Source organism: Tauraco erythrolophus, chromosome 12, assembly GCF_009769465.1.
Source record: "Tauraco erythrolophus isolate bTauEry1 chromosome 12, bTauEry1.pri, whole genome shotgun sequence".
In the NCBI taxonomy this organism is placed as follows: domain Eukaryota; kingdom Metazoa; phylum Chordata; class Aves; order Musophagiformes; family Musophagidae; genus Tauraco; species Tauraco erythrolophus.
The window spans coordinates 5,552,619-5,624,707 of NC_141476.1; the positions used below are offsets into that span (position 1 = coordinate 5,552,619).

Sequence of the window (72,089 nt, forward strand, 5' to 3'; positions counted from 1 at the left end):
AAATAGTATGTAGGTTTGTCCTTCTGTTGGAACAGACAAAAACAGAGAAAGATCAGCAATGAAAATGTTCGAAGGAATTGGAGGGAATGGCAGACTTTAGATTTGCATGCAAAGCTTTCAATGTGATGAAATGTGCCCAAATAAAGTGTCTCAATTTTCGATTATTCAAATCAAGATGCTGCAATATTTTTGGACACTCAAGACTTTGAGCTGTTTATTTATTCATTTTCTTTCTTTACTGCCTTTGTCCCCTGAGAAACCTAACAGCTGAAATATAGCAACAGTGCAGAATATTTATGGGAGAAAACAAGCACTTAACAGGATTGCAAAAATTCCAGGTTCTCGAGAAGAACAAGCGATAGGCATTAAAACTAAAGCTGCTGATACTGTACTGCTTTTTAGTGTTACAGATAAATGAGGCATCTTTTGCTTTCAAGAAAACTAGGCATAGTCAAAGAAGAGCGTTAGGCTGCTTTTCATCCAAACTGCACAGGACATCTTTGCAAAAATAAACAAATCCTGTGTTTTACCATCTAGGTAATATTTGAAAATACAATCACTACTGAATTAGCTAAGAACCACTGACTATTTAGGTAGAAAACCAGTTGAGAAAATAGAACAGCCATGGCAAGTGGTTTGAAACATTTTAAGCAATGACATCAATAGTATTTCAATTGCAATTTGAACATGGATAGATGGTGCTTTACAACTAAATGAAGAAGCTGACTGCTCCCCAGAAGTCAGTGGACACCTGTCTGGTCATAGAGATGCTGCCCAAGGTGAGAACCACAGCTAAAGGAATGGGTACCTGGAGCCATGGGCTGCCTGGGGAACCCTTGCAAGGGTGAGAGCAGAGAGTGTTGCCCTAAGAGGGCAGAGGGTCTCCGTGCTGAGACCTCACAGACAAGCAGTTCTCTTCAAAGGAGATTTCACTCACATTTGACAGATTTTTCAGAATGGCCACATACCTCCCGCTCCTTGCATTTTCAGCAAGGCACGTACAGCCTTAGAAACGCGCTCCAAAACCCTGTCCCCAGGCTTTCCATGGTAGGACAAGCTATGCTGCACAAACCCTTGTCTAAACCCAAGATACGATCTGAACTAAAAATTAGTAGCTTCTATTATATGATCATCTAGTATGTTAATGAATGAGAGAGTAGAAATAAGGTTGCCTGAGCAACCTCAGTTCTGGCATTGCGTAATATCGGAGTACTTGGCTAAGCAACAGGAATAATTTTGTTTTAATACCAAGTGGGTTTCTTGGACAGATCTAAAGAGCACACCACCTTCATATGCTACTAGGAGCAAGGATACAAACATACATATCTCACTACCACGTCTACCTCGGCAGATCTGGAAAGGATCCTCTCAGATTAAGGTCTGAGGTCACCCACAGTGCAGAGCAGCACATCCAAAATGCTGCTTGAGCTTGCACCAGGGCAACCCATTCCCCAGAACAGCTCCAAAGCACATTTCCACTCTACTCTCGCCCTTCCCTAGTTTGTCTCACCGTGAGCTGACCAAATCTGGCAAAGCATCAGAGCAGGCTTAGCCTATGAGAGATGAGCTGAAACTCCAGGGCAAATTTTAGTCTCCTTTGTATTACTTGCATACTGTTAGGACTGATGACAATTTGTTATCTATGTTCAGGTCTAGGGTTGATTGCAGATATAATTTAGCTCTATTCTCATCTGCATGCTTTCTATATATAGCACTACTATTTTTTTTTTCCTTCCCTTCCAGCAACTTAGGCAATTCTTTTCAAGCTCAGGATGGAAAGAAATGCTGTCTTCAAAACAAAACAGGAAGAAAAGAGCATGTTTCAAATAAAAATACTAATTTGATACTATTTCACCCATGACACACCTTCTACACCCTCCTCCAGCCTGTTACATACTTGAAAGAATTTGATACTTTAAAATACAATGAATACATACAAATAACTTTAAACCTTATGATTGTTTTTGAAGTATCATGCTACACTGAATCAGACAATTCTCCTCTTTCATCTACACTCCAGAGAACTGCACTTTTTTCGTGAAATCCTATAGCATTTGAAAAGAAACAGTCCCAGTTTAGAGTGATGGCGCTCCAAACAGTTCCTGTGTTTTCCATTAATTTTCAGTTGTATTGGTATTCTGTTCAAATTAGTCTCTGTTAGTGCTTCAAAGCTCTGTCTTATCTGCAGATAACATCAAAGATGAGAGCTTCCAGTTTTAATTTGGGTTTGTAGTTATTTTAAAGATACAAAGGCATCATTTGTGAATAGCTGATCAAATAGAATAAATACTTTTTTGTTTTGGCTCTGAAAGGACCAGAAAACTACTTCTATTTTTTTCAAGTTCAATTTCATTTAGGCATCAGGCCTTAGTTTCAGGGTGCTGAACTCCCAGAGCTCACGTTAACTTCAGAAGCAGTTGTATGTGCTCAGGTGGGAAACGTATTTTCCTCTTCCACAAAACTTTGAGACTTCACAATTTTTCTCATTTCATTAGTCCAAATTACAGACCTTTACAAAGCATTTCACAGAAGCATTAGCAAGAAAGATTCCAGGTAACTCCTGTAACCACCAACCTATCAGTTCCTTTTGGATGAGTTCTTAATCTCTCCTGTTAGACCTGTTTCACTCCAGCCAGAAACTAACACAATCATTCAGAAGGAGCTTGACCTGAGGTTTCTGGTACCCCAGGGAAGCCCTACCGAGGAGTTCACAAGGTTGCTGTTTTCTCTCTATTGCTGTTTTCTCTCTGGCCTGATAAGGATTTAAACAAAGGCAAATAAACTTAGCAAAAGGACAAGAAAATAATTTCAGTAGTGGTTAGCTGAGAAATAGTAGTGCTGTGTTCAAGGCAGCTACAAGTTCCCTTGACAACTTCCTGAAATAAGGTAGAGGTCTAATTTTGTCTTTTTCTTATAAGAGTAATTTAAACAAAACCCCTCTTTCTCAGCTGCAGTCAGCACCTCCGAGAATGTGACCACATTTCAAGCACTGTTGGGAAGCAGCTTACTTAAAAGCATGAAGGGAAAACACTTAAGTCAGTTTTCTCCCTGTTTAAAAAGCACAGTGCTTTCATTGACATCATGTCTGGGATAGTGCTGTTTAGGGAGGTGCTGTCAAGCTTTGCCAGTCAGCAAAGGAGTCCATAAGTGCTCGGATTCCTCTTCATTAAAAAATACTTGCCACTGGCTTTTTACATATGACGGAATACGTAGCAAATCACTGTTGCACCTACCTGGCTTGAAAATAACGTTAAAGACAGTGTGATCTGGCTGTCAGCAGTCCCAGCATGCACTCTGTGCTTGCTGAAAACATGAGGGATTTTTCTCCATGGGCTTCCATATTTACTTATGGACACAGATGTGTTGTACCAATACTCAAGAAGATGTCTCTGTAGTTTATCAAACCATGAAGAGCCAGAGATTAAAGGTATTCATGAGGAACAGGATGGATTATACACCAAACAAGTCAACAATTTCATGCTGTCATGAAAAAGACAAACATACTGGGGTGTATGAACAGGAAGAAAGCTTGTAAAAGATGCCAGTAACCTCACTGCTCTAACCCATGTGGGCAAAGTCTTAGGAGGAATGTGACCACTCTTGGACACCACATATCAAGAAAGGTGAAGCTCCAACAAAGATCATAATATTGATCATAGACTAAGGAATGTGATCTACATGTAAGTCTTGAAAAAAGCTGAGGGAAGACATGATAAGGTTCCTTTACTTGCTGAAAGGATTGTCACAAAAGGATGGGAAACTCAGCTTTGCACAGGCAGAACAGAAAGGACAAGAGGTAAGGGGTTGAATCTGCAGCAGAGAAGGAGTTACGTTAGATATCAATAAGAGTTTTTGTATTTTTTATCAGGTTAGAAAAGCACTGGAGTAGACTACCTGGAAAGGGCATGTAGCTGGATGTCTTTGTGGGACCATAAGAACAGGTTGCCTGCGTACTGGTAAGGAGATGCACAGAAAATTGATCCTGCATTGAGCTAAACAAGGAGTAAATAGTCTCCTGAGATTCTTCAAAATTCCTGTAAAAATATTCAGCCAGAGACCTTGCAATAATCCAGGATAGTCAGTTTCTAGACAGTAGTAATGAATGGTTGCAATGAAGACATGACCTTCATTTTTTGCACCTGTTACACAAACTCCTGTACATTCCCATAAAAGTCTTGTGACTACTGTTGGTTACACCTGTTTGTCAAAGCAAGCCTCCCCTCCATCATATGTCACTTTTATGTCTCCCTTATCATAGTATACACTGTGATACAGCAATTACACCATTCAGCTAATTTGTCACTACACCTGACCAAGTCTTTCCTAATTTTTCCTGTAATGACCCAGGGGCTTTCAAATGTGTGTCTGGAAAGGTTTCCTGCAGCAGGTGTCCCTTGGCCTGGTCCACCCAAGGGCCCTGTTTCACCTGCCTTTCCAAATGCACCAAACTGAGCCTTTAAAAGGGAAAGTTGTCCCATAACACAATACGTATCAATTTTTTAAAAAGCTTTTGGGTTTGAGGTACTTTCCACCCAAATGCACCCACTTAAATGCCGGGGCAACATGGAAGCATCTATAAAGACAGCACACAAACAGGTAATGGAGAACTTGACCCATGAGAGACAAAACATGAAACAGCACAGGAGGGTTTTCTGTTTGAAACCAGGCTAGACACAGGCACACATAGCTCACTTTAGTAGAAAATCATTCTAAAACCTGGACCTTGAATTTGACTGGGACCTTTAAGAGTTTGCTGCTGGCAGGATGAAAACAGCCAAAGCATGCTGCTGCATTCAGAGGCCCTTCCCCACCTTGGACATGGTTCTCATGGCTCCAGGGTTAGAGGCTGGTTCTGTCTGCCTTCCCCATCCCAGCACCACGCTATCGTCCTCTCAACTTTATTTCGCACTTGTTCTTCATCCTGTTCTCCTAACATTGTTCCCATCAACACTTTTTAGCGCAGACACCAGGTAGCCTGCCTCCTGCCCTCTTGGAAGATGAAAGACATGCAGTGTCTCTCTTTTCTTTACCGTTCAGTAGAAATATGAAGCATTCTTAATCTTACCAGTTTGTACTTCCTCTGTGTTATTAGTGACCTCTATGCTAACCCACCTTTGCAACCCTTTTCAAGCTTTTATTCCATCCTCCAGTCTAAGCATATTCCCAGACATTCACTGACCTACAGTGGCATTGAGTGGAAAAGTGAAACAAAGCCCCATGTCTCCCCTTGCAGGACACAGAGTTATTGAAAAATTATCTAGAGTGCCTATGAGGCAGAGTAATGGAGAGTAAAATCCTACTGTCTTTGTACTGCTCAGAGCCTCTGCAACATACAGATCATTTGTCAGTGTCAGTTTGAGGTAGTCTCTGTAAACAGGCTGTTTTGCATTTGAAGCACTCACAGGACATGATGGTTCGGCTAAAAAACCATGCATTTTACATGTAACCACCAGGATAATTTGGCTGTATATCGTGTTCCCACAACTTAATATTCTACCTACGGATGCATGATCAAGAAGAGATTCCTTAACTTTGACAGGGCACATCACATTATACTCACTTTATTATTGGAAATGATCACCCCAAGGTGCAAAAGGGAGCAAAGGCATAGTTTCATCATACTTTTTTAAAAAAAAAAGCCACCACACATTTACTGCAGCGTGGGGTATTCCAAAGCTACAGAGCGCCACTTGCCAGTGCAAAAGTAACTAAATTTTACCTGGATTGAGCAAGAAAGAAATAACTGCTTAATCTAATGTTGTGCTCTGGAAAATTAATGCTGGAAAGTGCAACTTCTAGGCACACAGTTCATACCGTCAAGTAAAAAGTCAGTTTAAGTGGTGAAATATAATGTTGTAAATGCTGTACTCCTGGATGCAACCAAAAACTCTCCTGGCTACAGCTACGTATCCTCCTTTAGACTCAGGACAGGATCTGATTCTGGACTTCTGACCTACCATTAAGCAGAAAACAAAACCCTGACAGTTTCGATGCTTGCTAGGACCAACATTGAGGGGATTTTTTCCTCTGCTTTAATGGTTATTACAACCTATTAAAGTTTCCTATTCTCCAACTCTGCAAAGACTTGAATGCACTCCCAGTTGAGTAGACCAGAAAAATATACTCTCAAATCTCAACAAGCACTTGATACAGTACATTTATCTGGCAACGGATTGATATCACATCTATTTTGGCATTATGATTTTTTTTTTTTATCCTTCATATAAAAGCCCTATTTCACAATCTGGAAAGAAAAGGAACAAGTGATGGCCCATAGCTATTTAATAGCTATAAAATAAAACCTATAAAATAAAAGTGAAATGAATTATCAAACCATAAACTAAAGTTCGGTGTTTAAAATGGGCCATGGCTTTAAAAATTCAATTACAGCTTTAATAGAAACAAGTTTACTCAATATTTTAATGACCTTCTCTCATAATGTTTTCTTCCTCCTTTGCAAAGCCTGGCATTACTGAGGATGCATGGCAAGCCTGCCTTTCCTCTAACTACTTTAAGATTGATTAGGAAACAGAAATATTGATGCATTTATCCAAAATAACTTAATTAAATGAGGCAAAAAATAGCATACAGAGACACATCTCAGTAGAAAACTGGAGTTGATCGAGATTAAGAAAGGTTGCACTTAATGTTCCTGGATTGAAAACATTAGGACCGTTAATTGAACGTCAGCAATAGAGAATACTCCGAATAGGAAACTCGTCTAATGTTTTCTTAGCTCGCTGCTGGGCTATTTCCTGAGGTTCAGGTTAGGTAACTTCACGCAGATTCGCATGCTACTGACATGCAGAGGGGTTCTACAGGGCATCTCAGCTGAGAACAGCAGATGAAGAGACAGTCTCAGACCAGAAATCTGCGTTATCTTTGTTGGAGCACAGATATAAAGCCAGGTTTGCGTTTGCTTGGTTTTATGAAATTGGTATTGTCATGGTTTAGAGGACTCTTTTAGCAATGGGCTGTCATTCAACCAAAGATGCTGATTTCTTGCACTCCTGGAGGCTGAATCCAGACTCATTCCAAGCTCCTGCTAGGAAAAAATAACCTTAAGGACAAGACTTCGGGGGCCATTATTTCAAACAACAGCAGTTTTCACAGCTGTGGTTTTAGGAGGGGCTTTTCTGGTCTGTTTTACTTTCTTCAGGAAACATCAGGATCTTGACAAAATCTCTAGAAAAACAAGGAGGGGGTGCGGAATGAACTAGAGAGAATATTCTCTCTAGTTTGTTTCGGAAACAACCCATATCTTCATTTTAAATAGTGCTTCTGAAACGCGCAGTAGCATCAGGTCCAAGATGCAATCAGATAGTTCTAGGCTGATCTGTGGGGGGCCCAGCTGATTTTATTAGGACCCACCAGGAGCTCTAAAGCCTGCCCTGACAAATTCAGCTGAAGAATCAGCACTACTGATAAATTTAAAGCATTGTAGGTGCAACAACATGGAAAAAAAATAGGTAAGCATTTCTGGGAGAAAGAGAGGAACTGCAACTGAAAATACATGATTCTCAAAGCTTCATCCAAGGGGAATGGAACACAGATCTTAAAATATTACCCCTAGATGTTTCCCCGCTGTGGTTGCAATTATTCCCAAAGTACCCTGCTTAAAATAGGTTTTCAAACCATGCAAGACTAATCATTGCAATTTGGAGATGTAAGTAGGCACTTACCATGCAATTCACAATTAGCTAAAGATGGTAGAAGAATCTCAGTCATGTTGGCACAGGAGATTTAAAAAAAAAAGAAAGAAAACATTTTTTTTCTTGTAAGAATGACATGTGAAGGGAGAGTAGAGGAAGATAATTGTCATAACAAAGGGAATATGTTATTATTTATTGGCCACACTTAAGCACTGGGATCTTGGATTACGGTATCTGGTGACAAATGCTGCTTGAAATTTTGTAAATATTGCTTAAAAGGTAAGATAACTGAGTAATTCTGAATGTGCTCTGCAGCCAACACTTTCAAAATTCCATTCTGGGAAGCAGAGAAACATTTTCTTTTTGTCCTATAGAAAAAGTAAGATGCAACATCTAAACAGCCTAAAATCTTGTTCTCTTTGGGCTTGACTCTACTCCTACTAATATTAGAGTGCTGTTGCTGGTAACTATGGCAAGAGAATTTTTAAATCTAACTAATAACCTTAAGTTTTTAGTGCCTTCAAGGTATAGGGTAGTCCAAACTGTTGCCCTGCCCTGGGCCACTGTCAAGCCCACCCAGCACAAGGACTATTCCCACCTGAGGCCACTGGGCCTTATTGCACCAGAGGTAACAACTGTCCATCTCTGCAGACCTGCCCTCCTTGGTGATGATGGATTTCACCCTCCTGAGCTCAGGAGTCACAGCACTCAGCTCCCCACAGGATTAGACCTTGACTTTGCCAAAGTGGCAGCTGTAAATAGACATTTAGGGTCTAATTTCTACATCCTTCGTTATTTTGACTTAGATTCAGCCAAAACATTGGCACATTTATCTGATTTGTCACTATTAATTTCCTAGTTCCCTTTTTCTTTTCTTCCTCCTCTTCCAGATTCACTGGGTTATGAAAAGCAGTAATAACCTTTCAAAACCGATTTTTCTTTTTTTTTTGCAAAGCTTTTGATTTTTTTATCACTCTACTAGTGCTGGGATGCTGATTATCCCCCTCCTTCCCTACCTTACCCAGCTCTAGAAGTGCATGCAAACAGAAAAGAAAAAAAAACAAATAACAAAAACAAACCACACAAACCCTCAGCAATAAGTTGGCTGATTCTGGCAGTAAGACAAATCTAGCACCACACAGCAGGCAGGCAGAGAGTGCACTGCTCATCCTTTCGATTTTGTCAGTGTATGGGAATGCTGGACATCAACACACAGCGAGGGATCCGGCCGAAAGCACTCCTCCTCGGCATCTGAACCCCACTGCTTTCACCCCCGGTTGGAAGATACAGGTAAAAAACAGAGAAATGCTTTAGCTAACTGGATTCAGTGGAAATATAAAGCAGTTAGAAGGAGCCCGGACAGCCTAATCTTATTCCTAGCAGGCAGTGGAAGTAAACCACAGTGTACGGGCTGATAGCTACTGTATACATAATACCCTCAGGTACTGTAACTTGCATGTGATTCTTTGCTTTACAGCAAATAAATTGTTGCAAGTAGCAGTAAAGATGATTTTTTTTTTTTTTTGGATACACTTCGTTCAAGTTGCCTTTATAAATATTTATCATTATTTACTTAATTATACCTCTCTCTGACAGCAGGCTTTATGGCAACTTTGAACCACAATGAACAGGCAGACTGGATGCCTCCTTTTTAGCTAGACTGTACCTATTCTGTGTGTTTTATGTACATCTATTACCAGCATGTTATGAGCATATCACTCATTCATTTCATAATGCAATTTATAGTTACATTACAAAAGAATCCTTCTACAAATAGCAAATACGTAATATCGATAAAACATTTAGGAACAGAACATAAATTTAATGACTGAGGTATAACATAGTATCAATAATCTGCAGGGAAAAAAAAAAAGTATGTAAATAATCACAATTTATTATAGCAGGAACCAAAACAGAGAACATATTTCTTTGTCCAAAACTTTTTTTAAAGGGACTTGACATTCACAAAATTCTTTTTTCCCCCACAGATGTCAGAAGCCGAGACAGACAAGGTAAAAATCAAACCAGCAGAAAGTTTTGAACATGACAAGCAAAATGTTTCTTGGCTGAAGAAAGGTAAGTTACATTGCTGAGTTATTAGTTACCAGTTTGCATTCAGATATACTTCTTATTAACTAAAAATTCTTTTTTGAAGAAAAAGACGTAAGAATACTTTAAAGGCTTAAATATGGCCAGAAATTTCTACCACACAAATTCTACAGCTTGACTTCTATGAAACTTGCATGTACGTTTGCTTATGATATGGAAAGACCTAGATTACTCAATTTTAAAGAAAACTGAAAAATCATTTTTTCTAATACCCTTGCATTCCTGAAGAAGCTTTATTTGACCTGAACTGTAAGTCATTAAGAAGTTCAGACGGTCACCTTAATTCTGATGAAAAGTTTTTATTAACTCAAGCTATTACTGAATTAGATTCATATTTGTTTGTTTTTCTCAAACACAAGTAAAGATCAACCCTGAATCTTTGGATTTGTCAGTGTGTTATCTTAGAATAAAGTAGCATCAGTTGACAGCGGTTTATAAAACAGACTCTCAGAAGCAGAGAAGTTATAAAAAACAAGTATAGGAGAACTTTCCAGTTTTAAAGACCAAAAAATGCTGAGTATTAAGTAAATAATTTGTGTCAAATACTGGTATTTCTATTACGACATTCTATTAAACTATTGAGAAGACAGACGTACAACTGTAAAGGTTTTCTTATCGCATACGCCTGTACGCACGAAGAAGGAAGATTCTTAGGATATATTTCTTGCTGGAAAAATTGATTTGTTGAGTTAGTATGTAGCTTATTACGTCTTTACTGATGTTTGTTGGTCATAGAAGAGTTTCTTTACTGTAAATTGTGCACAGACAAGAACAATACAAATTGAATAGAGTCTCAAAGCAGAGATTTTCGAGATGCACATGACGCAAATGAAGTACCTGTGGTTAGGTGCAAATTATGTTTTTTAATGAGAACAGATATATTCTAACACTAACAAAAGTATTTTGGGAAGACTCAACAAGCAATCTTGTATTTTGAAAACATTAATTAGGGGGATGTTGAGGAAAAGGTTCGTTTATAGCTGCTATTATGTCATCTGTAAAACGTGCATCACTATTTTAAGCTCATGTAGTTAATTGTACGTTAGATCGTTCAGCTGCAAGAAGGGCTGCAATAAAGTGGGCCGAAATTAATGTCTCTGCCTTGCACTCCTCATTGTTTATGCAGCACTTCCACAGAATGAAAGTGGCACGCTCGAGCAGAGCTGACTGGCCAGAACCCAGGCTGTTTGGCTGGACACCCAAAATCCTCTGCTTGCAAGGTGTCAGCTAACTTCAGCAAAACCAGCAAACAAATGGATTGAGTGTGTGTTCCATCAGAATAGGGTAGAGCACAAGAGATTTTAAACTTTACAATATGGGTATAAGGGACTTTAACTGGTCCATCTCTCTGAGCAGGGTAAGACCAATGGCTTATTGGTTATCTGTCCTCTGGTCCAGACCTTCTCCAGTAGCCAGTTGGCATCTCTCACACCTCTATGTTCCTGAGTCCATTTCACATAAGTGATGCTAATCCACAATGTTTTATTTCGCCATTTCCTAAGAAGACACACCATCCAGAGTTGCTAGATCATTAGTAATGTTTTGATTGTTTTGTGGTTGGAGAAGCCAACCTCTTTCAGAAAGAGCCAAACACTGTCTATTGACATCTCTTCTCTCTGAAGTGCCATAAAGCTGTATTGGACCTTGAAGGTCTTGTACAGCAGCAGAGTCAATAAATAGCTGAAATGTCTCATAAGGAAGGGAAATTTTCCCTGATATAAGAATATAGACTTTATTTTATCGTATATTGAAATTTGATTTTTAAAAATTTTTTTCGTGTTTCTTTGCTTTAAGTACTTCTGCGGTATATGGTGGGTTTTAGAATATGGTGAACCAAATTGTCTGGAGCAGAAGCTTAACTTCTATGTTTAAATGTTTTAAAAATACCTCATGTATAGATTTCAGGCATTCCAATAAACAATGAATTGTGGAGAACAGACTTGCACTGTTTCCGTCAGGCGCAGTAAGAAGACTATATGTTCTTTTAGCATCCAGTTTTAAAGAAAAGTTATTTTTATTCATGGTTTTGTATTGATTATTTGTTCCTTCTAAAAGAAACAATCATGAACCACATAGTATCAGAAATAAACAAAAAAATATAGACTGGGCTGTGGCTTTAGTATCTTTCCTAGACTTCAGGTTTTTCCTAATGCTTTGCAAAGTAATAGCTCATGGACTGGTAGTGCAATGGGTCAACATCAAAATAAGGTACCTATTACTTTTTTTCTTGGCTTTCAACATTAGAAGCTGTTTAATCAGGGAAGGGGGTAGGGGCATATTAAATTGATTGCTAGTTATTGATCTTCTAGGTTTTTTGAAGAAGAAGAAATTTTTTCTTCTGTCTTTAAGCCTCTAAAAGCAGAAATCAAAGCCTCATTCTGAGAAAACTTCTTCCACAAAGGAAAACAGAAACCAAACCAGCCTTGTGAAAAGTATTATAGAAGAACATTAGGCTGTGCATATAGGATTGTATCTTATTGTATCAGCAGGAAGAGCATAAATGATCCTACTCATGCCTCTACCTCTAAGTCATCTGCACTGACCGCTGTGCTCCCGCACCTCTGCCATGAGTGTACCAGAAGACTGAGAGGAGCTAAAGATGATATGGAAAATAAATAACTCTGCACAAGGTAGCATAGTCTTGGAGAGAAAAATCTACATAATCATGGCCCTAGACTGTCTTTTTTAAATGGATATTGGTATATTTTCCCTCTCCTTTTATTTCTTGCTTATCCCAAAGTCTTTTTTTTGGTGGAGGACCTGAGGTCCTCCGCAGCACCCAGAAGTTTAGAGCACTATAATGAAATAATAGTAAAAACAAACAGGGAAGCAAACTGGTAAATGTGTGCTTTAGTTTTGCTAGACTAAGTCCTAAAACATCTCTGTACCTCCTAAGACACATAGCACTTAAATCTGGATGTGGACAACAGGAGAGGGTCCCTGGGTTGAGAGTGATAATGAGGATGGCGAAATGACCACAGTCCTATGCCAAGATGTCTTGGGGTGAAGAATTTATACTAGCAATCATTTCTGATAGTATGGCATGTTTCTATTGTTTCTAAAGATCACACAACAGATGAGAAAACCTGTGTTAGGAGGGTGTGCAGCAGATCATCATGTCCACATCAACCAGAATTAGTATGAATGAGCATTGAGAAAAGGCAGCTCTTGGTCTCTTTTTCTGCTTCTCTGCCCTTAGAACTGGTGAGAACCAACTCCAGGAGAGCCTGGGACATAGGAGTAAAGCCTAATGACTTCTATTTTCTGTAGGAGCGGAAGCAGTTTTCTCTGCTTGCTTCTTCCCAGGGGGAAGAGTTCATCATCAGAGATGGAATGCAGTTTTGGATGGAGATAGAAAGCTCCCCATCCAACACTTACAGAACATCAGGGCAGAGTGAAACATGGACTCAGTTGCAAAGAAACATTTGCAGAGTTGTCTGCATTTCTGCCCTGAAAAACTAAAGCAGGAATCCTCAGCACACATTATCGCCACTTACACACGTTTTGCCCTGACATTTGCACAAAACGACATAAATGACAGTGTATAAAATACAAATACACATGTATAAGTAAAGAACGACCAATGTAACTCACAGGTAATATTAAAGAAATGTCCTCTGCATGGGCCTGTGTCTCCACCTGTTTCATGCACCTGGCAAGCTGTGTAAGCAGCAGACCATTACACCCCAAGCAAGAAACATCTCTGTGGGCTCCTAATGAATTATAGAATCATAGAATGGTTTGGGTTGGGAGGGACCTTAAAGATAGTTGTAAAAAATTTCTTCCTTAGATCTAATCTAACTCTCCCCTCTTTCAGTTGAAAGCCATTGCCCCTTGTCCTGTCACTACACGCCCTTGTAAAAAGTCCCTCTCCAGCTTAATCAAACACAGTTATTGGAGAGTCCTGTGAAATCTGGGAAGCAGCACAAAACATGCTAACACTGTCCCAGCTAAAACCAGGACACATGCCTTCAAAAATGCAATACTCAAGGATGAGTAACACTGTCAGGGGCTGACTCAGGGATGCTCCCACCTTGCACAAGCACAGCCAAGACCACAGAGCTGCCTCTTCCACATGGACCAGGGCTATTTCCACCATGGTGGTGATTTAGTGCCAGCTTAGCAGCCTGGGAAGGGAGGTCAAAGCAGAGTTAAATTCACACCAGCATCAGCATGTGGCTTTTGGAGTTCCTTACAAACATTTAATCTCTTGGTATCACTCAATGATTACAGCCATATGGATACACGGGAGCAGGCAGGAGCTTATCTGACCAACATAAAGCTGTAAGAGGTGACACTGATTTTGCACAGGGGCCAGCAGTGGTCTGATCACTATTTCTGCATCCATTACCAATGCAAGGGAAAAATATGTGAGGGCCTAATACTGCCCTCCCATGATTTCATCCAAAACTGGCCACAGCAGCCTAGGAACACAGCTCCAAGTTGCTCAGAAATGAAATTTCATTTCAGGATATTTTCACACAAAGCCCTCCTGTTTTATGCTGCCCAGCTGTGTACACAAATGCCCTCCATATATAACTTCCAGTGAAAAGTTAATGAAATGGCTTCCTTGCTCTCCTGCCAAAAATATAGCTGAAATTCTAATCTCAAGACTTTCTCCAGAATAGCCCCTTTCTGCACTAAAATTCTCATAAATCAGAAACATTTTTGTCTAAAATAAGCCTGTTTTCATTGTCTTGCAAATAGTAAAAAGTCTAGCCCCAATTTCTTTAATCAGCTGCTCTAGCCAGCAGATTTTCGCTGTAGGGTGAAATTCAGTCCTGTACTGAGGGTCAGTACAAGGTCAGCACTTAAACCATAAAATAGGGCTTAAGTGGTAAATAGAGCCTCTGTTCAGGATTATATTTCACCCCTCCAAGGACTATACTTCATATGAAAAGGGAGATTTACTCCTATCAGAAACCTGGCTGTAGTGGCTTTATTCACATTATTCAAATAATATCTTATTCCAGAAGCAAGCCCATTGGGTGAGATTGTTCCACATTTCTTAGTGGTACATCCCAGAAATCCAATGCAGGACAAGACTATTCCTAACTGCAGCACACCAAAACATCCCACAGCCTGGTCCTGGGGTTATATTCCTGGGGGTAATAACAAAACTTTCCTATATTACAGCACTCAGAAATGCCTTTTCCCCGACATGCCTCTCTCACTGGTTACCCAGGGGATTTAAGAGACTTTTACAAGGAGTGATAAAGTGGGATGGACATAACGCCATGAGACTGGTTTTGCAGAAGAAGAGTTGTCCTGGAGACACCCAGGGAGTTTCCCAGCTCTTTCACAACCTTCCAGATTTTCACTTGTCTTGCAGGGGCTGGAGCAACTGCTACGAGGCTTGTACTTTGGTTTCAGGGAGATTATTCTCAGCAGAGTGTTCTGATCTGACAGGCATCCTTCCACTTAAGGACTTAAATGATATTTTTAGAATATCTTTCTAAAAACTTAGAAGTCAGTGAATGTGATTTCACATACATGCTTGGACACTTGTTTCCTGAATTTTCTGACTTGGGTCCAGAAGCTTTTTTCACTCTCTTTTTCCAGCCTGAATTAAGTCATTGGGTTGAAAAGCTTTATAGAAGATTGATAGCAAAGAAATACCTCTCAGTTTTATGTAACAGAAAATGCCAAATGCTTATAAGATGAATACTGTAATCCAAGCAGACTGCTTCCAGATAAGAACACCACATTAAAAAAAAAAAAAAAAGCACATTTAAAAACTGATGACAAGGATCCCAGGGGGCTCAAATTCCTGGAAGATGCCTTGTCAGCTTCAAGACTATGACCAAATGAATTAATCAAGACAACTCTTCCTTTAAGTTGTAAACCAGCAGATTTAAAGACTCTCTTCCAATGGAGAGGGAGTATATGAAATCCGCAATGGTCCCAGCTCACCGCTCCTAATTATAGTTTTATAAACTGAGTGGTCCTTGATCTTTGAACTGGAGGGTCCTTGGAGATGTAAGACTTTGAATACTGCCACAAAAGTGGAATGAATGTACAGTAAAGATAGTGGTACTTCTCTCAGTGATAGGGCTAAGTTTAAAGTCGCACTCATATGCTGGATATTGACCATAAAAATATAAGCAAAGGTTTATTTAGGTTTGATTGCCTTCAGTAAATTTGCTCTACAAAGGAAGAGAAAAGTCTATTTCATTCAACTGCCAATGTTGAGGAAGACCTGAAGATATTGCTTCATTCATGCCTGGAAGTTTTCCAGATCAATTCTGTTCTCTGCTGTACTTGGGCAAAATATTCAGGATTTCACCCTCCGTTGTACTGATAGAACAAAACATGCAATAACAATACAGACACTCATTAATTTTTGATTTTCTCAGCAACATACATGTTAGAGAGCAATACACATATCCAAGGGCCTCCATAGCGCTTCCTACTTAAGATGGCAAACTGTGGTGCACGGAAAATCTTAGCCTAAGGATCAGTGTCAAAGCAATGAGTAATTCCATTAAAAATTCCATTAAAGTAACAGAGCTGCATTGGCTTGCAAAAGATTTCATTTGTCCCAGTATGTTTAAGACAGATACTTGTAATCATCTTGGGGCATCAATGAGGCAAGAGGAATGAAGCAACAGGTCTCATTTTTACCATTTCAATTCATAGAGGGAAGGGTCAAATGCCAAATTGGTCTCCAAGATCTAAGGCAATACAAGCCAGAAAGATGCCTGTACTAAACGGAATTACTTCACCTGGATCATAAAGCAAATTCTGTACTAATAAAAACAACCAGTATTTCAGAAGCTCCATGATTTCGGTGTTTGATTGTATATCTGGTCCTTATTAGAGATGTTGTTGGCCTTAGATTCCAACACATGTATGACTGTCTCAGAGCAGTTTGCTTCTCGTCAAAGTGGAGCCCAACATCAGTTTCTGTGGTCAACTTAACTCTGGGACCCTGGTGTCTTCTGGGCAGAAGGGCATATGCAAAAATTAGATGCTGAAGCCCTCAGTGTCAGCTGAGTTTCTTTATAGCTCTTACTAAACTGAGATTCATCTCTTTGAAGGCCTCTTTACCACCTGAACAATATTTAAGTGGTAGAGAGATCTTTGCTATCTTCCTAAACCAAATTAATTTTCATTTTATAGGAGTCAAACAGTCTTTTAGGGTTTCCTAATTATATAGTCTCATTCTAATTCAAGTCTTTAATCTGAATAAACACATTAGAAAAACACAGACAACTAATCATAAAGTCAGATGGATTGTTTATTATCTGTCTACTTAATGTGCTTATGATTGCAGCAGTTAAACATGATAATGTTTTCTTCTCTCACATATAAATTAATATACACAGTACAGAAATATGTGCAAGACGACAAACTTCTGCCTGAATATGTCAGTAGGCTCCAGAGACAGAGAAGTAGATGTGCTGCTCACTGCTGTGCTCTACAGAAAAACACAAACATTGCCATGATAGTGTTGAGACATCTGAGAACTGAGTACTGACAAATTATCTTCTTGCCGAAATGTGCCTACATGCAATTTCAGAACAGAAAAACGCTATTGCAGCGGCAAAGGTGCAGATAGGAACACGGTTTTGCTATATCACTGCACCTGTAATTTAAAAGCAGTAGGTGTAGATTTTGGGTAAATAAGTTCACCTGAGCAAAATAAAGCTCAAATCACTATCTTCCTCCTGAAGCAAACTCAGACATCAGAGAAAAGTTTTCTGCTGTGTGATCTTCATAAAGATAGTTGTCTTAAAAGGGGGTTAAACCCTTTTAACACCAAATTGCCTGTTACATGCCCATGGCAACTAACATATGTGCCAAAATGCTATCCCATATCCACAAATACTCAGATGCCATAACTAACGTTGGAATATGATCCTTCCTGTTCCCACAGCATATTGTAAGTAAGTATTACTTCAAGTATGCATTCAGTAAAATCAGTGATTATTACTCAGATAGGCTTTTCTCTATCATTAGGCTAATTTTTTTAATGGCCACTTGGTATACCATAATGAAGCTATATTTGGCTTTGGAATATTCAAGTTTTAGCTAAATTTAAGACACACTACACTTTTCCCCCCAAACAAGAGTTATTCGTCATCTTTGTTGCCTCACTGTTGGTTCTCTGATAAAGCAGCCCCAACCGCGTGTTCTGATTATGTATCACTACAGCTAAATTCAAACTGGTATTTCCCATCTCCAGCCTTTCTAGGGTTTGACTTCTGTGTATCAACAATCAGAAGAAGGGTCTTCGAGGTTAACCCATGCTTCATGCTGGTGCTCTGCGTGATGCTCACTCTTACTACATAGACCTTAGAAATAAGTTGAGAGGAGTCTTAGAAAAACAGAGTGCATCCTCAGGTCATCATAATTTTGTAAGACTGCTTCAAGTAGCATACTCCTATCAGATCCTGCTCTTTCAGCTTTCCACCATGTGGGCTGTCCTTGCTCTGCACACTCATTGAATATCAAAGTAGTCAACGCCAAACTAAATCACAACTTCTATCTTGTTGGTTAATAGAAGCCCAATATGCTGAGCAATCCACATTATTACATGTATAATAACTCTGAATTTGACTCAGACCGAGCTGAAATCTAGTGGCTTTAAGACTGTCATATAGACATGCCATGTATGTTGACTGCTGGTCCTAAACTTGCATCATGGCTGATAAATCAGTCAGTATTCCTGAATGAAGAGAGCCCACTTCGATAGCATGTGGGCAAAGCGTAAAATAGGAATGGAAACTCAAAAGTTAACGTAAGCTTCTTCACTTTCATTTTCCTTCTTCTTAACAATTTCCCTCATCTATAAATGCTACACAACCAAATAAAATTCTATGATAAGCTTTTTTTTTCCCCTGGTTAAACGTAAAAGAGAAGTTGTATGTTACTGGAATTTCAAATCTCTGAAATCCATGCTTATATTCCACGAGTGAGCAAAACAAGAGAAGAGATGGTGAGAGGCAGGAGAAGTCAAAAGAACTGTAGGAAAAAGCAATTATGACACCTAGTAGTCGTTCTGGTTAGACGAAGTTGTGACTAAATATGTTGTCATCTTCAGATATTTTAAATGTTTAATTTCAGCTTCCAGCTAAGCAATGATTTTTTTTTTTTTTCCTAGCTTATGATTTATATGAGCTACAGGTAGATACTCACTTGACTCACACTCTTGGTCCCTAACGTTATGACCAGCCCTGTCCCATCAGAGATGGATATCACTAAGCAAGGAAAGTCCAAACAGCAGGAGAAGCTTTCCTAGCTCTCGCTTGGAGGGAGTCACCAGTTGTAGGATAGTACAGTCTCCATGCCTTAAATTTTTTTCATGAAAAATAAATAAAATATAAAACTGAGCAGCAGTTTTTACAGTATGACACAGCAGTATTACTTGCATTAGGCCAATTTACCACTTATGATAGCAGTAATAGCACTAAAAGCCAATAAAAGCGGTCTGTTCGTTCAGAGATTGGCTTTTATGGCTTATTCTAAATATTATCAAGTGAATCAAAAGCTGTCATTATAGTGTCTAAAAAGCCTTCGTACCTTGTAAGCAAACAGTGTGATTTTGACAAATAATCATTAATATGCCTGTGTGAGACCAGGGCTAAAAAAGAAAGAAAAAGGAAAACCCAATATTTCACTTTACATAAGTTATTAAGATCATTTCAGTTAAATCTCGCACAAAATAAAACAGGTTTATATGTAAAATGCCATAGTTTTCCCAAGGTTTTGTTTTTTTTTAATCTGTGAACATACTTTTTCATAAAACAAAAACTTGTCAGATAACTAAGCAGTGAATGATTGAACTGTAATAATATATTCTCATCATCTTTGGAAAAACAAATGATGCATGTGTCTAGATAGTGCCTTCTGGGCCAACATCTAACCTAACCTTCCCTTGGCTCACATCCTGCCTGCCAGAAGCCCTGACGAGTACTGCACCACTTCCCCTCTTCTTGCTTCACAACAGAAGGTATGTTCCCATAGCACTAGAGAGGTGTAAATTAATTTATCTCCTGTCTCCTACCTGGCCAGTTACCCTTGCAAGAAGCTCAGGGAAGCAGAGCCAAGGCTCTGGCAGCTCTCAGCTACACTCCACCCACCTCCTGCCTACTTGAATGTGAACAGGACAGTCCAGAGAGAGAACTGTGCTCTCTACTGTATGCAGGGCAGACATTGGATAGATAGGGTTTCCTCTTTGCACTATTCCTTGCTGCTGCCCAGCAATACTAGGACAAGTTCTGTTCAAAGCTGTATCACCCAAGTTCCTACCATTTGCCATTTCTAGTCTTGAAACCTCTCGAATGGCACCACCCAGTGTGCAATCACCAACAACAGATCAGGATGAAGATTTGGGCTTACCACTGGGTACCTAAGACAACTGTTACTGACAACATTGCAGTGATTCACATGTATCTTCTTGAAGAGTTTGAGAAAGGATGGAGACAAGGAGACAGACAGGAGAAACACCCTTATTCCTGCCGTTGCACTGTCACCATGGCCAACGTTGCTTCTTCATGCTCTCCTTCTGCATAACCTGATGAACCTTACGGATGTGGTACCCAAGGTCACACGCTCCCAACTGGGTAGACCTGCTGGCTCTATAGAAGTGCCCTCATCTGCTTCAGATCCCTGTGGGTAGGCATTACCTGGGCTACCTGGAGACAGGGCAAGATGCACAAGGTGGAAGCACAGCAGGAGCTTCAGGATGTCATGTGGAATGGGACATCATCTGGTGCTGGGATGACTCCATGAGTAAACACACCACATAGAGAGGGTAGGTACTGGGAAGGTTAGGTGTAGGTTGTACAACAGCTCCGACTATATAATCAAGGCTTTTCTCAATCAAAGAATTTAGTCTGTTAAAACATTAACTGGACTAACAGTAAAATCTTAGCTGCGCGCACACTGTGTGCCCCTCCTAGTCATAGAAAGACTTTTCAGTGCAAGTCAGCAAGAGGATTTGGGAGCTCCAGTTATTCTCAGAACCCTACAAGGAGTCTGGCTATAAGTCTGAAGGCCACAGAGCTTCTTCAGCCCCCACATGAACTGCAGCAACTTCTTAGCCATGCTGGCAGACATCCAGGCTCTCGACTCAAGACCAGGGTATGCAACCATGGCAAGTTCCTGGGAGAAACTAAGTGCGCTGGGCCAGGCATGGCCACCTGTCCAGTCTCATGCATTGAGTACAAGCCTTGGGCAGTTGGCTCAAGCATTCATGCTTCCACAGGGAGTGCTGTGTCTCAGGGAGTTTTCCTGCCTACTGCTACTCACTATTCTTGGGGCCCTGCTGGAATAGCAAGCTAGCGTGCTTGCAGTTGATGGTGTTATGTGATACGTTGTGCAGCTGCACAGAGTTCACGGGCTAGCAGGAACATGTGGTGCTGCACTGCCAGGGGAATTATTCCCCCAACACGGCCCTTTAAGGGCCACATGTGTTTTGCAGGCAATTTATGTGAGCAGAAAACCAACAGACCTCCCGTTCCAAGCTTCTAATTTCTTTGGCTATTTTTTGGCTATTTTTTTTTCCATAGATTAAAGAACTTTCCAGAAGCACTACATTAACAGCAAGGCAGAAAGATCCCAGGTAGAAACTGGTATACCAGGTTTTACTTAAGGTACCCTAAAAAACAGTAGGAAATTGTGTTAGGATGCTCTACACACTTGTATTTATCCAAGAAGTGGTGTATACAATTCCATAAATTTATACCAAATAGAGCTGCTTCGCTAAAAACTCCACTGAATTATAGGTCTGATTATTCCAATCCAAGGAGTGAAAGAGCAGGTGAGATGTGTTTTATCTACTCACAAGAATAAAAGGACTTTGGTCCATTTGAATCTCCTCTTTCAGGCAGAGTGTCTAACAACTACCAAGCTCCCTTCTAGACCCAGTACACAAACTGAACATCTGATTTTTTGTGCCCAAGCAGAAACTGGTTCAACAGAAGGCCAACAATCAAGAGCTAGAGAACATAAGCCGCCCATTGAAATTAATCATGCCACATTCCTCTTCTATTTCCACCAACAGTATTTTGCAGTACTGATTTCAGTCTCAAGCATTCCTATAAAATGGTAAGAAAAAGTTTTATAGCACAAAGGTTCAAGTGGTTTGGCCTGTTTGCTTTTCATGTCACAGGTCTGCAATGCATGTATTCATCATATACAGTTTTCTTGTATTATTTTTCCCAAGGGTTCAATCCCCCTATACTTTAGCCCCACCTTCATCTCTTTGTCACACACAAGTTCTTTATTATTGCTGAAGAAAATCAGAGCACAGGACTCTATGGGTTGGCTGTGCTGCCTGAAACAACCTATGCAACACTGGCAAAAAACAAACATTGAATAAGAGACTCACGACCAAGATTTCAAGTGCAAAGTCACTAGAATTACTCATGTTCTTGAAGTTCGGCTTGTGCTTAGGCGTGCTGCTGAATCTGCTTCTGAGATAAGAGGAAGATGAACAATGCCTTGGCCTAGATTAGAGGCCACATCTTCTGTATAGCATTGCTCTGTTTCTAATTGCTAGCATAGCCAAGAAACCATATCCTTCCCTCCACTTGAGAGACCACCTGGAGAAATACATTTTTCCCCTCAAACTTTACACAAGAGCCCAAAACTTGGCTTTAATATAATATATATTTTCCATCTTTTTCCCCCCTCTAATGAGATGTATTGATATTTTTACCTGCATGTACTGTGTTTTGTTAATGGGAAATGTTTCAAACACTGTGTGGTAATGGACTGTGGGATATGGGATTATATATTTATTAATCCCCAGAGCACTGTGTAGACTGTACCAGTAAGTTACAAGCAGACTGGCAGAACCGGGTTTGAGTTCTGGCAGGAGATCTCTTCCAAGCTTGCCCGTTAGGCTGCATTTGGCTCTGCACTAAAACTTTATATTGAGCTATAGTTGCATTGGTCAACTGCGCTACAAACAGACTGCACTGAGCAGTCTGCTCTGGGTTGGTCGTGGCAAAACTAGGGTGACCTGGTGGCCAAGGAGATATGCTTTGAGCAGCTGACTACTATGGTTTGTTGCATAATATAAAAGACATTGCTATACCCAGAGATAACAACAAAAGATATTAGTCACGGTGTGCTTCCATGGACAGAAGAGAGCCCTTTCTGACCATAAAGACTGTATTTATACTCAGTGATGTCTAAATCTATCTGTATGTGAGTTTACACAAGCATGCTACAGTCAAATACGCTCTCACCTTCTCTCCTGCCACAATAGGTCAGCCTAGATTTTTTCAACGTGGTGGCTTTTACAGAAGTGAAAGGTGTTTTTTGCACAACTGAAAGACTGTCATTTTGAGATGGAAAAGCTTACATTTCCCCCTGAGGGAAGGTTGGAGGAAGTTTCATGGATTTGCCCTTTGCAATATTCTGGTTTGTCTGCAGTAAGGGGAGGAAATAAAAACTAATGGAAAGAGACTTTTTTCTTGGATCGAAACTGAATACTTCCAAGAATGCATTCTCAGACTATACTCAAATACTTAAAAGAAACAATTACTAGGCCAAATGATTCACAACATCCAACTCCACTCAGGCACTTTATTTTTCCTAATCAGGTAAAAAAAGCTATGACAAATTTTTACTTTTCCTGTGAGGGGCTCAAATCCTTTTCAGTCATTAACCACTAAAACAGCTTATTTGCTCCATGAAGGTGATTAACAGAAGTGGAGATGAAGCAATGACTTAGAAGTGTGAAATGCTTTCCTAGATTTGGACATCAGGACAGTAACATCCTCTACAGCAAACCAAGCAAAAGCTCAGCCCAGAGCCTTTTTGAACTTCAGAACAGTTCAGACTCGAACTTTGCAGGAGTGTTTCATCTTCCCCTGTGCCACCACTTATCTTGATGAACTGAGGCATCTTACAGATTGAGACAGTAACAAACTTTTATACCCAATGCTGAACTAAATCTGTTAGATATGTGTAATGCCTAGATATTCTAAATTTCCAGCTGTCTGGGTAGCTGACACCCTAGACTGAGGTTGCCAGTGCTCAACACTTCTTAAGGAAGATGAGCTCTGCGTGTTTCCAAGAAATAAACAGAAATAATTGTAGCACCCAAAATTGGTAGCTGCAGGTGAGGTAGAGATCACAAAGGACTGCCATTGATTTTAACGGCAGAAAGGCTGAGCCCTTAATAAAAATGCTAGTACTGAATTATTAGAATCCGACTTTCCCTGATTCTCAGTCTCATTTTCTAGTATTTGTTTTATTACTTTTTCAATTCTCTTAAAAAAAAAGTGGCAGTACCTTCTTTTTTGGCCTGTGATAATCTAGTTTGTACAATGACAGCCTATTCAAAATCTTCCATTTAATTTTATGAGCTCTGGACCGTGGCCTGAGAATTGGTTTTAAAACAACCAAACTTTCCCTTCAGAAAATACAATACTTGTGAGACAACAGATGCTAACAGCCTTGTACATAAGTTTTAAGAAGTCTCTTTCCAGGGCTGGCCACGCTGTCGTTCTCCTCCCATCGATGTCCCACTGGAATGCAGGTTGCATGTAAAATTCGAACCAGATCCTATAAGCACCTCCAAATCACTGATTCCCTTTGACTGCCAAGGAAGTGACAGTCATCATCAGCCAGGAGCAACACTGGAGTTACTGACATGCAACACAGCTTGCAATGGATGTAAGTTTACCCTAAAGTTATTTAGACAGCAGATTTCCAACTACTTTCTTCATCTGCATTGTCCATAACACACATTATAAAATCCTGATTTGCCCTAAGGTGAAGAACCTAAACTGTGGCTAGATAAGAAGTCTCTTTCCTTTGTCTAAATAGTGCAAGCTCTCCCATATCCAGTGATTACTGGAATTACTGTGTGATCTTTTCAGCTTCTAATACATATTAATTTGTAATATACAAAACCATTCAAATAAATAATTGCGCAGACTGAATAAAAAAGCAATTTAAACTTTTTCCCCCTAACCGAAGACACTTTTTACAAATAGTTCTTTTAAGTAGTCTTAATAGTATCTCTTTAATATTGCCATTAAAATTCACCAGAGTTCAAGAGCAGAGCAAATTTACATCTGTTAAAATAATGGAATTGACACTGATATTACATCATTGCTATTTTAAATAATCATTCTTCATAATTCTAACCTACTTACTTTAAGTTGCAAATAAAGGGCTTGTTCCTTCTTTCAAAGTCGACGGCAAAACTCCCTTTGGCTTTCAGGGAGCAGCACCTGCCTTTAAAGATGGAGGTCTCTGGTGCTACGCGATGGGATTTGACTACATTCACTAGTGCAAAGGATAAATCCCTCTGAAAGAAAAAATTACTGGGGATGGTTCTATAAGCTCCAGACAGACAGGATAATTGTACTACTGGACCAGTCTGTTCCCAAAAAATCATAAAACTCTACAGACTACTCTGAATTCCAAGGTAGTTACAGTTCTTCTGCTTAGTTTCACAAGAAAGCAACATTTTATATAAGTGTTTTTTGCCATTTTAGTGCAATTTTGTGGTTTTCCTTCTGTGATATTTTGGAAGAGATTATTTGAAAAGAAGCAAATGGCAACCCTCAAAAAAATTAACTTTCTCTTGGGAGTACATTAGAAGTCTCACTGAAATTACATAAGTGGTGTTCTATGAACAATTCAAACTGAACCTAAAGGAATTAAAAAGACACACTATACACAGCTGGAAAGCACCTAGAAAATGAATCAACATAGTCCTCTTTCTGATTACAGAGGAAAATGAAGCAAGGATTTTTATAAAATACAGAGGATAAAGGTTATAACTAAGCCTCTTTAAAATTAGAGGAAAATATGCTTTTTAGTATCCATTTAACACTCAGAAAGAACAAAGTTCTGTAGCTGGTTATTCCTAGGATGTCTTTGTGTTCTTCAGAAAAAAACAAAAAAAACGTGTCCACACTGCAGTTTATCACCTGTAAAATCATTCACAATTCAGCTGCCTACATAGACCTCAAGTTTTCAGGAACAGGAATGCTTCAACTCTATCTGCACTGAGCATCTAGTTTGACAGATTTCTGGCCATGGCAGAAATCACCAGTCACTACAGTTAACTTTCTCCCAACACATTACTAAAATGTGTTGTACATTTACTGGACAATAACCACCAGCTGAGCCAACCATAATTTTGTGCTGCTGTATGGGGCCTGTTAGATGTTATCTGGGAACCAGAGAACTTTATTAGCACTGTCATAAAAGCTAAAGCAGAATCAATCCATCACTGACACTGCTTATTATAACAAAACCTTAGTAAATTTAGGTCCTAACTGAAGTGGCAATTATCTCAGTGTCTTTAAGACCAATTTGGCTTTCTGTAAAGAAAAGCATAAATAAGCAGCACCACCAAGACCATCTTCTTCCATGCCAGTGAAACTAACATAACACAATGTCCAGAGCAACTCAGCCTTCAGGACAGTCTTGAACCACACAGCAAACCAGTGTTGCACAATTAAATATGTTACAAATATGGCTTTTGTAAGCAATTTAATTTTTTGTGACTTTCCAGCCATGCTAATAAGAGGAAACAGCATACATCTGGCATGGATGACCAGTCATTGACACAACTCTTCATCATTATGGAATGGAGGAATATTGAAATATGTCTGTCTATCTAGTCAAACATACATATATTACAGAGTATTTTTATATTATAAATGTAGAGTCTAGGTTCTTCATTCCAACACTATTCTTTTCTCATCTAACACTAAAAACTGCTTATCTGAAGACTTCACATAGCTGCAGAAGTCTTCATGAGAGGAAATATGTTCTCGTGTCATCTATTTTTGGCTTTCCATGCCGTGACTAAATGGAGGCTGGCCTGGTGTTTCTATATATGAACGCTTCTCAGGTAGCAGAACGGCTACCGCAGATTGCCTGGCGCCTGCTCGAGGATGAGGTGAACAGAAAGCAAAATGAAAGTATTTTTGCTTCATCGAGAACATCTTGGCCAAGCCATATTTGTAGAAGATAAAAACTGATGAAAGTGTAAATCAATGGGGAACGGAATCTTTTAATACTTTGGGAGCATGAAATGGCACAATCGGAGTTCTGAACTTGGACAGGTTTAAGATGGAGTGGGGAAAAAAATGGCAGGTGCTGGGGACAAATATCTTCTTCAGGATAAGTATTTCCAAAAACCTGGTAGCTACATTTTGTTAGTTCTCATCTTTTGAATGAAATAAGTTGTGAAAAGGGAATATAATAATATGGAACTTGAATGCCAATAGAAACATATTTTAAGTACGATACTTCACCAACAAGTCTACTGCTGCTGGGTTAAAGAAAACACTAATGCACTTAAAAGAATATTTTGCTTTCTAATGCACTTTTTTTTTTTTAAGATTTGACTTGAATAGAGCAGCTATTAAGAGAAACTAATTATGATTTGATTTTTAAGGGCCTGGATTCTCTCTTACACATATCATTCTAACTCAGGAGTAAGCCCATTCAAGCAAATGAGATGAGGTTGGTGCGAACAAATTTAAATGTGACCAGAAGCAGGCCCCAAGATATTTATGGATGCAGTGAGTCATTCTTGATCTGGTTGGATGATTACATCAGTGGAGAACTAGTCTATCATCATGTAGGGCCTGAGCCTCCTTTCTCTTACATCACCATACATCAGAAAACATTGTGTGAAGTTCACCAGTATTTCACCAGCCTAAAACCTGCAAGATGGAAGAACTGAGCCCACAGCCCCAGTCTCCAGTACAAGCTGTGCATTGACTACAAAGAAGCTGCCCCCATTTAAGTGAGCAGATCATCTGGTCTTTGTTCTTTAGTCTGTTTACCTACTAAAACTTTCAAGTAGGTTATTTTAAGATCTGTTTCTCATTTAAAATATTAAGTAACTGTGGTCTTAAAAGAGGACACATTCTTTTTCTGGCATCACATTCAAGAAATAACTTTTCTTCCATTGGTCTCCAGTGACACATCTTCAGACATGGTAAGGAGAAATTGAACAGATAACGTAAAATGCGACTACTCAAACTCCCTCTACACCAAATGCAGTTCTGCAAGAAATCTTTAGCAGTCCAAGTTTCTCAGCATTTTAAACTATTTCTGTGTCAAAAAACTATGCCAGACCCGACAGTATTATTCCCTTTTTAGGCACACACCAGGTCTGGTGGTGCTAGAACAACATGTGATCCATCCATCTTATCTCTAAGAATAGGCAATACCAGCTATTCAAGGAGCCAGCTCAGGAAACATTGTGGTGGGCTGCTGTGAGTATCTAGAATAGATCATGAGAGGAAAAAAATGTGGTTGGAAGATCTCCAGCAACCATTGGAGTTCCTGAGAAGTTTTTCCCTTATGGCAATCAATTTAAGGCTAATTAGAAGCAGGAAACCAAAATGGCAGCCTACAAATTCCCCAGACACCAGATGTTTACCAGAAAAATCTGTTCCCCAGCCACATGCTGTCCTGATTCTCAATGGTTTCCATGGGCCTCTCCCCTACCAAACACTAGGCAGTCTGCCTTCCCAGTACATCTGCACACTTCTCACTTCTGAGAAACGAGGATTAAAACCCCCTTCGAAGTGGGGAAAACAGAGTGTGGTTGTTTCTCAGATCCATCTCCACAACCCCCAGAAACTGTTGGAGAATCACGATGATGTTTTACACCAGCTTCATCATGCTGTAGACAACTACAGAGCACCTTGTTTTGCTGCTATCCTATCTCTGGTCAGGCAGTGGTCTGTCAAGGACACTGAGCTGGAGGACTTTGGTTTAAATAATTCCCAGTGCAGTTTTACTTCCTACCATTGCACCTTTTCTCAAGGCATTTAGCACCAAGCACTGCAGGTATCAGTTTTATATTCATGTTATACTTCACTAATACCATGTAGAGTTTCTCTGCATCGAGTGGTGTATTTTATCTTTTCCCACAAATAAGAGATATCTGCACCGTAACATATCCTATAGGCAGCTCTTTTCATATCTAAATCCCAATGATTTTTTTTTGAAAAAAGATTATATATTTATTCAGAAATTAAATGAGATTGTTATTTGTAAATTACTTTCAAAATTATTAATCAGCCTCTACAATGAAGGTCAAAAGAAAAAGGACACATTAGCAATTGAATATCTTCCCTCCCTTTAAAGTTTTAATACTGCATACCTGTTAATAATAGGAAATATCCTTCTTCAAGAGTAGCATTTTCAAAAATTGGAGGATCCTTTTGCTAATTCTAATCTTCTTTTAATAAAATAATTTGTTAAAAAGGATTATAAAAAAGCATGAAAATGGAATGCCAATAGAAATGTACTGCCTATACAATAAATAGTTAATGTATTTTCTAAATGAATGATTTAAAACAGCTATTAAAGTAAAGAGAATGAGCTTATGTTTCTAGTAATGACTTCTCTGCCTCAGAATGAAATCTGTAAATCCCTGATTGCAATTTCACATCCCAAAAGAACAAGCAGTCCTGGGACCAATGCTCTTGCTGCCTTTATCGTTCACACTAGCATACCACATGTGATTTTTATATCACCGATTTGAATATTTAGATTTATACTTGTGTATGATTTATATTTTAAATCTCATACAACTATTCTGACACAAAACTAAAGCTCTCCTACAAGGCTTTTTTGTATGTACGTGCATACATGTATACACAGACTTTCAGTACAACTACAATTTTATTCAGAAGAGTGCATAATGATTCAGGCTGTGATTGTTAATAAAAATGCATTTCTAACCATCAAATTTGAGTCTATTATTCTAAGTTAATTGCATTTGCCCTAAAGAGACTTGCGACTGGCTGTCAGCCTATTTGTGTCAGTTCCATTTTATTCATCAGTCAATCTTGTCTCCTCTTTTTTCACATCCCATATATTGATCAAATAGATTTGTTAGCATGCCTCTGCAGCTTTAAAAAAGTTTTTGTTATTTGTCAGGTTTATTTGATTACTATATTAGTTTGCATGTTATCTTAATTGTTATTTCAATAGAAAATAAATGCCCTTTGATAGTTCCAAAGGATTGCCATCACATACAATCCATATAACAAGTTAGTGGATGGAGCAAATGTGGTAAGAAAACAAACACATTAAACATATTTTTAAAGGTGGTATTAATCTGTAGCTGTATTGTACTTGATCCAGAAGACAGGAGTAGTAGTAAGTACAGTGTGAAACAATTTTGATAAACATCAGTGCCGTATCATTGCATATTATGCTATGTATAAAATACTTTAGGAAAAAGACGTGCGATATAAAATAAACTGAGGTCATATCTGGAAGAGTGGGTTTTGTGGTTAAGTGTGAAATGGAATGGTATTATATATGGCTTTAGATACTAAAAATTAGGCTAGAGAGGCTGCAAGGAAAGGCAGGCGGAAATGCTGTGTTACATGGGAGAAGTTTTTGATATGGAGAGAAAAAAAACAGCTTTTGGGAAGGTATTTATTGGAGCAGAAGATAAACATCTAAGCAGGTAGTGTCTGCTTTCTGCTTCTGTAAAGATATGACACATTGTTTTAATGAAATAAAAGAGTTTAGCTAGATTAAAATTTGAAACAGCATCTTGTGCACATTAATCACTCAGTTTCAGCAGTGACTTCATGAAAACACAATTTTCACCTGAATCTTCTCAGAGGGGAAAACGATGGAAACAGTTTTTCCATACAAATGCCTCAGAAACCTGCCTCTGATACCTGCATTATTAGCAAGGCTACAAAAGTCTGGCTCCTTGCTTAACACTGAATCTGGGATCCCCCCAGCTGGTACCCGAGAGTGTCAGTAATAAGCACTGTGGGAAATCAGCAATAATGAGCTGGTAAGCACATTAAAAAAAAGAAATTATGAGAAGCCCATGTGACTTTAAATAACCACCCAAGACATAGAAGCATTGTTTTAATAAAAATTTTAGGAAACAAAATTTTGTGCTTTACCTGTACCTAAGTACACGGACCAGCCCCATAGCTTTCTGAAACCAAAATGTGCAGTTATCAAAGTTTTCCAAATTTCTTTGTGAAGAGTTAAGTTCTTTCATTTCTTTGGCCAGGATTAGTCTTTGTATTATCTAAATTTAGCCACCTGGAAGTTTAGTTTCTGGTTTGGGCAATTATCTGTATTTTTCTGTAGCCAACTGCAGGGGAGTGGGGTTAGAACAGGGACAAAACAAGTCTTCCAAAGAACAATTTTTTCCTAGCTTAAATTTTTTTATCAAGATGGGATGACTTGCCGGCAGGATAGGCTTGTCTCTCCCATTGATTGTTTTAGGAGTTTAGGCCAGACTGAACACCTACCAGCTACAGCTGGCAGGATGAACACCACCCTGAGGGGAACCTATCTCATTATAGCAGGAGCATTTTTAAATGCCTGTACCCATCTGTAGACACTTGAATGTCCAACTCCTAGATTATTATTTTTCATCTGGAACCTCTTTAACAGTATTTCATACCAAACAACCATGCTAAAGCCTCAAATGTCCTAGAATAAAGCTCAAATTCGCAATCGTCCTAGAGCAGTTAGCAACACTCCTGCGATTCAGAAGCACACGGCGTGATGATAGTTTCAAGCTAAACTGTTATGACCAGCTAGTATGGAATATAAACAGGAACAGATGAGAAGAATACAGCCTCAACATTTGAGACAACAAAGAAAAAGTGAAATGATTGCTACATAAAAGGCGTTTCAAAGACCTCCCAGAAAAGCAGGAATAAAAATCCCCAATAAAAAGGCTCAGCAAGAAAACTGTCACACCCCCTAACCCTCAGCAGACTTTAACAAGATGTTCGCATGAGCCAGAGATTGTCTCCTTCCCCAGAAGACAAAAGGCACAGAAAACAATACTGTCTAGCATAGGATTAGGAGGCAAGAGATAGATAAAAAGGATTCCTGAACCTTACAATTAGAAACCCCAACTCTCCAGCCAAAAGGATAATCAGAAACAGACTGAAAACTTGTGTCACAATAATTGCTGCATCTTTCTTTTACTCTTTGAAAACTGATATATTTTTCTAAAGATTTTTTAAAATTTATTGCCACTCCAAGACAGATTTTGATGGTCACTTAACTACAAGACAACTGCTGCTACCAAACCACAACTCAGCACACATGGCAATAGCCTTTTATGTCCCATTCTTTATATTCCCACCACCTCAGATCAAGCAAAAAATCAGATTACCAATGCTTGTACCAACCTCCGAGCACATTGTACAACTACAAGCAGAATTGTATGTAATGCACTAGTCTTCTAACAAATGATCAGCTTACTGTGCCCTCAACCAGACACATACACAGATTCTTCGTGCCAAATCTGGCATAAGCATGTGCTCTGATTAAAAAGGAAACAACTTAGTTGTTATAACAAGCATCTTTAGCTTTATTTGGTATTACTAATGCCTTTAAGCAGAAGGCAGGGTACTGGCAAGAGTAGAAAACAGACTTGAAGGGGGAGGAAATCTACAGGCTGGAAAGAAACTACAGTTTCCAAAGTTTGACCCTCCTGCTGTAGCTAACTAGTGACCATAAGCTGTAATAGCTGGAGAAGTTTGCTGCACAAAAATTTAAGACTCCTTCTGAAGGCAAACAAGGCAACCACAAGAGATTGAGAACTGCATTTACAAAGCATATATTAACTTACAGACATTACTTCAGAGCCCAAACAATGATACACAATTAGGAACTATACACATTCCCACTTTATAGGGGATGGAGGCACACAAGAATTAAATGGTTAGTGCAAGCACTCATTGAGGGACAATCAGGATTGAAGCAGTCGCCACCTCCAAAGGGCAGTTGAGGTTTCTAACTTTTCCCAGTCTTTCTAGTGCCATCAGGAAAGGAGCAGCCAAGCAATTCCTTTTTTCTCCAGGTGCAGCACACTTTCAAACTATCACTCCATACTCTTGTGATCCTACTATCTGTCCATTGGACCTTATACGTCCTGCCTTAAGCTAATGTTCAGTGGTCTTGTTCTGTGCAAGTTAGACACTATCTCAGAGCTGCCTCATGTTCTGTCGTAGATGAAATAATCCCTTTAAGTAAGCTTCTTGAAACCACTTAGAAAGAGGTTGGAAGGATGCAACCTTAACAGTTGTCATTCGTTAGGGAAAGACGTAAACAAATCACACTTCCCCGAAGAATCATGGCTTGAAATAAATGCACAGAAAAAGGCATACGTTTCTGTCCTATTTTCAGCAAAGCTCAAGGAGAACATAAAGTTTGGCCTGCACACACTTGTAGAAGAAAAGGGAGAAAAGTTATCTAGAGATTTCTAACTTTCTGGACCTTGGTCCAGATGACAGCAAGTAATTCACTATGTACGTCCCCAAAGGATGAAGCTAGCAGCATACCACGCAGAGCAATACAGGACATGAATCACCGCAGGGTAGCAGTGGTCTGCATGGTGACATAAGCAAATTAATCTCTTCTCAGCCACACAGTAACCCAGGAACTCCAGGTCTTGCTTGTGGCATAGCGTCAGAGACTCACAAGCCTTCGCCTACAAGCACACTGTCCCCGTGCCATGAGGAGCTTCACTACTGTCCTGCTGAACGGTCAGCCATGCTTGAATCAAGAGCCTGGCAATAGGAACACAGCAACCTGTCTGTTGTCTCAAAATTATTTCCAGATCATATTTCCCCTCAATTTATAAGCAAACAAGCTTCTGGTTGCCACTATTACAAGCACATCATCAGATTTACAAGGTAGGCTAGTATTTTTCACAATTCACATTCAGATCCAGATTTACCGAAAAGACAGCAGAACATTCTTTGAGTGACCCCTGTGCAGCACAAAATCTCACATCCAGTGGGATTACAACGCCACAAAAATATTCAGTCCTTTAGATAAGACCTACGTCTTCCCCTTCAACCAGACAAAGGCATAGTGCTACAAAGACCACAAAGTTCTCTGCTTTGCCATCGTTATTGATTTTGAGATACTCAGACACCGTGGTTGTGAAAGGCACTGCAAAGCACTAATAAACCCAAAAGCATAGGAAGCATTGCCATGCTGAAACAGAAAAATAAAGATGGGTGAGCTAAACTTGAACCATCACCATGTCCTAAAAGCATGGTTCAGAAAACTAGGCTGCCTGTATTGCAGTGGTTATTCTGCTAGCTTCAAGAACTGGAAGCCCAGCATCTTCATATGTACCATTGGCAGGAACAGGGATGTGATGAAGCATGCAGCGATGAGGTCTGTATTCAGGTTCATTACCAGTGTTTTCCTCGGTTGCAATTATTTTAATGAAGATTTTGTCTAATTAAGATTTTCATGATTTGGCATAGGAAGCAGATACAATACCTGATATAGTATGCCCTGAAGCCAAACATTTCCATCAGCTTTAATGGGCATTAGAATGGTCCCTGATGGATCAAGGCAGGGACGTCTCACCAATCCGGTGCGCAAAGACAATGCAGACATGAGCCACCAAAAAGATACAGCAAAAACCATAAACTTTACTCACTCAGAAGCTCAGGGATGAACGCTGTGTTAGTGAGCCAGGATCCTTGGGGAGTCTCTGCTCCTCTGGGTGAGATCGATTGTGTTGACCATATGAAAACCGGCTCTGTCCCTAGGGAAAAAAAAAAAAAAAAATCACCTCCATGAGAGGCCAGAGGACAACAGATCCTTAAAGGGAAAAGGTATCTCTCAGTTTCTATTAAGAGCTATTTTTTCCATATTTGTGAAGTAAATTAGAGAACTAAGTCTCCAGCCCCAGTAGCTTGATCTTTCTCTTTTCTCTGATAACAATACTGTTCTCAGCAGTTCACAAAACACTGGTGTCAACGTGGGATAACAAAGCCACTGAGAAGCTTTTCCTGTTTAGTGAAACCTTCCTCTCCATTTCTTGTTTTCTAGAACTGGACAGCCCCATCCTACAGCCCCTTGGAGACTCAGGTAAGTCCCCCACTTTCTCCCCACAATGCATAGGCCATGGCATTGCATCTTTGCAACTACTGAAGCAGCCTCTTTCACACAAGAAAACAAGCTCTACATTCTAATTCAAATTCTACTCCCATGGGGAACATGAGAAACATTTTTTGCCTTAATACTGACTCATCATCTGGTTGAAATCTCAACCTATCTTTAAAAGGAGACCATTATTTGTATTAATGACTTGTAGAAACATCTTAAGTTTTACATAAAACAGCAGAACAAACATAGAAGTGCTGTGCAGCAGGCTAAACCTACAAAGCTTTTGAGTATGAGGATAAAAAGCTCTTACTCACACAACGATTTTCTTGTGAAAAACTGAGAAAGAACTCCGAAAGAGTCAGCCTAGGAGCAACACAAAAATCTATTTTTTAGATTTGCAGGATCTCAATAGATTACTTTGGCATCAGGCAACACTCAAACTGGCACCTAGCCATCTTACAAGAGCTGCTGATTCTGCATCTTACCTGGAGAACAGCCATAACACTGCTCTCTTCCCCTTGCCTTTATTTATCTGCTGAAGAAGGAGGAAAGCCCATGGCCTCCTCCCTCCCCAGCTGAGGATGTTTTCCTGAGTGAGGGTTCTCAAACAAATTGGTACCATGTGAAAGTCTTTAGAAGGAGGAAATGTGTTAATTTATCTGCTTTCTACTCAGCTGCAGCAGAAGTAAGTAATGCTTATCTGCTCCCTTTGCTTCTAATGATGACCTTTATTTGGAGAGTCTCACCTGAAGCCAACCTGAGAAACCTCTCAGATATCAGCTGTGGCCCTCAGAAGTCCTCACCATGACTATTAATTGGGGTGTCACTGCTTAGAGGGTGAGCACACCGGGCTGTGCAGCACCCCCAGGGTAGGCTCTTCAGTAAAGGTGACCTGGCTGTGTTAGAGACCATGTCATCTTAAAGAGTTTAGAAAGCACCACGTCTTCATGAGGGCCTTTCTTAATAGGACGTCCAAGACCCCATTGTTACAGGCAAAAAGGCTGCACCCCATGGCTCTGGATTTATTTGTATTGCAAACACACGTGATGCAACTTTTCCTGCTAGTTCGAGGACACTGCTGGGGGTTTGGTAGCCAAGGTCAAGACGACGTTAGTCTGCTCTGATGAAGCATGAGGAGGTAAATCATACTGTGCTACTCAGAAGTCATTCAGGTGGTACTTTTGGCATTCCCCCCCACTCTCCCAGCTTTTGTTCTGTCAGTCTGAAGAGAACAGCTCATGTGATGTAATTTAGAATAGAGCTTTTTTAAAGCTTTCACTCAGGAAAAGCTTCAGGAGCTCTGGGGGTATAGCTTAGCTCCGAGAAATAGAAAGAAAGCAAGTTTGCATTGACAGCTTGATCCCAGAGAGAGGTGGCTGCCTGCTTGTCTAACAGGTCCTCTGGGTCTGGATGAGGCAGAGACAGAGGAGCAGTCATATTAAGTGAGCGCGCGCTGCCAATGTTAAAGGAACAATTACCATTATTCTGCATAGTTCACTGTTTGCTACTGCTATTTCCTTCAATAAAACCTCTTTTCACTTGCCAATTGGAGCTTGTCATGTAACAATATTTCTTATGCACAATACACATACTAAAATGCCCCTGTGTTTTTAATACATTTATAGTTGTTAACAATAGCGGTATAGTGACAGAAAAAACGTACTTGCTTTGAATACAGAACAGATTGAAAAAAGAACAAACCAGAGGCCCTGCTCTGAAGGATTAATGGGGGTTAGACTCTGCCTAATCTCAGTGCTAAAACACCAACGCCTCTTCCATTTCATTGACACCCACGTTTTCCTCTCTGGGCCTGGGCTGTGACCTCCTTGCTTGGAAGGGGTTGTTCACCTGAGCCTTGAGCAAAAGCTTCGGTGAAAGTTTTGATAGGAGGAAGCGTGGAGGGGAGGATTGAGCTTTCCCCAGCCCATGTGCCGGGGCAGCCCCGAGGGGACAGACAAAAGGTGCTGCTCCCCGGGGCTTTGGCGAGCTCAGCCCACTGAAGGTCACCCAAAGGACCCTTTGGTCTTCATGCGTGGTCCACAGACAGGTGGGAGCATGCTGACTTACCATCCAGCAACACCTGAAACTGCTGGTGTTCACTTATCACAGCCAGCACTCCTCTGGAGCGCGGTTCCTTGTAGAGCAGGACGAAGAGCTGGTGCTGGGGAGAGGCTGGTGTTTCACTGAGGCTGCCGGAACTCCGCAGCTCTCCTCTGAAAGCTCCGACAATGAGGACATTGTGGTAGTACCGCACTTGCCGGCATCACAAAGCCAGGTGGAAATGACTGCGGCGAAGGTGCCACGGCGAGAAGAAATTACGTGTTGGCACTTGTGACCAGGCTGAACCTAGTATTTCATTCACCCCAATGAACAAGCAGCTGTTTGGAAACCTTTGTAGCAGAGTCATGAAGGAAACTTTATTTTGCCGTAAGATTAATGTTTTCTAAGAACACCATTTTGTTCTGAACAAGTTAATATATTGTCATGGGTTAGGCCGATCTGGCAACTAAACCTCACGCAGCTCTCCCACTCCAGTAAAATGGAGAGGAGAAAAACGTAATAAAAGAACTGAGAGTCGAGACAGGAACAGAGGAGCACCCACCAACCACGGTCCCGGGCAAAAGAGGCTGTTTTCTTAAAGCAAAGCTATTTTTTAACAGCTACCTAGAAAGAGAAAAGCAAACAAAAACGGTTACTTGAGAGGATAACAAGAAAACAAGGCCAGGTCTTAAAAACAACACCACTCCCCCCGCCTTTGCTTCTTCTTCCCGGCTCTACCTCCTCCCCCAAGCGGCGCAGGGGGCAGGGAATGGGGGAGTGCAGGTCAGTTCATTCCAAGTTGTTACTGCTGCTTCCCTTAAAGGAGAATGAGTCCTTACACCATCGTCCCTTGCTCCAGTGGATCCCCTACTCACGGCGAAAGCGTGAATCCTGCCCGCTGGGGGGCAAATCCTTACCCCATCAGATTGCCCCAAGTACGGGCTTTACCAGCCCTGGGCTTTTAAGGAGCTGTAGCCACTCGCTCTGGCGTGGGTCATCATACCGACCTTAAATGCGTCTCCGCACAGACTTAGATGCATAAATGCGTAAATGCGCCTCGCCCTGTGCCCAGGATTCACAACAGTCTCAGGCTCAGGCATCTCCTTTAACGAAACACCTCCCCGTCGGCGGGGGCATCCCACGGACTCTAGATGCACCGTACTCAGGCTCTGGCATCTCTTCTCGACATGGATCCTCCACGGGCTGCGAGTGGGGCTCTGCTTGCTCCACCGAGGGCTGGCTGCAAAGGGTTCCATCTTCACTGACCTCTTATCTGTGTGGCCGTTTCTCTCAGATCTCAGTCCTTTCTGGGTGAACTCGGCCCGGTGGGCACCCCGGGAGCGGGGCTCTCCCCGAGTTCCCCAAGCGGCTCCGCCGCCGCCATCCTCGACGGGGCGGGCGCCGGCCCGGCCGGGCGCTGGGAGCGGGGGCCGTGCCCCCCTCCCGTCTCCTCGCTCCTGGGCACCGGCACACCTTTCCGGTTCCTTTGTCCCGACGTAAATAGGGCAATTCGCAGAGGCGCCGATTGGCTCAAGCCCCGAGGGCAATGGGAGTCTGGTGTGATGGGCAGCTTCTGCCACCCGGACCTCCCCCCCCACTTCAAACCATAACATATATACAAAGACACCTTGAGTGTTCCTGGACAATCTTAAGTTATCCAGGAATAGTGATAGACTGAGAGTTTAAACACATCCTTCCACTGCACAGCGAGAGAACTGTATTTAATACTGCGAGCAGAACTGTTACCATGTTTGCCTTTGCCAGAGCAGACAAGAGTGTACCATCCTGAAAGTACTTATTACACTACTAAGAAACCATAGATGTCATCTGTGTGCCCCTAGAATACATCTTCTGCATCTCTGGAGTCTCCCAGGAAAAAAAATATGCATTGTGAAAACGTGTATAGTATGATACATCTTCTGCTTCAGATATTGCTGATTGCTTTGTCTACGACTCTTTCCGAGGAAAGGACCAAAGAAACCCAGAGAAGGCTACCGTATCGGAGGTTGTTTTGGAGCCTCATTTCCTGAGCTCCCTGGAAGTCTTTCCATCGACATCTGCTGATAATGGACCAGGCCCTTGCGGAGCTAAATAAATGGCTTTCCAGCATGGTTTTGCAAAGGCTGCTTGGCACCACCAGGGGAGGTGCTCAGGTGGCAATAAGATTAATAACATTTGCAGTAGTGGACAAGTCCAGCTGCCAGTAGTGTTCTGGTATGGCATGCAGCTGAGAGGGAAAAAATGAAGGCAATTGCTAGGAAAGTCTCTAGAAGACATAAGACTCTCACAGATTGCCACTCATCATTGGATTCAAATCAAAGAAAAGCTTTTATAACTTATTAGAAGACATCTTTTTTTTTGTAGTCATATGTTATCACATGCCAATTTACCATGAGTAGAGCTTTAAGGGCCGTCTATAACAAATGCTGCATCTTCTGTGATTTGCAGCTCTATTTGACAGCATTTAAACTGTTTGGATATATTTTAAGAATATATGTGGTTTTGATGGTGTTTCCCCCACCAAATCAAAATGCTGACAGCCTCGGATCTCCTCCAGCATTAACGCTGTGCAAGGATAGCTTTGTGACCATAACCGTGTGTAATACCTGCTTTGGGAATAAACTCTTGGCACATAACTTCAGAGTCATTCAGAAAGCGGCACAGATGCCAAAGACCTTGGGACATGAAAGGAAGACACTGTGCTGTCTATTCATTGGAAAGTTCACGAATTCTGCCTAGAGATCCCTCTGATATTTTTGCTTTTCAATAGATAGTGCTTACCAAAAATAAAACTGAGAATTTTAAGTGCTTTCCAGATTTAATGTCACAAAGTTTTAGGTGGAAAAAAAATTCCTTTGTAATAAGCTCAGCATTTTCTGTTTTACATTATCTATAAATTTCCCAAACTAAACAGAGCGAGCAATTGCACAAGCATGTTCATGGATGAGACTCACCTTTAGGTACTGTGCCAACATGTTAAATAACGCCCTGTTCACTTCTGGCTACTCCATTCTGGTTAGGATTTTGTTTCTAAATCTTGATCATATTGGCACAGAGTCTTAAGCTCATTGATGGGGTGAGTAACTGACCATGAGAGGAAGGAAGGAAGACTGAATTAATGCAGCAGTGCAGCCAAGGGAAGGACTGTAATAATAATAATAATTTAATAATAATAATAACAACAACAATAATAATAATAATGATGTTTCATTTTTCTTTAGTTTGAAAACACAATTAATTCAGATAAGATAATGCACCAAAATCTCCAGCTTCACACTCTCCAGAGAGCAACAAAGAGAATTTGAGAGTTTTGAGCTATCCCTGCAGTACAAGCAGTTGACCAGGAGAGCTGGGATGGATCTGTCCATGCAGCCACATCAGTGGGGTGACCTCAGGGGCTCTGCACGGGGCTGTGCCTCCCAAATCCCTGCAGCCTGGGGAGGGGACTGGGACTGGCATGGCCCTGTGGTGTCCGGGGTGACCTGCTGACATTAATAAAAATAAATAGACGCTTAGCCCTCCACTTGGAGGGGGAAGGACAGGGCTATGTGATTTCAGTATGGGTTGAGTTTGAGACTTACTTGCTCTAAGTTGGTTTAATTAGCCCTTTTAGCAAAATGTCAGGAGAGTACAGCCTTGAAACAGAAAGAAAGAAACAAAAGAATGTGGAAAGCAGACTTTATTTTTCTTTACAAAAGTTTTTTAGGGCTGTTTCACGTGATTCAGTCACCACTTACAAGATCCAAAAATCCAACCTGGGGCTTAAATTCAGCTTCCAAAATAGGCACTCCTTCTCAGAGACCCTCAGAGAGGATGAACTCTTTCAAGAGCTGCTGAAGTAACAACAGGGTGCCAGGATGCCCTGATCATAAACTGGAGGAAATTAATTCAAAATGGACCAAAGAAAAAAAAAAAAATTGTACCTATCATCAAGCAGTACATGAACTGTCAAGAGATCCTTCCGTTCTCTGGACTAACCCAAATTACTGTAATGGATTTATTTTATGGAGGTCACTTCATACAGTCACAACAGCCAGAATGTAAATAGAGACCTAAAGAAAAACTTGGTAGGAAAGAAAAAAGTGGCTGAAACAGAATTTGGAAGATACAATCCAGAAGCCAACCTTTGGGGCTCTGCCTCAGCTCTGCTGGAGGATGCACAGCTGATAGTGCACCCTGGCCCGTGGGTTTCAGTGATTGCATCGCCTGTTGACCAGCTGAGGTTGTGTTTCTGCTGCAGTTAACACTTCATACCAAAGCTGTGAAGTTCCTAGGAAAATCTGGTGATTTATCCTGGTGCTTATCAGCCGAGGGCTCCTGAGGACGTGGCGCCAAGCTCTGACACAGAGCGATGGGGAGTGCAGGGCTCTGGACAGGCACCTGTAAACCATCCAGCAAAGATGCTACAAAAGCAGCTGTGAATTTTGCTACTGTGTTCCTTGAGAGTATGAATTATGTCCGGTGTCTAATGCGGATGATGATGTCTGATGCAATAGGGACTTTTGAATTAGCACATAAAAACCTTTTCATAAAACGTTGGATCCCCCTTCTTGTGAAGTCCTTTACAACTCTAAAGCGTAAGTGAACAACGTAAAATTCACACTGATCCCTTCGATTCTTTTTTAAGCATCCTTAAATCCAGCTTTTTTTTCCCTACTGTACATCTTTTTATAGTTAAAAGTAATTTTAAAGCAAAAAAGAACATAAACAATATACAGTGACTCTTGACACTCCATTGCTTTTTTAAACTAGAATAATAAAAATTTGCAAATGAACAAAAGAGTGGGAGGAAGATATCTGATTTACAATGTTTTTGAGATAAAGAACACTGTAAAAAAAGATCAATGTGAATAATAAAGCATTGTTAACTGAGTCATGACATTTCTATTCTCAGTGAAGATTTGAACAGTAGAGCTCTGCAAATGAGCACCTTGTGCCATTTTCAAAGTGGGAGGAAGACATATAATTATAATTTTTAAAGTGAAGAGAATTTTAAAAAAATCTCTGTGAAAAAGTTTATTGAAAAACATATCGACATATCAATATGACATATTACTTTAATTTTATTAAACTAGGAGGGGGGAAAACCTCTTTTTGAAGACTGGCTGCAGAAAGCATTCCTTGAAAAGAATTTTCTTTATTAAAAACTCTTTTGCTAAGATGAAACAGCACTGAATGTCAGCACTACCGTATATTTATTCTGTAACTCTTCCAACAGCTGAGATCTATAAAAGAAACATATTTTCACAACAGTTTTAACCTCCATTGTCTTGATCATTCGTATTAACATTTTTCATGTCACCTATTGAAATCCCTTAAAGGAACCTTTTATTCAGTCAAAAATAATGAAGCCATTTTCTTAAACAGCCTCCAAAAAGTAAAAAGGATGTAATGTTGTGCATTTTATTTGACGTACGTTTTCTGGCATTTCACTTATTTGTGTGATGAGAGCAAAACTTCATATTTAGGCTATCAAATCTGCAGAGAAAAGCGGTTTTGAGAGAGAAGGAAACTAACTGCTCCTGTTGTGTGTGCAATTTAAATCCCCAGTGAAAATATAGCATTGATCAGATTACTCCAATCAAGTCATTTAGTGCTTTGGCATTCCTGAAGTTAGGGCCTAGCTGTGAAATCATAGTCAGGGCCAAACTTTGCTGTTAGGTGAGTGCACATGGCTCCCATTTTCTTCAAAGGGAATGACACACATGGCCAATATTTAACTTTCACCTCTTCCATTCTTCAGCTAGCAAAGCCAGAACCAATGGACTATATGCAGGCAATTTAATAGAATTAAGAATATAATCAAGATTTTCCAGGACTTACTAGTGATTTGGGCTATATAATTCAATACACCTCCAAGAGCAGATGTTCAGCATATTCTGAAAATCAGGCCATCTCAAATGTCTTTCTTTAAGCAGGTAAAATCATCAATCGCCTTGAGTATTTTGGCCATTGCATTCTAACAAACAGGGTATAAGATACCTCTTCAAACCCATAAGGTCCAGTTTCTGGGTTGGCTGGGGTGCCTGGGGGACTTACCACACCCCAATGCATTTTAAGTACTGCGTTTGCACACATCTCTCCCCTGCCATTACCATTATGGGACTTGAACACAACGCAGATGTCCTTCTGCAGCTGCTATCCCTGCAAGAAAATCTAGGTTCTGGTTCTGCTGATCCACTGGGATGGCCCACAAGACTTTCAGGAATAAGTACCACAAAAAGAAAAAAGGATGCATCCCAAAATCTAGCTGCCCCATGGTGTATGCAGATCTTCATTTCAACTCAAGGTCAAGTGGAAAACTTTCCTACCATCCTTGCTGACTCTCCTCTTCACTTTCCCCCGGCTCCATCTGTTCCTCACCCATCTCCTTCGTTCCACGCTCGCCTCCCTCTTCTTCCTGTGTCCATCTGTTCCCTCCTTCCTCAACACAAGTTGGGGAAGGGAAGTAAATTCAGTCATTCACTGAACAGATTTCAAGATGAACCCCCTCCCTCTCCAGTTCTAACTTCATTCATCATGGTAAAAATTATAATGAATAGAAATGTTGAAGGTGAAAATTTATTAGGGATTGTGTTGCTTTCTTATATCAAAAGCAGTTAAAGCTGCATATAAACATTGGCTTCATTCATTTTTCTTAATATATGGTATAATTAGTGAGAAATATTAGTGGAAGTGCTTGCTACACAGTCCATCAACACATGCCTGTCAGAGTTTAGGATCTAAGCCAAAATTTTTTGCCAGTCCTGTGATAGATTTATAATAAGCCTATAGAAGGCTTTACAGTCAGCTGGGTCACTAATTCATGAAGTTAAAATGTATGCAATGAGGTCAAAAATTCGCTATTGATAAAATCCCCCCTCCCAGGATTGCACCATTAGCTTTGTTACTGCAACAGCAAAATAAAATAAACTCAAAGCTCCTGCGAATTGCCAGTCCATCATCATAAATCACAAGAGAAGCACTTGCACGAGTTCATGATGTCATATGAAGTCCAATGTATATTTATAGCCTTGCGTACTATTTCCTGTTTCCTCACGACGAAAATAAACAGTCTCTAAATCCCCTGTATCCTTATGCCTGAGCTCAGCAAAATGTAATGGGCACGAAACTATGAAAGCACCCATGATATATTAGTCTAGAGCAGCTTGCTTCAGGTTGACCTGTGACACCCAGTCTCCCTCTGGCCTCTCCTACATGGATGAGAGCAGTTCCCACGGAGTTTGCTCCCTAGGCTACACTTACTGTAGGGATAGTCCCACACCACCTCCTGCTTTGCCTCCCTGATCCTGGGAGAAAGAAGGAAGGAAGATTTAAGCCTCCAAGCCCTACGCATGGAGTAGCTGGCCTGGCAAACACAGCAGAGGTGGAGGAGCTCAGCACCCATGTGGGGATCTGGTTTGTCACCATGAGGACCTTGGACATCTTGTCCATTAAGATGGCTAAGCCACAGAGGTTGGAGCTTGGGCTGCAACTTCCTCTCTCCTCCTTTGTTGATGATTTAGGAACCTCATTTAAGGTTTCTGGGATGTTTGGGCATGGATGATGCCCCACGTTTCATCGCAGACCTCGCAGCTCTCACATTTTCTGCGCCTACCTGAAACAGAAACTTCTGTTTGCCAGTGATCCTCTTCCCCTCTTCTCAGATGAAACTTTCTCTCTTAGCTTTTTATTTTTGGCTTCTTTTCCAGAAATGAGACAGAGGGTAACAGAAACAGTGCACCATCCCATGTAACCTCTCCCTGCAAGGAAGCATGCTTGCTTCTATTTGCCTCTAAAGCAACAACTCCCAAAGTCAATGACTGTCACTAAGTGGCTGGGGGTGGTACATGTGCCAAACCACCTTTATTTATGGTGTCCCTCTGCAATGTTGTTTTGTTCTTCCACCAAGACAGCTGCACCAGCTCCCTGCCTCTCCCACAGCTCCCTGAAGTGACACTGAGCAGCCAGGACCATCCAGGTGACCTGCTGGTCCAACGCATGTGTCACACCATGCAGGGATGATACCCTTGGCATCCCCCCTCAGTGCCGCTGTAAGACAAATGATGTCCTTTAGTCTGGCAGGAAAAAGTATTTTGTTTTTCTTTTTACTTTTTCTTCTTTGAAACATGGTCATTGAGACCTGAGGTTTTGGTTTCATTTTATTACGAGTCTTTTAAAAACAAGTGAGTTCATTTCAAGCCTTTATACTTACAAGTTATCATCCATCAGGTCTGATGTAGCTCTGCCTGCTTCATCTCGGGACTGAATGGACATGGCACACAGCTCTTTCCGTGACGAGCATGTGATATATTAAATAGACAGGTAGCGACAGCGGTGCATGGGATAACGAATGGCAGGGAGATCAGCCAGGCATTCCTTCGACTCTTTCGCTGCACTGATACACAAAGATGCCTCACGGTGAAATTAAGAAGTTACATGTCCTAAACCGCTAAGAGTTTTGCACGCAGTTCACCATTAACCTTTGGGAATCCTTGCTGCAGGGCTGTGAGGCAAAGGGCCACTGTCGAGATGGATTGGAAACAAATGCCACCAGCAAGTAAAGCCACAGGCTCTCTTGTCCTTTGCTTGTAAAACGTGTATGAGCCCTATGTAGGGTGATAGATCAGTTCTCCTCCTTCTCTTGCAGTGGCAACTTCCCCTAACCAGTTGCTCTAAGCAGCTCTTTGTCATTGCCCATATTGCTGCAGTCCCTGTTCCGCAGAACAGAGTGCCTCTTATCCCCTGTCTCTTGCTAAAAAACCAGACTCAGAGCATTTATATGCCACTATATAAAAGCTGGTTTCAAAAGGATGCCAGGAAACTCCAGCCTTCTATTCTCCAGGGCTGCAAGACCCTGGTTTCTGCTGAAGTCAATAAAGAGAAATAGAGGTCAGGGGACCTACTGCAAATGCCAGTGTTGGTATCACTGCTCCTTGCTATTACTCAGAGGGATCTGGGGCTGGCATCAGTGGAAAGGAATTGAGGCAAGCCCCAGCTTCCTCATATGAGGAAGAAAGTTGCTACTTCATGATAGTATTTAAAAATGGCACATGGTGGGGGTTTACCTCTAGCTGCCTCTGCTTAACAGTCTAACACTGAATAATCTGAGCTTTCTTCATCATGATACACTTCTTTTTCCCTTCTAATTCACTTCAGTGGATGATTCCTATAGGTTAAACTCACAGATATTCGTGGATATCTGAAGCTGAATAGATGCTCCTAAAAGTCACTAACAAAGTTTGACCCTCTATCCATCTCTAATTGTAATTTAGATTTCTTTTTACATTCTCATTTAACAGTAATCTTAAATATCAGTTGTACCTAATATATTTTTAAAGCCTATTTGGCTCCACTTGTTTGTTCCAAACTCAACTTACAACTGTTCCATGCAGCAACAAACTATAAAAGAAAAAAGTGCTAACCACTTTTTTTTTTATGCTGGTCTAGCATAATCTTTATTTCTTTAGACCCTTTGTGCAAACATTAAATTGATGAAAGACATAATGTAGATGGACCCACAGCTGAACTGAAGGTAATTGCATAAAAATGAAATGGAGACCTATAATTGTACACTGCTTTAGCCCCTACCGCACTGTTTTCTGGAAGCAAGGATCTCGCTTGTCATAGCAAGCTGCTCGTTACGGTGATTGCATGAAGACTTGATCTAGCTGTACAAGACAAGTATAACATTACTTAAAGGGAGCTTTTCAAACTAAGAGTCTGACACTAAAATGTACTGTATTTTCAAAGATGTAGTGTACTTTAACAAACAGAAGAGTTCTTGAATGACAGCTTTTGTTACCCTTTTGTTTGATGGTGCTGAATTGAAAAATTCAGGTTATGTCTATGCCTTTCTATTTCTGGTTTTGATTTCTCTTCAACAGCACTTCAAGAATAAAAATTGACTCGAAGCATGAATAGTAGAAGTCGGTGGATACAGTAAATGTTAGTCTGGCATTTACTGATTACTTCCGTCTGACTTTTTTTCAGTCCCATTTGTTGAATGCTTAAATGCATTCTGTGGGCCATTGTATTGCTGCAGAAACGGGGAACTCCACAGATACATCGTGGTTTAAAATATATCCAGTTTAGACTTCTGGGCCAATTTTGAAAGTGGAAAATGATAGAAATCGTCATTCTTGCCTAGACCTTTCAGTCTGATCCATGTGTATTCAGCTGCTCAGCCTGCGTGTAGCTCTCAGCCTGGACAAACAAGATCCATTTGTAAGATTGGCACCCGAATAACAGGTGGGGCATGTGTCTTTTGGACTCACAATTCTTATCCAATAAATCCAATGCGTAAGCAGGACATTGCTTCCTCCAGAGCTCTGCTACTTCAATTAGCACAACTTTTCCTGGAGACAATATATTAAAAAAGCAGGAAAAAAAGAAAGTGCAGGAAAAATTGTGGCATGCCACTGATTTATAAACACTGGAAAAGAGGTTACTGTACATGTAAGTACATAAAAAATGAATGAATTTTCACATTTTGGACTCAAGAGGCTGGCCAAAAAAAATCGGGGAGGGGGAAGCTATATTTACTTACTCTGGGGCAAAAACCATCAACAAATTATCACAGATGGGCAAAATCAGACGTGTTTGCCCAGGATGCTGGTTTCCTATGACCAAGTGTACAGCATGCAGGCAAGCACCACTGTGCTTTGCACTACTGGTCTGTACTCAGAGGAGTCACCGCTCTCCTGCCCTTCCCAAGTCTCGCCCGTGGCTTTCTTTTGTCATAACGCTCACAAAAACTGACAGTTACAGGTTTCTGAGACTCCTCTCTGCACCGCTGCTGTCTTACGGTCTCCTTCTCTCTGCTTCTCTCTATTCCACCAGTTACTCTCTGCCTAAGGCCAATCCATAAACTCTCCAGGACAGGGAAAACCCATGTTTCCTTCATAGTAGACTTTGTCATTATTACAAGTTCAAAAATCTGCCAACATACATTTTTAGAGAAGTGATTTAAAGTTAAAATAAAAACAATAGCTTAGTATTTCTTCTTATCCTCCCCCAAGGTCTTACTATGCTTATCTCTACCAAGCTTTTCTGCTTCTACATATTTCACCACATGAAGATGATCTAAAACTGCATGAAATCTGACTATGAGTAAAAATTTAAATTAATTTCTTACTCATTCTGTAAGTAGATAGAATCATAGAAAATAGCTTGGAGTAGACTTCTAGAAGTCACCTAGCAAAGAACGGTGCTGGATGATGTCTTCCACTTCATTAACCAGAGTAATGGAGAAGCCAAGACCTCAACTCCTTCCAGCAGCACACAGTGGTAAAAGGCTAGGCCACTGCCACAAGCAGCAGCAAGGGCGACTGGGGCTGCATATGGGAACTAGCCTTTGCCTCAAACAAGGGCTAATTCTGCAATAAGACACTCCCCAGTCTCATCTGGGGCTGCCCTGATGCTTTACACCTCCCATGATGAGGAATTTGTTCCCATATGCAGCCCCAGTCGCCCTTGCTGCTGCTTGTGGCAGTGGCCTAGCCTTTTACCACTGTGTGCTGCTGGAAGGAGTTGAGGTCTTGGCTTCTCCATTACTCTGGTTAATGAAGTGGAAGACATCATCCAGCACCGTTCTTTGCTTTCTTTTCTCCAGGCCAACAAAACCTAGCTCCCTCAGCCTCTCCTCATACATCAGATGTTCCAAACCCCTCACCACCTTGGTGGGTTTCCTTGAACTTGCTCCAGATATGTTAGACTTCAAGTCCTTGCTTCCCCTCACTTTAAGCCAAATAGTCCCAGCGGTTTTTCACCTACCTTGCAATCCACTCATCCCATCCACATTTTGTCCTTTTAACTGCAAGGATGCTATGGAACACAATCAGAGTCTCATTAAGGTTTCACTCTATATCAACTTTTTCTTGGCTTTTCTTTAATATATGTCAGGGGCCAAAGGTACCTGAAAAACGAGAGATATGCAAGGTCTCTCTTCTGGCTCCTTGCAGCCAAGCACAGACTAACTGCTTTAGAGCACTTACTGTTCCTCTCAGAAAGTAATATCTGCAAAACTGAGGTGTTTGTAAGGATTGATTTTCTGTATATAGCTCAAGAGCAAGCATATCACAAGATTTAAGTAAGATAAGAAGTGAGGCTGTGCTTGATGTGAGGTGCAGGAGTTAATCAGTGGTAGATAAGAACTGATGAGGTTTTATCATCCCAGCCATAGAGACAATGACTGTGTTTCTTGGCCTCTTGATCACTTCAGAGAGTAAGTGAAACTATATATCAAACCATGTTTATCTGTGCCTGAGAAGTTCTTCAAGAATAAATTGAGCTCAGAACTCTTCTTAACCTTTCCCCTAGTTGGGGCTTAAAATTAAGCTCTCCCTCTGGTTTTTGAGCTGCCTCTCTGGCATGCTGACAGCATGTGAAGTATCCCATCTTCTAGTTGACTTCCAGGCCAACATCACAAGTGTGGACGAAATGATGAAATAATGAATCTGGATGTTAAACAGAGACCATCTGGCTTGCTTTGCTACAAGATTATGAGCCACGGAGAGCTGGCACATCTGCATCTAGGTACTACCTACACATACATTGTTGGCTGCAAATTTAGGGAAACAGAGCTGCTGTTGAAAAATAACAAAATAATTGTTTTGCCTTCTTTTATATCACAGATTAAAGTTCAGATATCGGACTCCAAATAGATGTAAACTGAGGCAATAGGTTTGTTCTCTCTCCTAACCTGATCCCACCCAGTGGAAGTGAATTGTTACTTAGCCCCTGAGTCCACTGGGTTTGAGAGAAAAACTTAAAATGCAAGTTCACAAATACTTATACTATGAATAAACTTAACTTGCTTAAAGAGACTGAAATCATTAGGTAAAGCAGGGTTAGGCCTTGGAAGTAAACAACTGTAGGCTTGGAAATTCTGCATATGTTATTCTTTCAGATCTCTGTCTTAGTATTGCAAACAAGTCTTTTTTTTTTTCCTAATCCCACCAGATAACCAGCTTACAAATGAAAAACATACAGATGAAAAGCCTATGAAAGGTATCGTTATGAGTTCTGTCGCAGAATTCAGCATCACAGACGCTTCATCAAAGGGTACCAAAACTGAGAAGAAATTGTCAGCTGCGAGCACATCATCCATCGCTTCCCTGGAGAAATGCAGAGAATTCACTTACATCGAAGATGACGCATCAGTACATCAGAGAGACAGCGACGGTATGTTTTATAAAACAGATCACATTTAAGCTGATTTCTAAATAGTGCCCATTGCAAGAGCGCTGTGTGTATCTAACTTGAAATAAATGCTTACACGCTGAACGGGAGGTTCAAGAACCCAGCCAAAAGCAGCATGAAGTTGCCATTCAGACATTTTTGCAGTAGACGAGAATCTGTAGAAGATGACCTTAAATTGTCAGTGGTGCTAAAGTCATAGAAGAGGAGCTTAGAAGCCTGTTGTGCAACAGAGCATTTGCACCTTCGTAATGAGTGTTTGCACAGCGGTACTAGTGTCGGTACCAGATAAACAGAGTATCTCACGCGCCATTCTGCTGACCCATCACCAAACCCACACAGCAAAACTCATGAGGATGAGAAGCTCTCTTCATACTCTGCCCTGATGGCTCTGGGCCAGGCAGATATACATAGCTAGGACTCCTGGTTACTTCAGTGTGCATCGCGTTTTGGGAAAAAAAAAAGTGTTTGACAACAAAGCACTATGATGGGTAGTTACAAACCAAACTTGCAACAGAAGCCCTGTAGTTCTTTTTTGCAAAGAAATAGTGCAAGTGCATTTTCGCAAATTGAACATAAAATGCTTTTGAGCTAATAATCAGAGCTGTCTTACCTTTTTCGAAAAGGAGCTGATCCTTTTTGTTGTGCAAAAGCACAACTTAAAGAGTCAAATACCTATGTTATGTTTTGTAAGAGTTTTAGAGGCAATAGTATAACCAAGAGTTGAGGAACAGAATGGGTTGTGAACACTCATTACAGACCAAAGGGCATGACTCCTGCTAATCTCAACAATATAACACCTTGATTTTAGTGGAATTGTGCTGTGAACCAGCTGTTCCTGGTTACTCCAATGGATATGAAAAGAGTGCATCTATGAAGCATTTTTGAAGTTTCTCGTGTGTGCCTTTTGCAGTAACAGATTAGTGTGTTATATCTGATGGAGTTGGGATCTATCACGCATATCATACTAACAATCTCTCAATTAAGAACTTCTAAATATAGACCAACACAGTAAACCACCATACTCTCCAGGAACCATCACCATCTCCATTGTATCACTGATCCTGTAATTAAAGGAATATCTCTGATCCATCTATTAGAATACACTCAATTTCAATGAAGGATCTGAAGTACTTACTTCATTTAGGGGACTTGTCCTCTTAGTCCAGACACTCACTATTTTCTGAGTTTGCTGACTGTCCAATTGGGCCCCTCAACCATTATTGGCATACAGGTATGTACCATGTGATGCAAATAACAGATTGCATACTCCTTAAAAAACCTAAAAGTGAAGGAAATTAGCAAAAAAAACCCCACCAATCTGTGCTCAATTAATAATGTTAAGGGCTGGACAGAAGCCAGGAAAACCAAAGGAAGCCAGATTTGTGGTTGTCACTGCATACTCTGCTCACTCTACTCTGACACGTTACTGCTTATTCCACACACACGAGGCCAAATCCTGTTCACTGGTGCACGGAGCACCTCTGAGGACAGTGGTAGCTGAGGAAGTTGAAGATTATTTTGTTCCCTGAGCTCAGAGAGGAGCAGATCCAAAGCTCATAGGTCTCACCAAGGGTGACCATCGTGGCTGCCGTGAGCTTTGGACTAGGTCTGCTCAGGGCATCCTCTGCGTGAGCAGAAAAACTTAGAGATGAGGCAGGCTAGAAAAATTATTAGGATTTCTTCTTTTGTGCTAATTAATCTACTAATGTAGAGAATGAGAGCTGAGGTCGTCATTCTCACTGAGATAAACACAGTAGTGCCGTTTCGCAAACAGCAGGGAAAACAGAGGAGGAAACAGGAGATTGCATCTTCTTTTAAGTAGTTTGTGGCTAATTTATTTTCAAATATATAAATGAATGCATAGGAATGGATGTTTAATTGGTAATATCTATTATTTATATACATTACCCCACTTAAAACAGGACAAAAAAGCCTCACACATGCAGATTTTTCGAAATGTGTTACATCCATTATCACAGTTCATGGTGTGTGCTCTGATGGGAATTTAAAAGCATCTTTACTGCACATCACAGACTCTGTGCTGAAACATTACTTTATTATTAAATTCTTGTGCTTTTTGTGTGCTCCCTTTCCTGGATGAAGCCCTAAGAATCATGTCTATTCTCTCTAGATTACATAAGCATCATTATGGTTAACACATTCAGGGAAAAAAAAAAACCACGTTATTAGAAAACAGATCTTTGGAGAGAAAAAAGAAAAAAATTGAGATATCCTTAATTGATATGTAATTTTGAATTTAATCTCATGTCTATGTAGAGAAAGGAAATTTTATAAACATAAGATATCTAAAAAAGAATAGTCTTAATTACACCATGGACTACTGGATAAAATGATTACATTTTCTACACTGTAAATTTCATACAATTAAATGCAGTGGTGTCACCTTATAGAACGTTTCAATTTTATAATTATTTCAGTTCATTTAGTTAGAAAAAATATATAAGCATGAATTTACTAAGTATCATCCAAATCTAGTCATTCTTATTCTACAGAACTGACTTAGAAGTTAGTTGTGCTTGTCTGAACTTAAATAGATCTTGACATATTTAAATAAGTATTAAAATTGATAACACTGGTGATGATATGCTACTTAGAAAGAAGTTCTATCACATGCTATTTATTCTTGCTACCTGCTTTAACTGCCTTTTTTTTTTAATAAAGAGACGAATGATTTTGTAATTTTGTTTTTCATCAAGAAAGCTTAAAAAGAAAAAAAAAAAAAAAAGTATAATTCTGGAAACTTCCTGGCAGTGAACTTTATGTTACGTGAGAGAGAAAATGCCACAACAGAACCAATGCAGTTGAACGAGTTCACAGTTAGTCATCCTAGGGCAAGAAATGTGGTTATAACCATATGCTTTCCTGAAAGAACCAATGAAAAGGCATTCATATTGTTGAAGGCATTTTTCCTTTCCAAAAACAAGGAGGGAAAAAAAATTAAAATTGAAAGGTCTGGGTCTTTACGCTCCAACTGGATTCACACAGTCAGAATCTCACACCTGCTCCGAGCCCCGCGCACCCGCAGGCAGCCTCCCCAGATGCTGCCGCCTGAACGGTGGGGAGTTAATGAGTTGATTCTTGAGGGGAGCAAATATAAGACAAAGTTTTCATCACAGTGGCCAAGTTTTCAGGAATGATCTCTGATTCCAGACACACATCCCAGCTGATACTATTTTTCCAAACTTTTGTCTCCTTTCAAAAATCAATAAGTCTCTGAATGAGAAGCCTGTTTCAGGGGGGAGGTGGAAGGACCGTAGGTTGAGAATCTGTCAGCACACTGCCCTCTCTCCACACTGTTCTCCAGACTTGCGTTTGCTCCCCGTTTTCAGTTAGGCGATCTAGCTGTCCTTAAAACATTTTTACTGAAACAGAATACTTTTACAAACAAAACTAGGAGCAGATGACAAATCCGTACTCTTTTTCTCCCCCGTGTGCTGATCTCGTCTTATTCACAAAGTCATCTCAGAAGATTGTCCAGATGTCATATGGAATCCATGAGCCAGGGATGCCCAATCCCATGCATCCAGACTGACCATGAAGAAAAGCAAGAATTAGACCTGGAGAGTCTGGGGGCCCCATCCACTCTCCACAAAAGCTCTGGGTGCTTGCACGCTGGCTTCCAGCAAGGATTACATCAGACTATAACAGACTGACAGCCCAGAAAAGTATTCTTCAGATAAGAAGGAGCCAGTTCTGAACTGTTCACATGCAGGTTAAAACAGTCCTGAAAGTTTTTTTAGGGTTTTTTTTGTTGAACTTTTTTTCCTTCCTAGAAATAGCAGGAGGAGTCTGATTATTTTTATCTTTAATTGGAAATTCTTGTGGAAGAGAAGATAAACTCCAGCATCAAGTGTGCTGCTCAGGCAGCACGTGGCATCACAAAGCAGCAGCACTTCCAAACTCCTGCAAGGCTGCAAACCCCACAGCACAGCATTCTGGCTGCGTGAGGTCCGCTCCTCTGCGGAAATTTACAGCCCAGATTCTTTAAGAGCATAAAATCACAGAATCATTAAGTTTGGAAAAGACCTTTAAGATTGTTGAGCCCACTGTAAAGTTGGTATAGAGTACTTGTTCCTCTGAACTTCACTGCCACAGAATATTCTCATTCAAAGTATTCTTATGTCACTGTTGTTTTTCCAGCACAAATAACACAGATATAAATCCTTTCGTTTGAGGTTACGGAAGCAGTTATCATCAATGTATTTTTAGCCAGCCCTGGGTGCTGTCTTGTATCTCATTTCTGTGTAGTGACACTTAGCCTGAACCTGGGTAACCAAGGATGCCCTTTTCTTATGTCTCACTGCTTTTCCTTTTTCATAGATGAATGCGCAACACTTATCCTGGCCTGCTTGTTCTGCCAATTTTGGGACTTTCTTATAATGCTGCCTGATACGTGTGAACATTGGCTGACAGATACCTGTTGTCCATCCAATAGATACTACCAGACCTCCAACGAAGACCACGCCAACAACGACTGCAACTGTGACTGTGACATTGATTGCAGCCTTTTTGAGTCATGCCACGAGACTGGGGAATGCCTGGAACTGGCCATGGAGATTTCTGAAGTCTGCTATCGCTAACAGGAAAATAAGTGACAAAATTCCTCAAAACTGTCTGAAAGTGAACTGAGATCAAAGTAGATCTTTTTTTTTTAAAAAAAAAACAAAACAAAACGAAAGAACACCCCCATGAAAATAATACCCAGAGTGTTTGCCAACCAAGACTATGTGCATCATGCTGCTCCTGCCCTGGAGGTCTGTACATCTGTACCATTCCGGTTGCATGATTTCACAAACTGCAGAAACCAATAAAGGACAAAAAAGGGTCTTCTCCTTTGCCATAGATGACAACAGAATTCCTAAGTGCCAAGTGTGCTCGATGCTTTACCCACTGTCAGTCTGATTCTTTTATAAACCTCTAATTGCTTTAAACACGGATTTCCCCATTCATAAACACAGGACAAATTAGGACATTATTTTAGGACTGATATATGTTAGTTCATCTTCCTAATGGATTCATACCTAAACATGTATTACATATTGTTGGTTATTATTAATAATGTATAATACAGCATCATTTTATAATTAAAAATTTATTTATTCAATCTCTTAAAACACACTCATACTCTCAGTTTAGGTAGAAGAGAAAATTAAATGAATTAGAAACCATGCTAGCGGTAATTACAGCAAATGTCTCTAAAAATCTCCAGTGAATTTTGTAGAGGAAGCATTTTAACAGGGCAGCGCAATTCGACAGCGTATTAATGTGCGTGCCTATGGTTATGTAATAACAGGTTATGCCTATTGTTCATTAGTTATAGGAAAGGGCTCCTTAAGTGTAATTAGCCTAAATGGGAATTGACTGCACACTTCCAGAGGAGAATTACCCCGTGGACAGCCAGTAACTCCTTCGCCTGATTTTCGTTTGGGAGATTTCTGCAAGCAGCAGAATATTGCCACCTATTCTATTGGAAACAGGTATCTCCACCTGTGCACAAAAAGATTACAAAATGACAGTATCTATCCTGGCTGTGCTTTCAAACTCCCTTTATCTCTTTTCTGATGGCAGGTCTGATTAATAAAAAGGAAATACATATCGCACATTACACATAAGACAACAAAAGCATGTAAATTCAGCTGCCTGAGGGTGCAGAATGCAGGTATTAAGCACAGAGGAAAACACAGAGTTGCTTGCTCACGTTAGATATTTATAGACTGACACCAAAGACAGTGTTTGCTTTGCATAGGCACTAAAACTTCTCAAATTCCCACTGAACTCAGTGCAGAATTGCCTGGGGAATTCCGAACAAGAACTCTGGACAAGCTGCTGGGATACTCAGGATTGCTTAAATCATTGAAGCCACTTGTTTAATAATTTGAGTTTCAAATCTTTGGTCTTGACACAAGAATATTTAATGGAAACAAAAATTCATGTGAATTTCCTTTTTTTCCCCCCAACTTCTGGAAAACTCATGTTTTCAAAAAAAATCAGAAAGTAATAAGTAGGTAGGACTGCTAACAATCTCTGTACAGGCATCTTACAAAGCTTAGTGACCTAAGGACAACAAGCCTTAGAAACACAAGGAGCTGCCCAACATACCTTGTTTCTGTGCTGCTTCCAGGACATCAGTAGGGAGCAAAAGAGGTTTGCTTACATTAATTGCAACGCCACATTGTCAGCTGAAGCCACCTGATGGAACAAAGTCATTAGTCCTTAATTGCCACACCTGCACTAACCTGCCTGGACCCAGACCCAGAGAGCACTAACCACCGTCATCTGGGAGGCACTGGTTTTGCACAACCTGGGCTGGGCAATGCTGAGTTTTAATGCTTCAGTATGCACTCTCCCACAGATTTTTGACCTTAAACCTTACAACTGAGCTTCACAACTACACTGTCAGTGCTTGGATCATTCCACTTTCTACCATAGCTTGTCCTCAACAAAGTGGCAAGTGGCCTGTATGAATAAAGACACTGACTCAAAGCATCTAAGAGTCAGAAAAGGAGAAAACCTGCCCCACATACCATTTTTCAGACAAATACCAACAGATATGCACATTGTTAGTCCTGGCTTTTGATGCCACTATCCAAAAGAGGAGATTTCACATGCAAGGGCTGGAAGGAGCCCAAGAGAGAAAACCAGAGGGTGGCATACCCCAGAATGCTGCCAGTGAGGGACCCAGAGATGGGGAGCTTGTCTTATAAGCCAGAATGTCTTCTTCTAGCTCTAGGCCTGTAAGGTAATATGCATTGACCATACTGGAATCGCTCATGACAAGTGAGGTCTCCATACATCAGCTGTGGAGCTGAATTAATGACTATTGTCACAAATATTTTTTTTCAACTCTTCTCCTAGGAATCATTATTCAATTACAATCCATAGGTTGGCAAACTGAGGTCAAGTCTACTGTAGGGCATGGGTAAGGTCAAACACAGACTTACAATGATCATGGCCATAGCCATGGCTAGACAGGATGTCCCAACAATATGAATTGAATCACACTGTGGGATAAATTGAGAGCTGCTGTTGTACTGAACGGTGACATTTTAAATAATGCAGCAATATCTCCTTGCCTAATGTATACAATGGCACATTGCTTGGTTCCCTGCTTTAGGAAGTAGGTTTTTAGAGGCCATCTGTATGAGCAATGAAGTTTCAAAAAACATGTAATTTTGTACAATGTAGTAGAAGCAGCATTTTATGATGACTTTCTTTTCTGCCATGAAATTATTAACTGCAGCATTGTATTTTCATGACACACAAGAACTGTTTAATACATTGGCACCAGAGAAAGTCAGTCAGACTTTTCCATTAACCGGGTTTCTTCTTTGGAGAGCTGTCCCATTCCCACACTAAACTGTCTCCCTAGGCCAGAGAAATACCCATATATCAGATTTGAACATGGGTAGACATTCCAGTGAAACAGAAATATTTGGAACGAGTCAAGGCTGTCTCTATATTTTTTATTTACTGGGAAGGAAGGTCTGAGTGCTTGAGTAGGAGGCGTTTGGGTGGATGGCTGTTCTGAACATGTTGGACTCAGCTGTGCTCCCGGAGAGATGTCAGCTCTGCAGCATGTGAAACCAGCTCCTCAGAACAACAAATAGAAGTTACCATTTTGCAAACGGGAACATCGCTCCGACACGACGCCTCTCCTCAGCACCATAAATGCGCTGACAGATTGGTTGGGGGAAGAGAGAGACAGAGATAATAAGGAAGAACTATATTGCTACCTTCTACAGGAAGGGACCATGGGATGATCTCTAAGAATCTCCTCTTGGAAATGACCCAGCAGTCTCATCCTTAGAAGGAAAATGTCTTTTCACCTCCTTTCACTGTGTTCTCAGGTCACAATACAGATTAGGACATAAGCACTTTACAGCAGAAATTGTCATTTGCTAAATATTGTACTGCACCCCGCATGCAGAGGACTGAACATGATAGGCCTCAAGGTGCTTCCAAAAGGTTAAAGACCAGTTGTCTCACAGGAAATTAATTCTCTGACAGAACACAAACCCTTCCATAATGTTGTTTTGATGCCTTACTCTCCATGCACACTATGAGTCTTTTTAGATACGAGGCTAACAAAAATTAGCCCATGTACAACCTCAAATATAGGGACGGAGAATATTTTCTTATCTTTTGACTTTCCTCTGCTTCCTAGAGAATTTCGATTGTTCATACTCTCTCGAGCAGTCACACCCAGAATGACCAACATCTTCCAAATGTCAAGACAACGCACAACTCTGCCTTAACTCCAGCGCTGCTTAGGGATTCAGGCTGAGTGCCACAGCTGAGCTCTAGAACACTTTGGTTCTCAGGAAGAAAGCAAACTATAGGAACAATCAAGACATTCACAATTGTAGTTCTCCTGTTGTTATGCTTGTACAGTATCAAAAAATGTTCAATATTGTTGGACTATGAATGTATGTATCTATTAAATTTTTCTTTTAATTACATGAAATGGGTAGTTTCATTGCTTTAATCTTCATCTGTGTCAAGCTGCATTTTAGGTCTCAAAAATGCTGGGTAAGTTTCCTATTATTCAAGAAAATAAGTTTACCAAACACACTGGGATTTCCAGGCACTGTTCCACTACAATTCACAGTAACTGAGTATTAATCATGATTAATAATCTATCATTCCTGTGGTTTAAAAAAAAAAAAAAAAAAAAAAATTAAAGGAAAGAATTATTGAGAAACTTCACTTTCTGTTACCATACTTCATATAATTACACAATGGAACAATGCTATGGAATTCATTATTCTACTGGTAACAATCTAGATTTCCTTAACATTGCACATGAACAGGAATCGTTGCCATCTGATGCATGTTCTGTGGCCTGTGCAAAACGAGTTGGTGGGTGCAAGCCAATTCATAATGGATATATGCCCACATCACAAAATCACCATTATAATTGGTACCCTTAGGAAAAATGCCAAGCTCCGAGTGTAAACAGAGCACTTTCTGTCCCAAGAGCAAGCTCTTGCATGGTCAGAGTTGAAGAAAAAGAGAAAGAGCAAAGCTGAACTGCATCTGCTGCCTCTGTAAAGGGCTTCAACCTCCTGAGGTATCAGCTGCCATCTCAGATCTCTTTAAAATAAAAGAAAAATCACTCTTAAATTACACACATATTGGGCCCTTCCCCCTCCCCCTTTAAATGATGACCCGTTAAAGTCATCGTGGAGGTTGCATTAGTATAAAATGAAACAGAGACTGGCTTTGCCAGTATATAATTTGCCCTCTCCCTAGGTGTATCCAGAAGAGAGCTGAGAAAAATCTGTTGTCACTAAATATAAAGCATCTATTCATCAATCCCCATTTGAAATCTAAGAAACCTACAAATCAGAAAATGCTGAGAGTCACTGACTTATCCAGCTGTGAGCCACCATTCTCCTTCTATTGAAGAGGGACCGTGGACTTCCAACAGGTAAATTCACAAGCCACTAGAGTATTCTGCCTACAAAATAAAAAATAAAAGAAGACGTTTCATAGACATTCTTTTGATGGCTTGCCTGAGCAGAGCAGTTTAAGTGCCAAATATTGAAAAGTCTGCTTCCTTCTTAGAGAATCTTGCAACTGAAACAGTCATTCACGCGCTCATGCCACAGTATATTAGAATGACCATGGTACAAAGAGAGAAGAAAAACCCACCTTACACAAGTGCACAAGAAAATCACCATCAATATCATGAAAGCACAGACTCAATTTATATTGCCAGTTTTGTCATGATTTCTACGAAGTGAAAAATAATGCCAGAGAGCAGTGAAGAAAATATGATTAGATCAACTGTATAAAAAGCATGAGTGATTCTATTAGCAAGCACGGCTGAGAAAAGACAAGATTTAAATCAAATCTAAATATGATAAGATTATACAGCCAAAGTGACATGTCCATTTTAGAAAACATACAGGGCAGAGAGAGAAGAAGCAAAACAGAGTAGAATTTTGGTTTTAGGCTGTAAAACCTGTTCCATCTTATGCAGCATTTAAAAATCTGATGTGAAGCATCCTGTTAGCTCCGCAATTTTATACTGTACTTTTTCTAGCTAAGGTGTGCAGTTAATTTACAGGACACCCTTTGTTCATCTTTATTGCAGTATACTTGCATCACTCATTTCTTCAGAGCATCAATGTGCCTTATCACTTGATACAGTCATTGCACACACAAACTCTTCTGCTCAGGAAACAGCAAAGCTCCCCACAGAACCACAGTTTTCAGCTCCTAAAACTTTTGGGGTGTTGTGATGTGTCTTTGTTCCACGTGCAGGGTGAAGCAAAATGTGCTGCAGGTTGGCGTTACATGGGACAGTCAGTTGTTTAAAATAAAAGGATTAGGTTTTCTGATCTGTTTTCTTTTGGAACAGGAGAGCTCACCCTGCACTTCATGAGCCTTTTCATCAAAAACGTATCCAGAAAATCTCTTTCCAACAAGTGTTTTTTGGATAGTACTGTGTCCAACAAAGTCTAGTCTAGAGAGAAAGAAAGAGAGAGGCAGGTAAAGGATTAAGAAGCAGAAAGAGAAGGAATAGCTTTGGATAATGTAGCTGATAGCAGTTGCTACTAGCTCGTGATCTCCCATTGCTCCCTGGAACAGTCTTCTCCTGTCAAGGTAATCTTTGTGATTTCTGCTGCACCAGAGGCAAATGAGCTGTGGTATGAAAGCAGGACAAGCCTCAGCAGGTCTTTGCCCCAGGTCCCAGAGCTTTCTGTTTCCTGCCCACTCCTGTCCTCAATCACATCCAGATGATCTCTCAGAAATAAGTTCCATTTGTAAAGGATTTTAACACAGTTCGAAATCAGGAGCGGAGAAGGACATGCATCAATATTCATCTTCTCAAAGATATAATCGAATACTAATCCATTTTAAAACCCTCACTTTTTCTATGCATTTCAATTTTTCCTACAATCTATAACCCGTACACACCATAAAGTCATCACTGAGAGGGGAAGCTGGAAAAATCCAGCTACCTTTCCAAATGGAAATCAGAAGATATATTTTTAGCTACATTAAGCCAACTGCATGCAGCTCTGCACACTTATGTAATTCCAACATAAAAATAATCCATAATATTCCACAGGAACAAATCCAATTCTTAGTCATATAAATTTTCATATAAGTCCACCAAAACCCATTCCAAAAATGTCTCAGTCTCTCTGAGCGCTATAGTTGGAACAGAAGAGCGAGTCCTTTAAAATGCCTTTGGAGCTTCCAGGGATGTTAAATCTAATTGCCCTTAGCATAGCACCGATCCACAAAGGTTGAAGTCATGGAAAATGTATTTTACCTTTATACAAGATATACTACGCAAAGTTTATCATGGCACAGCAAAGTCAGATCTAACTTCCTGCAAATTTCAGACAGAAGGAAATTAACCTTTGGTGCTTCACTTTGACTAACCAGGCCATAAAAATGTGACTTCTCATTGCAGACGCGCAATATTGTATTAAGTTATATGACACAGTATGGTATGATATGATAAAATATCAATTTGTGCACTTGAGTGTATCTGTGTACGCAGAAATCCATATTTATACTCGTGGATATTTATAGCAATGCCTCTACGTTCCAAGAAGCAAGAAAAGATGAAGAGTGGGCAAAGATTAATTGTGATAGAAACCTTCGTAAGACAAAGCCAGAACCAGCATTATTTGTTAATACCTTTAGAAGCTGTATAATTATCAGAGCTAAAGTTGAGCAGAAGTTTTCCAGTAAAACAGCTCTTCAAGACAGAGCAATCGTTTGCTAAAGCAGACCTTGAGGCATCATGGGCAAGGTAGCATTGGGTGCAACTCATTTCCCTGGAGGGCTCCACAGAAAGAAGATCAACCTGGGTGCTTTCCTGGGAGCCTGGGAAGTCCTTGAGATTCACGTCAACCATCTGTTCCATTTCATTAAAATATAAAATAAGAACTGGAACAGAAACCTTCCTTTTTTCCAGAATGAGTTGTCTTTCATGATCGTTCTGCACGAGTTCTTTCATTTTCAAATGTCTATCTGAATCAGTAATTCCCCCAAACTCCAGAATCTCTGATGGAATAACAATCTCTAGCTTTGTTTGTAATAGCTCTGTCACGACCAGCCTTTTAGAGGCTTGGAAGGAGACTATGTCTCACCCAGAGAGCTCCTAACTTTAAAGGCAGAAGAGGGAGAAGTATAAGACTGTACAGTCTGTGAACAGGAAATCAGGACAAAGCGACCGAGGGTGAATTTTTTTTCCTCCGAGAACTTTATTTCTTAGCTAGAAATCTGATCTGCAGCGAGGGGGGCCAAGGGACAAGCTGCGTTTATAACACAGCCAAGGACTCTGTTCCCTCGGTTCAGTCCCCGCGGCACACTCCACGCTCCTAAGCTGCATCTACTCTATAAAGGCCCAAAAAAACTTAAACAGCCTGAAGAAGAAAAAAAAAAAAAATTTGCAATGGCACATCTTCTTAACCAGCATCATGGAAAAGTCACGCTGCTCTGCATATAGCCTTCAGGATTGTGTCTGTAACACTTGAAATCCTGCCCAAGTCTGGCTTCGCTCGCACTAACAGGTACTCTGTGTGCTTCTGCATCTTTTCCTACAAGCAAATGTTGCAACTTTCCTATTGCGACAGCTGTAATAGGCGTTCATGTTACTCTGTTTTTCCTTAACACTCCTGATTCCTTTTATATCTAGTTGGGAATACACTCAAGTGCTAATGGCACTTGTTCAGCCATCCAGAGAAGGCACAGCGTCGCCTTTCTAGCTATTTGTATTTCTTCATTTTGCAAATCTGAACTTTGCCAAGATCCAAACGCCTGATATTTAACTTCGATTCATCCGTCTTAAGGTCAGAAAGCACCATTAAAAATGTCTGGCAACACAAGATCGGCACCTACTTAGAGAAAGGAGGTTTTAAATCAGTCATTCCTTCCTCTTACTTCTGTTTGGGCAGTAAGAGGATTCCAGGTGCCAGATAATTAAGTCACCACTGACAGATGAGACGAGTGATAGACCTGCATCCATATGCTATCACTTCTAGTTTGGTAACCTCAAGGGATGTGGCTCCTGATTGTGATCTACAGCTGCTGGTGTTTGCTCATCGGTCAGCACAGGCTCCTTCTGCCACCGCCTGATGGAAAAGTCCTAAGGGGCTGAGCAGAATTGTAGCTTTTAAGGCTCCAAAGACATCATTTCATGGAAAAGGACCTGCTCTGGGGTTTCAGACCATAAGCAGTTCCTGCTGTCAGCCCTATGGGTTGGTTCAAAGCACTGGGAACGGCATCAGTGCGGTCCTGCACAACGGCAAATAGTCCAAACTGCCTTGCAAACCACTTCCAAATCTTTGAATCTACACGTGAAAAATGGCTTGAACAGTACGAGAAGAAATGGTCTTAGTAAGCCCTATGAAACCCATTGGTAAGGCAAAGCAAGGAGAGCTGTAAGGGAGATAATTGAGTGTGGCAAGAGCCAAAAAATTCAGGAACTCCTTCAGCAAACAGGGAGAGAGACATACCACTGCTCAGGCAGGTCTGACATAAGGGTTTTGAACAGGAGCCTTCAAAGTTTTATTACTAGGCTCCTTTTTGTAGGGCAGGGCACAGCAAACACTCCGTTTAAGGCTTCTGTGGAGTAGAACCAGAAATATCCAGCCTTGCAAATATCCTCACCAGCCAAGCGCAGAGCCGAGACATGCAAAATGAGCGCCCGTCAGCTCGGTGCCAGCGCAACAGAAGGCAGAAGTGCTTCAAGGAACTTGTGACAGGTTCTCTGGATGCACCAGTTTGAGACGGGCCAATCCCTGCTCGAAATGTGCAAACTCTCACACTCCTTGGCATGACCGCGCAGCCAAAATGCACATTTTTTAAAAGGATTCAGAGAAAACACGACCAAAGGGACAGGAACGCAGAAGAATTTGGCAATGGGAAGCAGATGCTTCCTAAGGAGGAGACAGGACTTTGTTCGAAAAAGGTTTGAGGGAAAACTTTATATATAGAAATGAAGTTGCTGAAGTCTGTTTTATTGCAGAATACCCAACTTATAGAGGACTCTGCTCTAAACAGTCACACCTAGGAAGGCAACTCTGTGGAGCTTCACTCTGAGGCACCTTAAGTGGTATAAATACCAGTGCTGTGGTTTACCTGCAGCAGCCACTGCTGTTGGATGCTGCACCCATCCACCACAGCCCAGGTTACCCAGGTTTTGTCATTCGCTGCTCTCTAAGAACCCCTCCAAAACCCTGGAGGTGATGTTGATGAGAGGGGATCAAAACGCATATGAGACACAAAATAAAAGTACAGAGACCCAAGATAAACTCCGAAGTTGCTGGCAAGAAAGAGAAACGTGACCATCAGTTTTGAGGAGGGAGGTGGTCCAGCGCAGGCTTGTTCCTGGCTAGTGGGATAGTTTTTGGTTGAACTTTGTCTGAGAACTCTAATGGTGCTAAGCACTGAAAAGGAAAGAAAAGGAAGGACAGGATGACCTGTGAGTGATGGAGTTACCTACCTAAAAGAGAGAGAAATGACAGATTTTAGGGGAAAGAACACATAGAAAGTTCTATGAGAGAAGGAAGACAAAGAACATCATCATTTTCCTTTGTTGCACTAAAAAAGTGTTTGCCTCCATCCAAACAGATCTTTATTTTCTTCTCATAGGCGAGGATGAAATACGCTATTCCAAACAGACAGCAGTCACATCCTGAGCCGAGCCTTTGCATCCATTGGTTAAAAAAAAACAGGACACTTGCAGTTCTCTGGGCTTCAGTCCTTCTCGCACTGGTGTTAATTTTATTTTTCAGGCTGAACAAGATCACTCCTCATTCACATCTTAGGGCCTCCTCATAAAATTAGCCTGAGAAAGCAAGACAATTGGACTGAAGATCTTTGGACTTGCCTTGGCTTTGGAAAACTCCTGAAAACTTCATGTTTCCTTGGAAATACTCCCACTTTGACCAAACTAAACCTGCTCTGTTTCCATTAAGTGTCACAAAACCTCCCTCCAGCAGGACCAGAGAATTTCCTTCCTATAAAGCCGGGTTTAAAGGCCAGCTGCACTCCCGAGGCTGCAGCCTCCAGCACACCGTGTGCCAGAAACCAGCATCTATATGGGCTCACAAAGGCTGTAAAACATCTTGTGCAGAGTAAAGGGAAAAAAAAAAAAAAAAAAGAAAGAGAAAAATGCCAGGGAGCTTTGCCAAGCGCTTTCTGCTTATTTGCACCTCTGCCAAATGCTTTGCAGTCTTTTGCAGGGGGCATCAGAACGTCACCCTGCAGCAGCCCTGGGAAGCAGGGACGTCCCTGCTGCCAGAGCCCTCGGAGAAGGGCTGGGGCAGAGCTCATGCTCCAGAGGAACTGCAGTAGTTTTGAGATGTCTGCATAGAGGTTAGGCTGTCTGATGCCCTTGGGGAGAAAACTTTCATCAGAGGTACAACTTAATTCCAGTCCTGCCGCAGAACCTATTTGCAACCCTGCTGATGTACATAGGACTCTTGCCTCAGTTTCCCCATCTGGAAAAAAATGTTAGTATGTCCTTTACACAGCTGTCTTGGGCACTGACGGGACATCCACTTCTGAATCACACAGTTTGGAAACCAAGAAACAGAGAAACAGGAAAATACAGGACATGAGCTATCCTCTTTTTGAAGAGCACTTGAGCTTCTGCAGCGGTTTGGCATTGCTGCCCACACTGTCCTGTTGAAACCTGTGAAGCCAGCTCTTCCCTAGACCTAACACAAATCTTTGGCTTCAGGAGAAGCAGCTTTTCTCAATCTAGGATGTAGCAGGAGAGTAAGAAAAGGAGTACTGACCAGGTAAAACCACAGTCTTCCAGTACCTAAAGGGGGCCTAAAAGAAAGCTGGAAAGGGACTTTTTACAAGGGCATGTAGTGGTAGGACAAGGAGCAATGGCTTTAAACTGAAAGAGGGGACATTTCAATCAGCTATAAGGAAGAAATTTTTTACAATGAAGGTAGTGAGGCACTGGAACAGGTTGCCCAGAGAAGCTGTGGCTGCCCCGTCCCTGGAAGTGTTCAAGGCCAGGTTGGATGAGGCTTTGGGCAACCTGATCTAGTGGAGGGTGTCCCAGCCTATGGCAGGAAGGTTGAAACTATATGATCTTTAAGGTCCCTTCCAACCCAAACCATTCTATGATTCTATGAAATAATTTCTCTTCTTGCCCAAAAGGAACAAAGCTCAGAGAGAAAGTGAACCAAGGGGAGAGCTGACTTAGGCTGTGCCCTTTGCTGCTTCCAAAGGAGCTGAGGGGAGATGCGCTCCACCTATTGCAGAGAGAGAAGAGACAATTTTAAGTGATTTTTAAGCAGTAGAGAAAAGCCAGTGTCCTGGTTGACGCAGGTGATCAGGAGCATCTTGCAGTGCATGTGGAGCAGGAGACACAGCAAGGCACCGGCCAAGCGCTGGTCAGATGAAGAGTGGTGAAGGTAAGCACTTTGCAGAGGGATAGACTTTACCCCGATTGACTTGTTTTCTATATATTTTGTTTCCTTTGCTAGCAGTCATTCCCCACTGGCTCGGCCCGGCAGTCTGGGTGAAGCACCGGGGCCCTTCCCCTGGCAGCAGGGCAGCCCCAGCTCCTGGCGCTCCTGGCGGTCACTGCGAAGCCTTTCATCATGACAGAGAAATTTCTTCTGCTGGAGGAGTATTCAAAAGCCACAAGGGGCAACAAAGACATCCAAGAAGGCATAAGTCTGTTTGAGGAGCTCACAACATAGGAAGGTGACAACAACGCGAGAGAAACAATGGGAGAAGGTACAGAGAGGGATACAGGATGCTCTGGGGTTCAGGCAGCCGGTCAGTAATTCCTCATGTCACTGTGGTTTTGTTATTTCTCTACGTAACCATTTGCTTAACCAACCTCACGTCTCCAGCAGTTAGCTCCCCTCCAAACACACCAGAAACACTCAGTTCTGAAGGGGAAAGACAAAGCACAAAGGTGCCTTCACACCTCAGAGCCATCAGCCTCCCTCAGAAAGCATGAGCGAAGGCAGCTCCCGATCTGCTGCCCTTGTGGGTCAGCCCAAACCTGTCCTTTGCCAGGCATGGTGGGCTTTGACTTAAACACAGCTGTGCTTTATCCTCGGCTCCGGCAGCTGGTGGCCACGTGCTGCAGTCAGGGTCCCTGCTCACCGCTGCCAGGGAGGACCCGGCCCCCACACCCACGGGTGCTGCAGAGGACGCACCAGCTCCCTGATGGCAGAGGATGGATGCTCCCAGCCAACCCCCGACCAAGAGGACATCCCTCCCCATGCCTGCCCTCATCCCTCACATCTCTTTTCACCAGAATCTGCTCCGATAACGAGATCTGGAACCGTCACTTCTGACATGGGGCTGACTTTTGTCAAAACCTGTCATTAGGACTCTGTTTCCTCACTGTTTTGAACCTTCTTACGTACAACATGGAAGCCTTGGATTTGTCAAAACATGCAAAGGTGCTGCCAGAGCCTGAACAACTCATTTTAGTCCCTTTACAAAGTCATTTTAAGGAAAGAAACAACATGTCAGGGTGATGCCAACAACTGACTGTACCAACAAGGGGAGATTTGACGTACTTTCCTGTGCTGCAGTGACTGTTATAATAAAAGACAGCAGTGCATTAGTGAGAGATTTATGCTCGAATTTCAACAATGGAAAACATGAGCTTTGCTGTACTCCCATTCACATCGAGACAGGCAGCGAGGGCATGTCATGTAACACTATTTCCAGGAATGATGTTACTATTGAAGAAACGCTGATTTGCTGGTACAGGAAGACAATTCCTGGAAGCAGGAGAGACCCTTGTATTATTATCATTGCAGAGGGAGAATTTGACTGTACAGCCTCTCATCCCAGGCTGTTCAGGAGGGATGGCTTTCCTGCTCCTGAAGGACGGGAAGAAAAGGTGAGCCAGAAAGCCTGGGAGAGCTGCTGCTCCGCTGTGGCCCCCTCCGCATGGCAGCAGCCTCCCTGGCACGGTCGTCAGAGCCCTCCATGCCAGCAAGCACAAGTGCCAGCTAATTGAATTTGCTAATGATACATTCTCTCGAAACCCTTCGCGCTGCACCCACCATTTTGCGCTCGCAATTAAATTTCAAGGAAAAAAAAAAAAATGCCATGTGGTGTCATTTGACATTTAGATGTCAAAGTAACTGATTGACAGGGAAAAAAATCAACAGCGAAAGGCCCGTTCCTGCCAAAGCCAGTGGGGAAGTTGCCAGCGGCATTGGGAAGAGCAGGATCGGGGCCCTTGTGGGCCAACGGGATGAGGGAAGGTGGTGGAAGAGTGGATAAGCAACCCCCGTGCTGGGTTATCCTGGTCCTGAGAGATGCAGGAGGAGGGAAGCCATCACCTGTGGGAGCATCCTTCTCCATCCCCCATCCTCCAGCATGGGAGTTTGGGACCCAGGGAGGGGGGGAGGGAAGAGACCTCGATACCTTCATGGGAGGGTGGTTCTGTGCAGAGCCTGGAAAGATGGAGTTCTCCTTCTTTGTCAGAGGTTTTGATGTCTCGGTGTTTTTTTCTGCCTGTGTTCAAGATAAAGAAAGGAAGGGTTTTAAAAAAAAAGTCCTTCAGCTGACCATTGAGAAAATAGCAGAGTTAAAGTAAATCACTCGTTTTGTGTAATTTTGAAATCTTTTCTTCAGTTTTTCACCTTACAGAGATATTATTGGTTTTAGCATAAAGAATAAAGCAACAAAAATTTCAAAGCAAAAAGGAGAATTTTTAAATGTCAAAACCTGGACCGTTTTCATGGTTTAAAAAGCTTTTTTAACCAAAACCTTTTCAAAGAGATTCACCACAACAGACAGCCACCCTGCAAAAAGCCTCAGCAATGGTAAATATGACATTTTCCCAATGGGATTAAAGCTTCATGTCCAGATTCCTAGGGACCTGAAGAAGGGAGACCTGCCTCGAGGTCAGAGAGGTAGGAAGGGAACTTCAGAGCCAGAGTTGGCTCCACACACGCGTGCACGTCCGCACGCTCACCCCCGCAGCCTCCATCGGCATCCGCGCATGGTCCAGGAGTGTGAAGTATGGCTACAGCCGTGGGCCTCTGCTTTGAGAAAGGGAAAAGAGAAGAAAAAAGAAGGAAAAAGGGAATTGCAATTGCACCTTTCCTCTTTCCCAGACCTCACGTGGAGGTTGGGTTCATAAGTGAGGTTTTGGGTCACCCACTGCAGGCAGCCCCGGATCCACCCGCGCGGTGCCTCAGCGGCTGGAGGGGTGTGAAGGCACAAATTCCTATGAGGGAAGAATATTAACAATACAAAATTAAAAGCTCTCTCTCCTTCAAGCTCACTTACACGCTGTCTGTAGCAAACAAGGTCCATCAGTGAGCTTCCCCGTCCACCTCCGTCCCTGCCCGCAGCAGTGGTTTCCCGCAGATCCCACAGCCCACCAGTGCCGCAGGTTTCGGTGGGCTCCAGCTCAGCCCCCCGCAGACCAGCGCTGGGCAGACTGTGAGTTCTGGCACTGTGTGTTTTAATGGAATGGACGAGGTATGTACTTGGAGTTAAAAATAAAGCTTTGGGGCTTTTTTACCTTCTCTTAGATGCAGGTGGGGCTATAAAACCCTGTTAGCATGAGTCAGAGAGCCAGACTTGGCAAAGCTTGGCTTGCCACTTTAAAAACAGAGCACTAATTAAATCAAGTAACAACAAGGAAAAAAAAATATCTCTTTTTTTCCAATAACTAATCCTCCCTGAAATGAATTAAAAATATTTTACCTGGACTCTATTCATGTACAGAATAAAGCAAAAAAACATGCCTGAAAAAAAAAAAAGTGCTTGGCAAAAACCTAATGCAAATTGCTCTAACATGAAAGCGCAGACTTTTTAAGCAGTTTAGATAGATTTAATCAAGAAACTGAAAACCTCCTTCTTCTCAGAGGAGAGGCCAAACAAATAGCCCTTGCTTGGGTGTTCTTTGTAGGGGAGGGAGGATGGGACCATCAGGGTCATTCTGAATATTCCATGATGAATTGCTACTAACAGGCAAAAGCGTATCCTTTATCTTCCAAGCTATATTTTACATCCTATTGCCACTGTCAGAGAGGTTGTGAATGGGTTCATTAAGGTGATGTTAGGGCAGAAGTTTAGGTTTTGGGCTGGTCCTGTATCCCCCGCGCAGAGATCTGACGTCACTCATCAGCCCTCGCCGGGCGATGCTGCTCTCTGCCCCAGAGTTGTCCCTGACACGGAGAGCTGAACGGTCCTTGCACCACATCTTATGGGCACAGTCAACCCGAAAGATTTTAATAGCCATTACAATTATTTCATTCCCCCATGTTCCTGCTTCATGCAAACATTTCAGGAAAATGAGATCCATTCTGAACCCGCACCAATGCAGAAAAACGTTCATAATTCCCGTGCTCCACAGCTCCTTGGCACCATCCTTACAGATTTCCTTCCAGGGTTTTTTTTTAATCGTATGTTGTTTATAAAAGAAAAAAATCTTAAGAAATGTTAGTATCAGTGAGACACAGAAAATTAGTGCGAAAAACACAGTAAAAATACTAGAATGTGACGGGAAGTAATTTATTTTTAAAAAGCAGCTAATTCCTCCCGAGCATGCCACACTTGCAGAATTAATTAGCAACAGTCAGGCTTCACGCAGGAGTCACGGGACGAAGTTATACAGCTTGTGTTGTACAGGACATCCGATCGGCTCGTCACGGGATTTCACTTGCCTATAAAATTACTTGAGGACGAAACGATGCACAAATCCAGCTCACTGTACATGACAGCCATGCCATTAACTCCAACAGGAATCCGCTCGACCGAATAAAACAAGAAAGACTTGCCGGGGAATTTCTACCTGCACCGTGAGCAGTAATAGATACAGAGCACACAGCCTCCAGTTATTCATTCTGGAGATTTGATTGGGAGCTATTTACAGAAGTACCTGCAGCTGCACATTTGCGGATGCTCAGGCCAGCCTGGACCACGGAGTGGTTCCCTAGACATGATCCCAAGCGCGGCAGAGGCACTCTGCCTCCTTTCCCCGTCTTTATCTGCTGCAGCCAGTGTTCTGCGTGCTCCATGCAGGGCTTATACCTGCACCCAAATCTTTCATTAACTTCAGCAAAGAATTTGGCTGCCAAATAAAAGCAATGTCTGGTCCGCTCGGCTGGGTGGGTGGGTGGAGTAACACCGTGTGCCATGGTAGGGTCTATGTTACCCTTGAAGTCTACACAGAAATCCTGTTAATGGTCATTAAAATTCCCAGCTGGCGTTGGAAGGAAAATAGACATTGATTGGTATGCAGGGGAGTTCAGGGGGAGGAAGGAGGCACCAGGGAATGGTGCAGCTCCCGATCTGCTTGTGGGGGTGTTTCTATGGGTCAAACCTGGTTTGGGGACAGCTCACTGAAGCACGGGACCCACAACCACGGCAGCTCTGGTGGGCACAATACCAAGCGCCATTGCAACTTCTCCTTGAACTGTCCCAAGCATGGCTCCTGTACGAACGTGGCTCAGTGATATTTCTGCAAAGAATAGAAAACTCAAGGACCACGCCCAAAATCACAGGGGAAAAGTTGTGCAGCCTGAGACTTTCCAAGTCCCGTCCCCTGCATCTTTTCACTGAAGGCATCTTTGGTTTTTTTGCAAGTGTTCATTTAAATTACATTTAATACGATAGGCACATCAGATTTTGTTTACAGAAGTTTACTATTCAAGTCAGTAGGGAAAATAAAAATCTATCGTCTGTGGCTTTTAAACAATAAGAACACAGATTTTTTTTATTAGCGCTCTATTTCAGTGCAGACAGAAACATCACTGACTGTCGCTGTTGTTTACTGTTAAAGGCACAGCTCCTACCTCCTTTCCGCACATAGAATATTCCCATGGCAATCAATGGAAGTTTAGCATAAAGAGCAAAATATACTCCATCATGTTGTCTCTCTATATAGTAAATGCTAATTTCTTGCCAACTATAAACTTGAAAATTTCTTGCAGTACATTGCAACACAAACCTATTCGCAGTGTGCAATTTAAATTTTCAAGATGTGTACATTCCCAGTGGAGAGTCATTTGTGTGCCTGTGTGTGTGTAAGTATGTGTATAGAAGAAACGAAATGTTAATGACTTCTCCATCTACGCTTCTATGCTTGTTAGCTTTTCCTACTAGTTTTCTTCTGCCCTTCAGAGTGCTAATTGTGCCAGTAAAAGTCCAGGAAATTTGTGTCAGAAATAGCTTCTGCCTATTATAGCCAATGAAACACGTATTGAGACAAATATATGGGACTGAATCACA

The 72,089-nt window shown here is 41.3% G+C and overlaps 1 protein-coding gene across 2 annotated transcripts; it reads left to right on the forward strand.

Moving 5' to 3' along the window:
- The first annotated feature begins 9,640 nt into the window (after nt 1-9,640).
- MDFIC2 (MyoD family inhibitor domain containing 2) lies at nt 9,641-54,451 on the forward strand. 2 transcript variants are annotated; one of them, XM_086619218.1, is made up of 4 exons: nt 9,641-9,728; nt 34,572-34,610; nt 49,611-49,832; nt 54,192-54,451. In XM_086619218.1, exons 1-4 carry the CDS (start codon nt 9,641-9,643, stop codon nt 54,449-54,451), a joined length of 609 nt encoding a protein of 202 aa, XP_086475344.1. The 2 variants fall into 2 exon arrangements, with proteins under 2 accessions (XP_086475344.1, XP_086475345.1); XM_086619219.1 differs by lacking the exon at nt 34,572-34,610.
- Nucleotides 54,452-72,089: the final 17,638 nt, after the last annotated feature.

Coding starts and splice junctions, on each gene's coding strand:
- MDFIC2 (XM_086619218.1), top strand. CDS start 9,641: ATGTCAGAAGCCGAGACAGACAAGGTAAAAATCAAACCAGCAGAAAGT. Junction 9,729..34,571: donor TGTTTCTTGGCTGAAGAAAG/GTAAGTTACATT, acceptor CTTGTTTTCTAG/AACTGGACAGCCCCATCCTA. Junction 49,833..54,191: donor ACATCAGAGAGACAGCGACG/GTATGTTTTATA, acceptor CCTTTTTCATAG/ATGAATGCGCAACACTTATC.